Here is a 72,089-nt window from a genome sequence, read left to right on the forward strand (position 1 = left end):
TTAGTTCATCTTTCGCTACCTTATTAATTTGAATGATTACGTTATTTAAAGAAATAATTAAATAAAGTTTTTTTAATAATAAATATTAATATATATTTTATTGTATATCACTACTTTTCTATTAATTATTATTATTATTAATTCTATAACTACATATAATTGTAACCACTTTTAAAATTTTTTTAGAACAAAGTACATATGACTCGATCAAAGAATCAACTCCTAATAATTTTTTCAAACAATATAGACATGATGAGATCAAAGCATCAACTCCTAATAATTTTTTCCGAACAATATACATATGATGGGATCAAAGAATTATTATTTCGGAATTTATCATTTTATATTTTTTTAAAGCATCTATTTAAATTAAACTATTAATAAATTTGGATATAGCTAAATTTATGATAAGCATCAAAAGAGTTACTCCATAAATATATTTCATATTGTCTAAATTTAGAAAACATGTAACCATATTCTTAATTATGGATATTTACCTTCATTTTACCATGGAATTAGTTTTTTTACAATATCATGAGTCACTACCATAGTTTATTAACATTATATGTTTAATATGACATCATCCATTTTACCATGGAATTAGTTTTTTTACAATACCATGAGTCAATACCATAGTTTATCAACACTATATGTTTAATATGACATCTTATTTAAATAATTAATTTGCTTGAGATAAATTAAGTATAAATGCAAATTAAGTCTTAACCCTCTAACTATGACTACTATTATGAATTTTCTCACAAATTTCATTTATGTTGAATCTCTTTACCCATCATCCATACCTCCTAGATGTAAAATATTTTTAAATAAATAATATATTATTATTTTCAAATTTTATAATATTTTGCATTCTTTTTATTATACTCGTTCACTATTAATTGTACGCATGAAACTGAAAATAAAACCTATAAGAAAATCATGTGACATAACAAAAAAATAAAGGTTTATATTTTCCTTTTTTCTTATGGCTTACAAATTTTATATACATTAACATTGATTAATTAAATCTTATGGATGTTGTGGCAAATATGGACATTAATGATACTTTAGAGAATAAAACTTTATTGTAGAGAGCAAATATATTAATACATTTACATTAGTGAAAAAGTGTTATAAATATAAATACATAAAGGTAAATGTCTTTGACACACAATTTATTGGGTTGAGGGAATATCTCCACCACACATGAATTTAGGAAGCTATTTAGTTGGAGAATTAGACCAACTATGCATCAGGGCACTCACAAGAGGATGATTTCCTCAAAATTGGTAATGGGGCGATCATGAATGTGTTCACATTCCTAGAAATATCTATGCATTCGTGTGTGTCTAGTCTCAATAAGGCCCAAGCTTCCAACCAAGGCACTAGCAAGGATATGATCTTAGCATGGCTTAGGAATGCATTCATATTATTAGGAACAAGCAACATGAGGAGAAGGGATTCATGTCATTATGGATGTAAACTATGTCTAAGAAATCATGTATCTAGCCCTCAATATTCATGTTGTGCGTGACTAGGATTTCTAGCATTCGGATGAAGTTTATGCTTAAGTTGAACTACTGGGTCAAACATATTGGACAATGAACAATGCTTCTCAAGTGCGCAAACTAGTGTTTCATCTACAACATAAATAATTACATCTAAGCGAGGGTTCTTGCACTCTTTTTTGGAACTCCTAGGTTCCTTTTGAGAGAGGTACTGGAATTGTCACACACAATAATAAGGTATATTTTTTAGGGTGTTATATTATTTAAATTGAGGGTGGAGTTACTCATATTTTATTCCGTATCAATTATTCATATTGGAATTATCTTGAAGATGCATTCTCTAATTTCTATTGTTAGTGTTTTTCTAACCAACAAAGAGAACTACAATGAATGGTTTTGAAAAATTAGGAATACCCTCAATTTTAATGACTCATGGAAGGGCATATATAATGAAGAAGAGACAATTTGATAGTCAAGTATGTAGATGGATCCTATTGTTAGGCCAATAAATGATGAGAAGGTTAGATTAACAAATGATGGTTCGCTAGGTCGAGGCAAGGGGGCTAGGCCGATATAAGTGAATGGCGCACAACATATTACTCCCTCAACTATTAGATGGGTAAGGCTAAGATTAGATGATGGGAACTCAATCCTTCTATAGCCTACTATATTACTAATAATCATCTAATACTGGGTTGTATCAGGATGGAGCTTATCCTTTGTTCCTATACCTTCATTACTATAATTGAAACTCCTACATCAAACAAAGAGCTAACCGTTGATGAGCATAAGGACAATAAATCTTATGCCTTCATTATTGTTTCCTTAAGTGAAAAGGTGATTCATCATGTTATTCCAATGGAAAATTATTATGATGTGTTAGGTCAAAAAGGAAAATCTAAATCTCCTTTAGTTAAGCTTGATGTAAATTTTTGGTTTCCAAGATATTATGGTGAACTTAATTCTAAAAAGTTGGATAATTGGTTTTGACAAAATTAAGCTTATTTCCATGTCCAAAATAATGATGACGATGTAACTGAGATCCAACTTGCGTCTCTTGGATTGGGAGGTAGAGCTCTCACATGGTGGGAGGCCAGAACTGAAGAAGATCTTAAGAAACATTGTAAAATTATCTCTTCTTGGAGTGACTTTATAGTTGCATTAAGGAAATAGTTTTATCCTTTGACATACATGCAACAAGAAGTGATGAGATGAAGAAATATTAAACAAGATAAGGGTGAAATTTTCCAAAGTTATAATCAATAATTTTATAAGCAAGCTTTAATTCTGGATATTCCTTTACATATGTAAGAAGCACTTCTCAATTATATCGGTGGTTTACATAGCTAGCTTAGACACACATTTCTTATGTTTAATCCAAACAAATTGGATGAAGTATGTGTGCAAGATAAGCATATAGAAAATCAAGGTAATAATGTTTGTGAAGATTCTTAAAAGAAACCATCTAAGCCTACTATTTGATAAATAAAAAGGGAAAGTAAATGGAAAAGGGGAGAAGAAAGGAAAAGGTGAAGGAAAGGGAAAGGAAAAGGAAATATTGCTACCACAATTCAACAAGGTTTGGGATCTGATTTAGGTTATGAAACTAAGATCACAACCATGGGAATGAAAGCCATGCCTTCTCATGCAAGTACTAGTTCTTCTAAAACATTCTTTGGATCTCAAGATGAGAAGAAAAGGAAAGAGCTTTCTCATATTAGAGTCATAACAAAGCATACTAATCTTGGTGTACTTTTTGATAGTCAATCTTAGGTCAATATTCTTTCTGAATAAACTGTTAAGAAACTTAACATAGAAGCAACACCTCATGCAAAACCTTACCCTTTGGGTTGGGTATATGATGATGCTAAATTGCAAGTAACATACTAATGTAAAATTAAATTTTCCATCTCTCCTAATTTTGTAGATGTGGTTGTTCTTGATGTTTTACGAGTTTTCATTTGCGATATTGTTTTAGGGAGTCCATATCTCTATGAACAAAAAGTTCTATTCTTCCATGAAGAGAAAAAGTATCATATCTTTAAAGGAAGGATTGAGTACAATGTAAGAGCACACCATAACAATACAAAATTATCTATTGTTAGTGAAGGGAAAATGAAGAGACTTGTAAATGCTAGCAAGAATTTTGTATTGATGATTATAAAAGCTAAGGATATTGATAAATCTGAAGACTTATCATGATCTGATCCTAAACCTAACAATGACTTTATTGAATTTTTTTGTACTTATGACATGATGTTTTAGGAGCCTAAAGGACTACCTCCAAGAAGGGCAGTTCAACATGAGATTTAGTTGCAACAAGATGCTCCAGTTCCAAAAATTGTCATGTATAGAATGCCAATTTTAGAAAATGAAAAATTTAAGAAATAAGTGCAAGACTTGCTAGATAAAGGGGCCATGACTGTGGAGTTGACGTTGAGAGGGACCGAGTCAGGGTGTTGAGGTTGTTGAGGTTGTCAGAGGCTGGACATTCATGGGAGGAGATGAAGAGATATTCGAAATGTGGTATTCGACGGGGGGTGAGTATACTACATTTGACAAGATTCGGTGTAGGATGACTAGAAGAAATACGCAGGTGAGGCAAAGGCTCGAGGGAGAGGACATGTGTTAATGTAAAAAAGCTGAGTGGTATAACGTATACAAGATTTGTGGAAGGAGCATACAATGTTTGTGGCTGTGTAGTGGGGAGGGGTGTGAGGGGACCGTAGTGTGGATTCTAGTGTGGTAGTAACATAGTGGAGGCAACGCGTAGTTGGGGGAGAGACCTGTGCATGTGAGAAGAATTATGCTAAGAGTAATTGGGAAGCTCTAATACAAAACATACAGTATACCGTTGGTGAGGCAAGGTTAAAAAAATTGTGGATGTACCCCAGATTATAAAACACGCAGAGAAAAGAGAGCATATGAATGAATAATATGGTAGACTGCAAAAATGGGAGAAGGGATTTACAAGTGCTGAAAAGCTAAAAAATGGGTTTTTCTCTGATACTATGTTAGGCGAGGAGGTAAATCCATAATGAGAGTTTTGATTTTTCATTAAGATTTTTCATGGATATATACATGGAGGGAGACACTCTTGGGCTTCATCTTTGAGTGTCTCTTCTTATTCCTATTCTCCTTATTTTCAGTTTACACTATTTTACTTATATTCACCCAATTCCAATGATTAGGTGTCAACATTGACCTTCCAAGGGAAGAAGCTTGATGCATCAACCGAATTCTCTTCATTCTTAAAGTAGGAGAAAGACATCTTGATCTTCTCAAGCCCTCAATGGAAAATACAAAGTGACAACAAGATATATATCAACTGTAAATGAGATATTTCAACAGCAAAATGGAAGAGAAATTTCAGCGGAAAAAGAGCAGTAAATAAAAAGAACAACAAGAGATGTTTAAGAAAAAAGAGATGCAAATGGAGCGGACAACAAGTTATATTTAAGTAGAAAACAATCTGCAAATGGAGTGGAAAACAATTTATATTTCAGTAGAAAGAGAGTTGCAAATGGAGCAGACAACAAGCTATATTTCAACATAAAAAGAGTTGCAAAGGTAGTGGGCAAAAAACTATATTTTAGCAAAAAGAGAGCTTCGAATGGAGCAGAAAACAAACTATACTTCAACAAAAATGGAGTTGCAAATGGAGCAAATAGCAAGTGATATTCCAACGTAAAGAGAACTTGAAATGGAACTTGTCTTCTTGAGGTTGTCTTCACCAAAGTCCTCATACCATGTTGAAATTTTGATGCTCTTTGTTGTTACAATCACTTAAATCCATAACTTATTTATGTTGCAAAATATGTTAAGTAATTGTAGATAGAACATAAACCATATAGACCATATGCACAATTGAAGACAACGAAGAACTCAATGAGACACAAAGAATTTAGGTCAATGACCGTGGAAAACACCAGAAGGTGAAACCCAATGAGACTCTTCTAACAATGTAAACTTTGAAACGGGAACTATAAACTCAAAACGGGAACTCTGGCCAAAAAACCCCAAAAAAACATCAAAAACAGTGCTAAAAACGAAAAGTGTGTATACTGGAACGATGTTTTTTTTTTTAGGTGTCAATTTTGAACGTGTTTTAAAAATGGCAGTGACTACGAAATTTACTACGAAATTTTCGTGCAAAATATAGCTTCAAAACGAAAGTGTTGATACTAGAATAATGATTTTTTTTTTTAGTGTCAATTTTCAAACTTTTTAAAAAATGCTAAGAAAACCAATTTTTTATGTCTCAAACAAAGTTAAATTTTAAGGAAAAAACACATTAATGTTTATGGTAAAATATCATTTTTCTTTCCTAAGTATAAATTTAACATGTTTTCAACCACAACATGCTAGATACAAAAGAAATTGAAATTTTTTCAACTATAAAACTAAAAAAACATGACATTATGAACAAATTATATCACTGAATGAATTCAAAAGTCTTTATTTGTATACTGAATAAAACAGACATTATATCTCTAATTTGATATTGCATTGTAGATATTTAAACAATAAAATTTATCATACTTAAGACATAATCCAACAACATAAAAATGCTTCATAACTTCTCATTTAACAAAATATGGAAAACATTAATTTATTTGAAGATACGATGCATACATCAGTTATATAAACTGTCTTAAACAATTATTCAAACTCAATCACCCAATAACCGTGGGTAGGCCGTCGTCGTGCCCCCTTCCCCCAACCCATTACCGATCTTTCCCATTCACCCATGCCCTCTTCCCCCTTCTGCCCTACCCATGCGCCAACCCTTGCTACCCCCAACTCACCCAACCATGCACCATTTCCCCAACTCTTCCTTCCCTACCCCACAACTCTCCTCCCCATAAGCCCACCCCCTAACTCCCATTCCCCTCCAATCTCAACTCCTCCCCCCCTTCCTTAACGCCGGCCCCATGGGCCTCGCGCCCTACCCCCCTCCACCCTACCCTTACCCCTACCCCCTCCCTTCCCCCACCCCCCGCCACCCCCCTACCCCTTACCCTACCCCCCCCAACCCCCTGCCACCCCCTACCACCCCCCCCCCCCCCACCAACCCCCTGCCACCCCCTACCCTACCCCTTACCCCCCCCCCACCAACCCCCTGCCACCCCCTACCCCCCCCCCCCCCACCCTTACCCCCCCTGCCACCCCCTACCCTAACCCTTAACCCCCCCTCCTTACCCCCCCTGCCCTACCCCTACCCCTACACCCCCCACCCCCCTTACCCCCTTACCCCTACCCCTACCCCCCGCATTCCCCCACCGCCCCCTCCCCACCCCACCCATCCTCGGCCCCCTCCCCGGCCCCGGCCCACCCCACCCCGCCCACCCAGCCTCCCCCTCCCCCTCCCCGCCCCCCCTCCACCGCCACCCCGCCCACCCCTCCACCGCCACCACCCCCTCCCCGCCCACCCCCTCCCCTCCCCTACCCTTACCCCCCCCCCCCCCCCTCGCCACCCCCTACCCTACCCCTTACCCCCCCCCCCCCCCCCCCCCCCCCCCCTTACCCCCTCCCGCCCTACCCCTACACCCCCCTCCCACTCCCCACCCCCCCTTACCCCCTTACCCCCCCTACCCCCTACCCCTACCCCCCGCATTCCCCCCTACCCTCCGCATTCCCCCCCCGCATTTCACCTGAGTTTTTGTGATAGATCCAAAAACTTAGGTGAAATAAAATCATTGATTCTATTAGGGATGCTCATAGTTAATTTGTTGATATAAAAAAATAATGCCTCCAACAAATGGTGATTTCCTATCAATGTTCCCAATTAAATTATCTGAAGACAAAGTTAATCTCTCTAATAAATGGAGTTTTACAGTCAATGCTACATTACTCCTAGTTAAAGTGTTTGAAGATAAAGATAATACTCCCAAAGAATGAAGTTTTCCAATGCCTTTCCAAATAGTTCCTTTAAACCCATTGAGATAGTAGAAAATGTTGGAGAGAATGCATATAGACTCAGTGTACTCCCATACATGCACATTTACTTAGTACTGAATGTAGAGAATATGAAACACGAGGGTTTTTGGCCCCTTTGTCAAGAAGGGGGATGTGGCCTGGATTGAGGATATTTAGATAGCCCAAGTCTTTTGGAATAGTCACTCTTGATGGGTTTAAAGGGTTTGTTGGCATTTGGATGTCTTCCTCTGGTAAAGAAAGGAACCATGGAATCCTAAAGTTTCCTATTGTTATATGTACATGAATCCTAAGTTATGTTCTATGTTAAGTATGCCTAGACTACCAGTTAAATAATTAGTAAAATATGATACAAAGAAGAGACACATGTAAATGGTGCTAATAATAAAGGATGAATGATGTTCTCTTCATAAAATGTTGAATGTTCAAGATGCAAACTAAATACTATGGCTAAATTATAAATGCAATTATAATCTAGAATATGAATTATTCTTAATGAGATATATTAAAAACTACAATAATGAAAGCCTTCGATCTCTTAAACAAACACAGAATAATCTAGAGTTGTTTTTAGATTTCACATCAAGAATTACTATCTAGTTGTTATTTATTGGTGAGGTAAATTAAAAAGACCACAGTAATAATTTCTATAGTTGAATTATCTTTCAATTATTCATTTATGAAACAATTCAATAAACATATAACCAAATGAAACAATAAATTAAAAACTCCTACAACAATAACGAAATGAAATAATAAATTAAAAACTCCAACACAAGTATTAATTCAATTTGTGTAAAAATTACTTTCTCAATAATCTGAATCAGTGGAATCAATTTACAGGAACCTAAATCAAACCAAATCAGAACACTTACACAAAATTATTTTAGATCAAATAATTCCACAATCATTGTATAATATAATTCAGCATTTGTTTCCCCTCTATTCAGCCTTTCGGTATGTGTGCTACCCTATTCTACAGATATTGATACCCCTTATTACATTTATGGCCCTTTTTATAATAATACAAAATTAATCCAACCAAACCCTAGTTCAACGGTTTTTCTTCAAAAAGAAAACACAATCTTCTTCAAATATTTGTTGGTCCCCATTAAGCAATGTTCATTTGGTCCTCTTCCAATTTCTAAAGGTCAAAATAGTGCTCCAAATCTCCAGATCGATCTCATCCAACAGACTTACGATCTTCAACAACGAACACTGTCAGGAAGACAAATCAGAATCGCAAGTTATAACAAATATAACTGCAAAATAAATCACATAACTCATACACAATTTAAGATTTTGTAGCTGCTCTAAATTTACACTAAATCAAAAGCAAATATAGGTAAAGATTGAATTCTTATGGCAATAGCTTCAAAAATCCCTATCATATGAATTGGACTTTTCCAATCTAACTGAAATAGAACTTAGTGTGACTTCAGGTTTGATAAACGATTATTTTGCATGCCAGCTTTCCGCAGAGTGTGAATCTTTCAATTGCCAGGAAATAAAAACTGAATCCAAAGATTAATCTTGTGATTACGACGAAATTGTGGTGATATTCAGAGTTATTATTTCAGTGATCTTGGTGTAACAATCAAACCTCGAGTGTTTAATCAAACTTTTAATCAAACCTGCGGGTCGATTCCCGGAATCGACGCCCGGGCCGCCCCGCCCCGCCCGACCGGTGGCGGGTCAATTCCGGGAATCGACCCGCAGGTTTGATTAAACAAATTTGCACACATGGAACACAAATTTGTTTAATCAAACCTGCGGGTCGGCCCAGGAATCGAACAAATCTGATCTTACCACCTCTATTTCCATTGTAATTCCAATCGAGCAAATTAAACAAATCTGATATTACCACCTCTATTTCCTTTGGCCAAACTCCGTTGAATTTGAATTACAAAGTTTGATTAAACACCCGAGGTTTGATTGTTACACCAAGATCACCGAAATAATAACTCTGAATATCACCACAATTTCGTCGTAATCACAAGATTAATCTTCGGATTCAGTTGTTATTTCCTGGCAATTGAAAGATTCACACTCTGCGGAAAGCTGGCATGCAAAATAATCGTTTATCAAACCTGAAGTCACACTAAGTTCTATTTCAGTTAGATTGGAAAAGTCCAATTCATATGATAGGAATTTTTGAAGCTATTGCCATAAGAATTCAATCTTTACCTATATTTGCTTTTGATTTAGTGTAAATTTAGAGCAGCTACAAAATCTTAAATTGTGTATGAGTTATGTGATTTATTTTGCAGTTATATCTGTTATAACTTGCGATTCTGATTTGTCTTCCTGACAGTGTTCGTTGTTGAAGATCATAAGTTTGTTGGATGAGATCGATCTGGAGATTTGGAGCACTATTTTGACCTTTAGAAATTGGAAGAGGACCAAATGAACATTGCTTAATGGGGACCAACAAATATTTGAAGAAGATTGAGTTTTCTTTTTGAAGAAAAACCGTTGAACTGGGGTTTGGTTGGATTAATTTTGTATTATTATAAAAAGGGCCGTAAATGTAATAAGGGGTATCAATATCTGTAGAATAGGGTAGCACACATACCGAAAGGCTGAATAGAGGGGAAACAAATGCTGAATTATATTATACAATGATTGTGGAATTATTTGATCTAAAATAATTTTGTGTAAGTGTTTTGATTTGGTTTGATTTAGGTTCCTGTAAATTGTTTCCACTGATTCAGATTATTGAGAAAGTAATTTTTACACTAATTGAATTAATACTTGTGTTGGAGTTTTTAATTTATTATTTCATTTCGTTATTGTTGTAGGAGTTTTTAATTTATTATTTCATTTGGTTATATGTTTATTGAATTGTTTCATAAATGAATAATTGAAAGATAATTCAACTATATAAATTATTACTGCGGTCTTTTTAATTTACCTCACCAAGAAATAACAACTAGATAGTAATTCTTGATGTGAAATCTAAAAACAACTCTAGATTATTCTGTGTTTGTTTAAGAGATCGAAGGCTTTCATTATTGTAGTTTTTAATATATCTCATTAACAATAATTCATATTCTAGATTATAATTGCATTTATAATTTAGCCATAGTATTTAGTTTGCATCTTGAACATTCAACATTTTATGAAGAGAACATCATTCATCCTTTATTATTAGCACCATTTACATGTGTCTCTTCTTTGTATCATATTTTACTAATTATTTAACTGGTAGTCTAGGCATACTTAACATAGAACATAACTTAGGATTCATGTACATATAACAATAGGAAACTTTAGGATTCCATGGTTCCTTTCTTTACAAGAGGAAGACATCCAAATGCCAACAAACCCTTTAAACCCGTCAAGAGTGACTATTCCAAAAGACTTGGGCTATCTAAATATCCTCAGTCCAGGCCACATCCCCCTTCTTGACAAAGGGGCCAAAAACCCTCGTGTTTTATATTCTCTACATTTAGTACTAAGTAAATGTGCATGTATGGGAGTACACCGAGTCTATATGCATTCTCTCCAACATTTTCTACTATCTCAATGGGTTTAAAGGAACTATTTGGAAAGGCATTGGAAAACTTCATTCTTTGGGAGTATTATCTTTATCTTCAAACACTTTAACTAGGAGTAATGTAGCATTGACTGTAAAACTCCATTTATTAGAGAGATTAACTTTGTCTTTAGATAATTTAATTGGGAACATTGATAGGAAATCACCATTTGTTGGAGGCATTATTTTTTTATATCAACAAATTAACTATGAGCATCCCTAATAGAATTAATGATTTTATTTCACCTGAGTTTTTGGATCTATCACAAAATAACCTAAAGGGATTGATTCCTAAGGGTATTGGTAGATGCACTTATTTTTTTCACTTCAAGTTTTAGATCTATCACACAAAAACATAAAGAGACCCATTCCTAAATGTTTTGGTGGTTGCACTTCTTTGAATGATCACTTTTCCAATCTAATAACATCTCTTGGACTTGTACATCTTTGGTCCATTATAATTTTGGATTAAAAAAATATATTGATTTGTGAGATTCTTTGATATCTTGCATTTTCATGACTTAAGAGTTTTAGGTGTTGCTTATAATTTTCTTCATGGCGTTAATCCTCAATTTGTTACAAATCTCACTGAGTTGAATATGTTAGATTTGTCCAACAATAATTGCAATGGAAACATGACCTTTAATCTTGATAAAATTCTTGGATATACAATCAATGTGTTTAGGTATGGTTCAAATATTAAGCTATTTCATCAGGAATAAAGTATGATACAAAAGGAAGTGGGTATTCTTCATATATGATGCATGCATAACACCAATTTTGACTTGTCTAGAAAACATATTAATGGAGAGACACTATAAGTATATGATGTATAGGTAGCTTGAGATTGTTGAATTTGTCTAGTAATCAAATGGAAGGGTTAATTCCTACATCTCTCAGTGACATATCCACTTTGGAGCACTTAGACTTTCCCAAAAAAGGAAGTGCGAATACTTAATATAATGCATATAAACACCGTATTTGTTTTGTTTTGCAAAATTCTTAATGGAAACATACCCTCAATTATGGGAGTATGAGTAGTTTGTGAATGTTGAATTTCTTTAGTAATAAAGATGAACGGTTAATCCCTATATCTCCTGGTAACATATCCACTTTGGCATAATTGCAATAGTAATAATAATTATAATAATAAAATATAGTTTTAACTACATATCTTTTAAAAAGTATGTCCAATTCACTAACTATAAAATAGAATTATGTGATTTTATTTAATTTCCTTAAACTAACACCAAAACAATTTTTATTTAAACATTATGTGAGGGGGGGGGGGGGGGGGGGGGGGGGTAGGGGGTTGGTGGGGGGGTAGGGGGTAGGGGATGGGGGGGTGTAGGGAGTAGGGGGTAAGGGGGGGTGCGCGGGTAGGGGGTAAGGTGGGGAGGGGGGGTAGGGGGTGGGCGGGGGTGAGGGGGGGGTTAGGGGTAGGGGGTTGGGGGGGGGGCGTAAGGTGGGGGGTAAGGGTAGGGTGTAAGGGGGGGGGCGGGGGGTTGGGGGAGGGGGAGGGGGTAGAGGTGGGTGGGGGCTGGGGAAGGGTACAGTTGGGCGGGGGGTGGGGGTTTGGGGGGATGGGGGGGGGCGAGGGGGGATGGGGCGCGGGAGTGTGGGGGGACGGTAGGGGGTAGGGTGAGGGAAGGGGAGGGGGGCCGGGGAGGGGGGGAAGCTTAGGAAGCTTCGTTCAAACAGAAAATTCAGCTGAAAACAAACATCTAGCGTGGCATGCAAAGGATGGACCACGAAGAAATACAGAGTTGGCGAGCGAAACAAAGAGAAAACACAGATTTGATGGATGTAGGGAGTACAATAACTTGGTAATCATATCGAAGGATTTGTCATGATCATCATTTTCAGAGATTGGATCAGGGGTGTTACTTTAATTATTAATGTGTAGTGAATCCAGACAAGAGATCTCTCGTGAGAGGAATAAGTTAATGGGGTCGGGGCTTCAATGTAGTCGTCAGGGGGTTGTGGGGGGCGCATGGGTAGGGGCTCGCCCATACTTGCCTAATTGTGCACTTAGCCTCATTATCCCTCACCTGACCTCCCGCTCGCCCATCGACCCGCCTGCCCGTTAGAGGTGGCTGGGCAATTCTGATTATACAAATAAAAAATTTATGGTATATTTTTGTTGTTAATTTAAGTTAATATGTTTTTTTATTTACTAATTTATGTGTTTTTTTTTAGGAAAATGGAATCAAGGAAAATTTCTGTGAATCTTTCTGGACCAAAGAGTCTTAAAGGTGTATCTTCAAAAAACATTGGTGAACGAACTCCACCTGAGCTCATGCCTACAAATATTTCAAGTGCTTTAAGTGATAAGAAGCTAATCTCAGATTGGAAAAGTTCAAAAAAGGTGAAATTTCCATCAAGAGTCTGGTATGTGAAAGAAAGAGAGAGCACAACTGTGATTTTCGCATTGATTTTTAAGTTAATTATTATTTTTTGAAAAAAAAAGTTGTTATTATTATTTTTTTGACATGAAATTCATAAAAAAAACTATTATTTGACCATTTTTAGTTAATATTTTTGTATAAAAATTGTGATTTTGACATGTTAATTCTAGCAAAAAATTATCAAAACGTTTAGTTTTTTTGTTATATTTATGTTAAAAATGGTTATTTTTATGTCCATTATTAAAAAATGTTGTTTTTTAGAAACAATTATTTCATGTGGATTGAAAAATTAATTAAGGATGTATAAATATGTAGATTATCTAAAATTCAAACTATCGACTTTCTAATTTAAAAACGCAAAACAATAAAAACCCCCCTAAAAAAAAAAATTTAAGATAGAGAACAAGAAAATATGAATAAAATGATGACTTCAAAAACTATCAAATTTAGAAAATAATTTTTTACATTTCACACACTAGAAAATTAAAAGTCAAAAAATAGGTCTTTTAAAAAAAGGGTGTGATGCAGAATACTCACTTTTTAAAATCAACATGAAAATCACTACCATTCTAAAACTTGATTTCATCCTTGAACATGAAAAAAAATTAAAGTTCCAAAAACCATGTTCTAAAAAAAACATGGGTATTCTGCATCACCACTTTTGAAAATCGGGTCGTTTTTTTGCTATCTCTACGAAACGGGTAACAGTATCAGTTCCCGTTTCAAAGTTTACATTGTTTTCTTCTATTAGACATCAATTGCTCAGCCGAGATATAAAGTACAATGAAAGAATGAAGAACTACACCCAAATCTAAATAACATCTATGACAACAGTAGTTGATGAAAACACTAAATCACTTTGGCTCTCCAAGATCTGCTCTTTCTCTTCAAGACTATTTCTCTCTCTCAATTTTCCTTTAGACTCTCCCACTCTCTCTTTCCCAAGTTTGAATTCTCGTCTCAGAAGCACAAGTAAGTGTGTCAAGTGATGATGAGATTAATTCCTATGCCTTGAGGAGGAGTTACATATGCCAAAATAGGAGTGTAACTTATGTCATAAAGGGGAGGAGTGTAAGTTATGCATTAAAGAGGTGTAGGAATAATCTTTTTTTGACGAGTCATTAAATTGTGTAAGAAAGTTTAAGAGGTGTGTAAGAGCATTAAAGAGAGAGAGAAAGTAACATATGCATTAATTGGGGAGAGTTACATATGACATGATAATTTGAGTCTCATGATTGAGAGACTCACATTTCTTTTAAATAATAATACAATAATATCATAAGGAGGATAATAGTAATAATAATATTATTCATGATTAAGTTAAAAATTAAACAATTGATATTGATTAAGGACAGGTTAAGTGATTTTCCATAGTATATATATTATTAGGAATGGATGGAAAGTGATTTACTATTTTTAGAAGGTCATGGTTGCAAAGATATACATGTCTTTCTATTTTTAGAAGGTCATTTTAGAAAGCTCCGAAATGAAAATTTATTCAAGGCAATTCATCCCATAGCCATCAATTTTCAACAATTTGGAAATTGAAGAGATCATTGCTTTGGTGATTTCTTCAATATAGTTCGTCATTGATATTCATTATTTCACCCTTTAAATACAGTTATAATTCAAATTTTAAAGTGGATTTATCAATTGTATCAATCTCTCCCCAAGAGAAAATGTCTCCATGTTCTCATATTAAATAACTTCAATGCTAATCACTTGGCCAATTTGGTGTGAAGATTAAATCAAGATTAACTTTGGTGGTGGAGGCAAAATGGTTATGTTCCCCTTTCTTAATGGTTAATTACAATACTCAAAAATTCAAGAGGAATAATTTCTAATGATTCAATGTAATATTTTGATGGTTTCTAAATTTTAGTTTTTGTCACATTAATATTGTCAATGACCAAGTAGAATAATTTAGATATTGAAACATTTTGTTCAAAATTTTGCTGGTGGAATAATGTAGAGATTGTAACTTTTTATTAAAAATTTTAAAAATCTCATACATGCTCCTTATCTACTAATTTTTCTAAAAAAAATATAATAGCCATTTTCAATTTTTGTTTAAAAATAAAAGATAAAAAACTTGACTACAGATTAGCATATGTAATAGATATTTTAGTTAGCACTTCCTTCCATTGACAAGAATAACCATGAATATAAATTTCCTTACATTGAAAATGGGAGTATTGCATCGTGTAATGTAAAAGTAGACTTTTTAAATGATGTATAGTATCAATATTAACCGTGAGTATAAATTTCCTTACTGAAAATGGGATTATTGTTGCTTGTAATGTAAAAGCTGACTTTTTAAATGATGCACAGATCAATATTTTGAAAAGCATAAGAATCTTATGATAAATAAACAGAACAAAATATGGCTATCTGGGTGTATCATGCCATCACGATTATGTAATTACCCTAATTTTACCCCTATGAAACCAAAAGAAACCAAGTAGTGTAGGACTGACAATTATGAAGTGTTGTTGGACATTTTATCAGATAGGAGGATTATTATACTTCTTGGGATGACAGAAAGGAAAGATTTGCTAACATATCTTCTGCATGAGGGTGAATTATAAAGTTGGACTGCCTTTGCTACGTATGTTCGAGACGTCCTAGCTGGAGTGGAAGGCACCCAAATCTATTCCCGTGTCCCTTTCCTCCATGGAAGAAAGGTTACTAATGAGGATGCTCATGCCCCCTCTATGCATATAGCTTGGAAAGCAACTCAGATCGTCTGCCATGGCCACTGGTGATGACACGGGTTGCACCATGTACTAATTGACTGCAACATTCTGGGGCATGGCAGATTGATGGTCTTCGCAAATAGAATATTGTTGATTCTATTGAATGATCTTTTGATACCCAGTAGGCATTAAATATGGTGGCCTGGATTGGTTTTCATTTGTGTAGTCAGCTATTTGGATTTTGCACGAACCTTCGACTAGGCTCCAATACTCTGCGAGCTGAGAGTGAGTAATAGCTAGTTGCTTCTTCAAAATTTCATTTTGCCCCTTCAAACATTAGACTATGCTCCAACACTTCACGAGATGAGTGCGAGCAAAAGCTAGCTGCTCCTTCAAACTTACATTTTGTAATGGAAAAAAATAATTGAATTAGTCTGGTTATCAATATTAAAACTTGTACAACGACGTTTTTCAATCAGAAAATACATGATATATGATGAATATTAACATACATCCTATTGGAGGTCATAATAATAGAAATGCAACCGTGCATACGATCAGGGAGTCGAGGCTGTGCCTCATATAACATGCTCACCACCGTACCATGTCGTTGTTCCACTGGCAACGGCTGCAATAGCTTAGCAAAATTGTTGTGTACAAAGACTTTATGTATAGAATGAAATTGATCAACCATTATTTCATTTCTATTGAAATGGGGTGCAAATAAGCAGTTTGACAAACACTTTTTCCTAGGGAGCCTGTAGGCTTCGCAAGGTCATACAGTTGCCATAGTTGTACTTAGTTTGTTCTTGACTTCATTGCTACCTTACCATTTGGTCGTTCCTACTATTATGCTTGTATCACGCTCATTTCACAGGATTGTATATTTTGTTGGGGCTATATAAAGGTGCCCTTTCGACTACAAAATGTTTTTCTTAGGGTTTTAGAGGGAGAGGAGTGTCCAAACCCAATTTAAAAGTAATTTGACAACTATTAGGTGCTAATGCTTATGGTTCTTTTGTGGGGGCGGGGATTTCATTGGGGTTTTATGACGTGGGTTCTTGATACTTTCCCAACATCAAAGTGTAAAATCCCATTAGTTCATCCTTAGTTATATTATTAATTTGAATCATTACGTTATTTAAAAAACAATTAAATAGAGCTTCTTTTAAATAATAAATATTAATATATACTTTACTGTATAACACTAATTTTCTATTAATTATTATTATTATTATTAATTCTATAACTACCTATAATTGTAAAATCTCATAACAAATTTTTCGAACAATATACATACGACCGGATCAAATAGTCAACTCCTAATAAAATTTTCGAACAATATATGCATGACGAGATCAAAGAATCAACTCCTAGTAAATTTTTCGAATTATATATATATATATATATATATATATATATATATATATATATATATATATATATATATATATATATAGATAGATAGATATATATATGACGGGATCAAAGAATTATTATTTTGGGGTTTATCATTTCATAATTTTCTTAAAACATCTATTTAAATTAAACTATTAATAAATTTGGGTAGAGCTCAATTTATAATAAGCATAAAAAAAGTTATGCTATATATATTTCACATTGTGTAAATACTAATGTTAACCCAGAAATGAAGCTACTATGACTGTAGAGGTTCAATCCCGCTACACGTGAGTTTAAGGAATAATTACCATAGAATGACATACACATACATACCGCAGTCACATAAATTCAACTCATGTAAATTGTATATTATAGTGTGTTGAAAGGCCATAGATTTCTACGGCCCTAACATAGGGGATAACCACCTGATCCAGACCTTAAGGCAACTCCTTTTCCGTTTCAAGTGGTAGCTCCAATTTGGGATAATGGGACCCTCCTAATGTGGGTTTTAAGAAGAGAGTAGGCGATTCATGAGCATTTGCAAATAGAATAATGATAATCTAAATGACCTATTCTGTCATGAAAATCTTCTAACTAACTTATTCTAATATAAACCTGGGTATTCTAGTGTGATATGTGATCTAGAATAGATATCAGCTTAATATGTGATAATAAAGACTAATCAAGCATAAACAGAGATGATAACGTATAAGATAATTTCTTTGACTAAATAGTTAGTCAAAGAGATCTATATAATACATCACATATAAGATGAATTATATATATGAAAACTTACAATTTCAGTTAGGCATCATACAATAGTGCAATTAATGCTTAACATAAATAATAAATCTCACATACAATTCGTTAAAGTAAAATGTTGTCAATGATTAAAAGAGAACAAAAGCAATCATACAAGATAATAGTACCATATGTGTGAAGTTCTCCTTATTTAACTAATTACATGGATCAACTCCTTTATTCAAATCAGATTATCTCCCAAGAACACAATAGTGCATCAACAAAGCAAAGTACTCTAATATCTAAAAGAAATGATCATGTTCCATAATTTCACCAAAGAATTCACAAACTTAAAAAAGTGTATTCTTTGCAAATGGTTTTGATAAAATTCTGGACCCTTCTCTAAATGCATGAGAAGAGTATAAATATTATTCTGAGTAATGTGCAAAATTAAATTGTACAAAAATTTGAGGAGGTTTCAAACAACCTTCCTCCTAACTAGTTAACTAACTCTAAAAATAAATAGTGGCTTGATGAGTAGAACTAAGATGATGATTTGATGTTTTCCATCTTGTCCTTCAAATCACATATATTGGTCATTGGTTTGAGTTGAGGAGGTGCCGCAAACTGTGTCTTGAGTTGTCCTGTGAAGATCGTATTAGTAAGAGGTGGCAGCATCCGCTAAGTTGAATGAAGTGAGCAATTAAGGGTCATCATCTGACTTTGAGACTTTACGAGGTATTTCCAATACGACTCCCAGTCAGTCTTCATTAATTTTGTGATTTATCACCTTTGAGTCTCTGCCTTTTCCTACCAGCTTTTATGCGAAGCACCTAAAGCACACATTTCTCTTAGACTACCTTCCTTTAGCAGGTTGGTGACAAACAGAGTGTGGTTCACTGCGTTGATCATATTATTTGATACCCCAACTGCCCTTGACACTACTAGCTTAGCTTGCTTGATTCTCGCGTCCCAATCCGTGAAAAGAATATCTTTGTGTGTCTCCTCGATTTCAGGTAGATTGGCCTTCGTTTCATCTTTTGTTTCCTACCATTCGATGAACTATTAGATTCTGGTGTTGAGATCAGTAAACTTGGTTCTCTAGTCGATTGACTTATCTGTTAGCTAGTCACCAATGATCAGATAAGGAGTAATGTGTGACGTCTTTTGGCAGAAATGCTCCTACTATTTCATGAGGAGGAAATTTAGTTCCAAGGGTTCTTTAACGAACTCCTTGATAATAGGAACATCCTTATATCTTTCCGTGGCTTGGCGCAATGATTGGAGTTGCATGTTTTTAGCTAATATATCGGCTTCATGGCTTATTTTGAGGACCTCCATGCTCTATTGGAATTGGGAAAGCTCCTCAACTGCTTTCTTGTTTACACTTGCTTTCTATGTTCCGAGCTGCTGCTCGAGCTGTGTAATCCTCTCCTCCTTTTCTCTCAACAAAGTAGAGACGTCAGTGGCTTTTTCCATGGTGGCCGTTGCATATGCTCTGTGAACTATGGCAATCTAGTCAAGTTCTCAATTGGGTTGAAAGAAATGCCCCTCCAAACTATGTCCATTGGCTCATTTCCATGTGGCAGCTTAGGTGTTTCTACCCCTTTTATATATGTATTCTTACTACTGCCTTGTGGGGTAGACTATAGAACACATCAAGTGGAGGGATTTCGGTCACTTTCAAAATGATCTCTAATGTGGGAAGAGTAGGGATAATCTCAGTCTGCTGGGATGTTGTCGCATGATCATCCATAGGCTTGGACTATTCATCCATGGGTTTGGACTACTCGTCCATAGAATTGGACTCTGTATTTTCCTAAATATCTAGAGGAGTTTGACACTCCATTGTCTCTTAGGCATCTGTCATTTTCAGAGTGCCTTGCCATTTCTAATTAAACTGATCCCACACCTACTTCAAACTACTACCTTTGACCTATGAACTAATTTCTTTAGGTGGGGTGCTCAGAACCTATTTCTCAGCTGACTTCCTGCTGGACTCTATTATATCATCTATCTATTGGGCCTTCCCCATATCTAATGTTTTCTTAGTATTCACCTGAGACACTGTGCGAGAACTAGGTCCTTCATTGTTAACAGTCACACTTGGTGTAGGCTTATCCTTGATCTTCAACAAGTGCATTGGGATTACTTCAAGCCTTTCATTTCTTAATTCCCGAAATCTTTCAAATTTTTTAGGACTCAAGTTCACTTTAGCCCATTCGAACGCTTGTTCGAAGGACTTGGCTGACTGTAGGAGGTCTCCAAAATCATTATCCTCATGGTTGTTTAGATTGAACTTTACTGCAGTAGTGATGTTATGTGCTACCTTGTCTAGATTGAATTTAATTTTAGGTAATGTATGAAGCCTGAGGGCTTCCATGTTTACTGTCTCCTTAATGGCATGGCTAAAATTTTCTAAAGAAAAAGAACTGCACTTGACAGGAGAAAAGGCCCATAATAACTTATTTTCTTTGAGGACTTTAGTTAAGCCCTTTCCCATGGTCTGGTCGACGATTTCCCTTGCTAACAATTTGTCAGAAACATACAAAGGAAGGACATGTGGGTTAGTTGTGCTATGAAAAACCCTAATGTATGTGAAATATTCTTTAATAAAATATTTGGTGACAACTAGAAGGTGTGTGGAAGCTTCTTGGGAAAACCTGAGGCCTTTCTTATTGAAAATTATTTGATGCATGGGGAAAATAACACAATGACATATCTTATAGAAATGAGGTATATAATGGGTTTCCCATATTTTCTTATGACTAAGGTGGATAGGGTAGGGGTCCTATAAGGTCCACTTCGAACCCATGGTTAGAAATACAGTGCAGAAACAAATGGCATTCATAATGTAGGAACTAAAATAGAAATGGGAAGGTTCATTGGAGAGGAGGCTCTATTCTGTCGATACTCGGTAATGATGGTGGCTAGGTTATCAAATAGGATGGTGGCCCAATTCATGATGTGGGAATTAACGCCGACATCAATCAGAGGAATCCATTCTATGGAAAACTTATAATTATTGGGCAACCCATATAGTCGACATAACATAGCAAATGCATAGTTATAGGGGTTTTCCAAAGAGGCTATAGCATACATACCTGATTTTTCAAATTTGAATTTGTTGTCCAATACTCTCTGCCCTGAATCAACTTGAAGGTGTCTAGGTTCTTCTTTGCGAGGCTGGCCATGTATGCCTTATCATATATATCCTGACGATCGGGTATATGATACATTTTCTTCATGTCCTATGTTCTGAATGATTCCATGAGTTTGTTTCTTGCATTCCTGAATTGCCTATCTTCAATGGTGAGGTTTTCGACCACCCACCTAATCATATCCATGCATGGGAGGATTTCAGCCCTCGCTCCTATCCTCCATAGGAATGAATAGGCCACATCCTTGAATTGAAGCCCTGAAGGTCTTGTTGAGTCAGTTGTTGCTCTTGTAATAGTAATCTTTGGATGCTCATCCTTAAGCCTATTGTAAATGACCTCCCAAGTTGTTCCTCCTCCATTAGAGTTGTAGACTGTATAAGAGAATATGGGAGCCATCTCTGTAAACAGATTCAACAATGCTCTATTTTTTTTGTTTCTCCATCACCTTCCTCAGTCACATGTCTTTTGTAGATTTCCTGATATGGACAAGATATATGAACGTAGAAAATATCGGGTAGTCAAGATTGAAAGCATTTCTGAAATTACCTTAGATCTTGAGAAAGGTTTAATGAGATACTCAACATTAACTACCCATAAATTGGAAAATGATTAGGTCTCCTTAGGCCACTAAATATTTATTAACATGTAAATTCATTTGTTTTTGTATTTAAAACGCAATTATTTCTCACGCTTACCACTCTTATTTGCACATTGCAATTTTCAAGTGTATACAATATAGCATTATGCTTTCTATAAGGTGAAATGTGATGGCTATTGTCGCAATATCACATTTTGAAAATTGTTAATAGGCATTGTGATGGCATATATTAATTACTTGCGAAGTTTACGAAGTGCAATCTGTAAAATGTCAAGGTGTTTATAATCAGGATATTGCAGCAAGAGGTTTGATCACACATCACAAATTTTTAAAGGTGTTTTATGTTCGTCACATGGAAAAGTGCGATTTTCAATTTGCGATAAGGATCTCATTTTTGGGTTGTTTTGCAAGATTTTCCAAGGCAATTTCTTAGAGTTAGGTTTTATTATCCTAAGAATAAAAATTTAAAAGTGTCCACATTTATATCTCTAACCTAGATATTGTTATTGCTAAATGTGGGGGTTGGGGGGGGGGGGGGGGGGGGGGGGGGGTGTTGTTACATAGTACAACATAGTGTAACCAAAGGTAGATAGAATTACTGAATTTAGCATGGACTAGTTGTTATCAATACTAGCGTAAAGGAGAGAAAAAGCTTAGTAACAGGTAGAGAAGTAACCCTATTGCATGTAGAAAGCAACGCTGATGGTCATGAAGATTTTCTATCATATATAAAAATGGAGAATAGTTGTTCAAGATAACTAGACAAAGTATATGACACATATTCATAAAAGCAGTTCAACACATATAAGGAAACATAGCTAACAAAATGAGAGCATGATTCACGCTAATATTAGCTACTCAACTCTATAAATTAGAAAAATGAATATCCATTCAAGATTACAAAACAGAGAATTATCAGAGAGACCAGGGAAGGGAAATTGGCAGAGCCGAAGGGGAAAGGGATGAGCGCAGGCGGACTAGGCCAGACTTAGAATTCAGATGAGCTTCCAAGCAGCCTAAACGAAGCAGGGGTGTGGGAAGAATAGCAGGCGGAGGTAGAAAGAGCCAAGGGAAATTGCATAAACCAGACACCAGGCCATGGATAAATCACCGCGCATAGTCTCTCGAGCTGAGCGCACATTGAATGCTAACTGTGTGACCATTATTCTGTACCCTGGTGAATTCATATCGCATGCTATGGGATTGTGGGATCTGAGTCCGCGAGCCAGGTGCAGGGACAACTGCCTGCGAGGAGTAAATCCTCATAAATGCTCAGTAGTGACACCCGCATCCAGGTGTGTATCATCCTCCTGATTCATATAATTCTTCACTATGTTATGGAAATCTGAGAGTTAATCCTCTGAGGCTATGTTGGAGATTGAACCTACAAAGAAATATACCCCAATTTCCACTCCTATATTAGCAAGAAAATCATCCAGCTTATTTCCTTCCTGCTTAGTGTGTTTGAAAGAAATTGCTTGGTGTTGAGAAAGCCATTTTTCTATTAGCTCAAGTCTTTGAGCCATTCTCCAACTGCTACTAACCTTATGCAGGGTTCCCCCATACATAAGGTCAGTAGCAATTGGAGAATGGCTCAAAGACTTGAGCTAATAGACAAATGGCTTTATCAACACCAAGCAATTTCTTTCAAACACACTAAGCGGGAAGGAAATAAGCTGGCTGATTTTCTTGCTAATATAGGAGTGGAAATTGGGGTATATTTCTTTGTAGGTTCAATCTCCAGCATAGCCTCAGAGGATCAACTCTCAGATTTCCATAACATAGTGAAGAATGATATGAATCAGGAGGATGATACACACCCAGATGCGGGTGTCACTGTTGAGCATTTATGAGGATTTACTCCTCGCAGGGAGTTGTCCCTGCACCTGGCTCGCGGACGCGGATCCCACATTCCCATAGCATGCAATATGAATTTGCCAGGGTACAGAATAATGGTCACACAGTTAGCATTCAATGCGCACTCGGCTCGAGAGACTATGTGCGGTGATTTATCCATGGCCTGGTGTCTAGTTTATGCAATTGCCCTCGACTCTTTCTACCTCCACTCACTATTCTTCCCGCACCCCTACTTTGTTCAGGCTGCTTGGAAGCTCATCTGGATTCTAAGTCTGACCTAGTCCGCCTGCGCTCAGCCCTTTCCCCTTCGGCTCTGCCAATTTCCCTTCCCTAGTCTCTCTGATAATTCGAAAATGGTTCGTTGTCGTGGAGTCTCTCGCCGTGGAGGCACCACTGGTAATCGAGGCTGGGCCTCTCATTCTGCTCCCCAGACCATTGTCCCTATCTCTTCTGCCTCCCCATCCTCTCCGCCTTCTGGCCATGCTAGGCCTCTCCCGCACAACTCCTTTCAAACAACCCACTTCAAATTCCATAGCAGGCTCAATAAGCCCGTGCTGTCAGCCAACATCACTGTAATCCTTGCTGAGGAGGAGGATAAGCCCAGCAGCTCGGCCCACACCACCACGTCTCAGTCTCAGGATGATAGTGTCCTTCAGGGGGAGATGGTTGGGGTCGTATTCAACGACGACAACATGCAGGAAGATGGCAATGTACCTGAAGCTCCTCAGCCTCCGGCAGACTCCAATCAGTGCAAGGTGCTTGCATGTGAGCCGGTTCATCCTCCAGGCAACATCTTGAATTTGGTAATTCCTCCAGATGGTGGTATCGCGGGAGAAGTAGCTAATGCGGTCGTCACGTGGATTGCCTCTTCCAGCCAGGTGGACAAGGATGCTCTCGAATCTCTTAAACATGTTTAATGATTCTGGTTCAATGCCTACTGTTGGCATTCTCGCCTCTGCTCTGTTTCATTTTGTGTTCTGCGTCTATGTTATGCGTCTCTGGATACTGTTCTTGTTTCAGTTCTTGTTTTTGTAACGGTGTGAGCCAATATAGTCTGATGAGCAGTAACAAATCATGGCTCAGCAAGCCTTGTTTTTGCTTTAATTTTGTATATGGTGGTTATGACAGAATGCTTATCAGCAAAGCCATAGTCGGTGATAGTACTGCAGTGTTAGACATAGAACTGGTTAACTTTCTTGTTTGTCAGGGACTTACAGATCATGTTTGAAGGTCTCTCAATCCTGGAAGGGCGGATAGAAGCATCTGTATGTATCAAAATCTCTGGTTGAGGGTTGGCTTCTGCCCCCTATAAGGTCTTGACCTCTTTGTACATATTCTTTCTCTTTTTTAATAGAAATAGTCTTTATGTAGAAAAAAAAAAGATTACAAAACAGAGAGAAATATGCACTCTTATGACTAATTTTCAAATATAATTGAAACAAAATATTATTCAATATCACAAACAAGAGAGAAAGATGCAGTCTTATCGATAGTCTTAGACATTACATAAGATAGGTAATCATATAAATATGAACATAGAGCAAGATGCTACCATAACATTTGATAAGAGTAATTCTCCCTTAGTATATATTGTCACAGTGCTAGCCATACCAAATGGGGCACGCCAAAATATTATCCATGGTAAGAAAAGGAAAAACCCTTAAGGAGGGGTTCAAACACTATCATAAAATTTAAGACAAGTATGTAAATATGAGAATCTATAGAGTGCCTTGCTCCTTGGCCCTTTAAAATTTAGAAAACCTTTGTAATAGTTACCTTTGTTCTCACTCTATAGATTCTAATAAGCTAGCCTAGGAAACCGTTCAATTTTCCCCAGTCCCTCCATTGTGGCAGGACGATCTTGTAAGGGATGAATCACGTAAGGGAATGTGACCTCGAAGTAACAAGGCACTTTTCAGTGCTTGCCAATCCATGGAAATCATAGTACAAGGTTGAATAAATGTTTCCAGTGTACCTACAACATTCAATACCATGTAGAACAACAAAATTAATTAATAGGAAAATCTCCATTCAAAATTAACACAAAATTGATACCCAAAGCACTAGAGGATGCAAAAAGGAATAATTACCTATGTATTGGGTGTGAGAAGAGGCGTAATCCTTGTGGCTCAATGTTATAGACATTTTTGTGCCTTACAGCATAGAGCATGAAATGTCAATAATCTAAGGGATCCAAAGTCCCTAAACATGTTGTTCTTACCCTTAGAGGAACAAGGTCAGCAAACCACAGCACTGCAAATCATTTCTCCACTGAAAAACACTCAAAAACAGGTCAGTTTTGGATCATTGCAGCTGCTCCACTAGGCATCTGCGCTGCATAGCAGGTACAACAAAGGCTACCTGCGTTGCATAGCAAGTAGAACAAAGGCTACCTGCGTTGGGCGTACTTGGACATGTGGAGGAATCTTTTTCTCAAAGTGCCAGTGCCCAGGAAGCTTCTCAAAAGACACTTGATGATAAGATTCGCCTAATGATGAGTTAAGAGCTTCTAAAACTCCAAGTGGAAGACAGAAACTCCGAGTGAAGAACTGAAGAACAACTGGAGTTGAAGAGGACAACAAGTCACACATCAAGCTGACTTATCTTCACTCCAAAACTCTATATAAGGATCTCATCCCATGGGATCTAGAGGCCGGAATTTTGTGCAAAGAATTGCTGTTGGTTTACAGTTGTGAGCATTGGGTGATTGCTTGAGGGAGGTGAAGAAGAGATTTCTCTCCGTCGGGAAGGTGATGCTGGATTGGACCTCTCATGGTTGTATCACCGCCTGAACCTTACTTCCATATATTAATAAAGCATTTGAGGTTCTTCTATTTGCATGTGTTTCAATGGTGTATTGTCTTACTTGCGTCTTTGATTTATGCTAATCCTTGAATCGATTATGAATGCATGCCTCTTGTAGTTTCCTTTTCTTGTCTTATTTGCAGGATCTCGTGTAGCTGGGCCCGTGAAAAAATTTGGATCTGGGAGCAAGCGGCAAACGAAGGAGATTGGATCGACCATTTGCGCAAGACATCGGTAAGTGGATCTCTTCCTTCTATCTCTTGCATGTCATAAAGAAGAAACTTTAGATAGCTTTGCTTTCAGCTGTTGCTAAGGAACTGTCACCCTTAGAGTGGGTTAGGGTCATTCCGAGTTGGATACTTTCCCCCACAACACTCAACCTTCACATTAGACCCCAAAAACAAGTGGTGTTAGTGCAAAGGAACACACAAATTGGGTAAACAACCTAGTCGTGATTATAGGGTTGAAAATGTTTACCTGCAATAGTTTCTTGCCAACCTGAATGCCTTCTCCAATGTGTCAAGTTCCCAAAGGCAAACCTCATGTTCGATGTTATCCTTTAAATTCCCTATGAACACATCAATCATATGCTCCTCTCAAATATCGTTTACCCTTATAGCCAATTTTTGGAAGTCCTTAATGTGCTCCATCATTGAACCCTTGTGTTTGAGATTTATCAAATTGGCTAAAAAAAGTGTTGCTTTTTGTATCCTCATAATGCGCTATCATTTCTTTCGTAAAAGCTACCCAAGTGAAAAGTTGTTTACGAGATAAAATCCATCAATACCATACAAATTGATCTGGTTCCAAATATAAATTTGCAATGCATACTTTTTATTGTTTTGCAAATTATGGAGATCAAAATATTGCTCCATTTGTAGTATCCATGTTACAGGATCCTTGTCATCAAACTTCCTCATATCAATATTTGGAACATGGTGGGTCTTCAATCCAATGTTAGAGTCTATGAAATCATGATTAACATTTCTTTTGTTCTCATCATGAGTTTCCTTTACTACCCTTTCACCATTAGTAAGCATTTCTTGTAGCATCTTAGTCAAATATATCTTCAAATCTTCCATGTTTCCTTTCAGTTTTTCTTCTATACCATCCATCTTAACATCCATGCCATTCATCTTAGCTTCCATACCATCCATCTTAGCTTCCACACCATCCATCGTATCTTCGATGCCATTCAGTCCCACAACCAAATCTAAAACCTTTAACATGCAATTCTATGGAAACACATCCTATATTATTGGCTTCAAAGTGGACTCGTGAGGATGGTGGCACTGATATAGAGGACAAGGCACAACATAAGGGACTTGGTTTTAATTACTCTTCTTCTAGTAGTGATGACATATTTGGGGGTTCTAGGAAAGAATACAAACAATAAGTCACAATAGACAACATTGCTTCTACTCTTAATGACAGTGGAATGGATGAAGGTCACAAGTAATTCTCCTTGCCTCTTGGATTCTAATTTATTTTGTTCCTTTATATATATACCATCAAGACAATCTTAAAAATAGTGAATTTTTAGCCTTATGAACCAATTCATTTCATGTTCCCATGCATTGATTTGCATAAGGGTGTGGTTAAAATGTCAAATGGGTTAAAAAAATGTAACAAATTAAATGTATCAAGAAATGTTTTTTACCATGATGAAAATTTGTAAACACTTTTCACAATTATTAAAGAGTTAAATATCAAGGTGTTTCATGCATTCATGTACTCATGTGAAGCTTAAGAGTGTTTATTATACCATAGATATGTTACCTAGATATGTCAAATCCAACATGAACGAGTAAAAATTTAATATTCTATCATTACTAGTAAAGCGCTAATCATTTTTAATTTACATTAATCATTTTTAATTTTGTCACTTATTATTTAGTCATATATTTTATTCATAGAGTAAATTAATCATTTAAGTTAGTCGATTTTAGTTGAAGCACATAATATCTAGTCATATATTTTATCTCTAGACTAAATTAGTTGTTTACCTTATTCGTTTTTAGTTCGGTCACTTAAAATTGCTCAAATTTAGTAGTAATTCACTTAGTTGTGTAGTCACTAATATCTAATTTTTTACTAGTGCTTATGTCACTCCTTGGTACATAATCGTCCTCCTGTTACATATTGTTATCACCATTGATGTGTTCAACATCTTGTAGAACTTTATTCTATTTTCATTCATAGAGAAAAATGTACTCTCTCTCCCACTTGTGTCACATCTTTCTTGGAGGAGAGAAAAGGCCACATGATGTTTGTCCTTCCTCTATGTATCATTCCTCTCTCTCCATGATGCATAGTATCATTCCTCCAAGTCGTGAATAGTTATTATTCAAACCTCACAAATCCATTTCATTCCTAAAGGGAGTTAATTATTGAAGGTTGATTATTCAAGGGGCTACAACGATGAAGATTAAAACTAAAAGGTATGACGATGACTACTAAAGGCTTTGTCAATTCCTTTCATTTGAGGAAAGAAAATATTCACATATATTGTTGTAGATTCCATGACATAGTTATTGTTTTTGACTTTTAGCATTACCTTGATTTTATTTTGGATGATATTGTGTGTTCTTGCATGAGATTCAAGGGATAAATAGAACTAGTAGAGTTGTTCTTGTGCCTCCGCCTATGTAACTATTTAACATGCATATTTGTCTCATTCCATGATAAACAACTTTCCATATTTTTCCAAACATCATTTCCAAGCTAAGAAAATAAAAACATGTTCTTGTTCGTGTCTCCACACAAAATAGTGTTGTTGTGTAGTAAAAGTGCCAAGCACTAAGGAGGGTACATTCCCTGAAGTTAAAGTGACATGTGTGAATTTTCTTTCAATAAAGAAGTGTATGAGAGCCATTTAGTTAAACAATTAAAATTAGTTTCTCTACGAAGTGTACCAAAATTCTTAGGACTCAAATTTGAGATTATTGAGAGAGAGTATTGCAATTATAGCATCCTTCGACTGCAAACTCACAATATTTGTATTGTTGGCTCGATGGTGAATTTCTTTCAATTTTTAAGTAGTTTCAATTTGACCTTATGTGTTATATAAAAGTAGTGTATTATGGAGGAAAGTGAAGGGAGCATTGTACGACCTTGGAATTGTTGCCTCACGTGTTTGAGCTTGGCCTTGGAGTACATAATATCTTAGTTGAATCCAATGGTGAATTTTTGGTCCTCAGAGTTGGAGTCGTTAGTCGTGCTACCTAGGTATGTTGAGAGCAGGATGTATATATAGTAGATGTTACATGTGCACTAATATTTTTCTAGCCTAATGTGAAATGTATGTGTTGAATTTAAGATTATATATATATATATATATATATATATATATATATATATATATATATATATATATATATATATATATATATAGATAGATAGATAGATAATTCGTTATTAAAGGGTTGATATATGCATTATTGAATCTTGAATTAAGTGAATTCATTAACCTTCTTACAGGGGAAATGTCTAGCTATTGAATAACTTGGAGTTGTGTAGGGTATTAGTACATTGGAATGAGCATTTTGATGTTGAGAATTGACCATTTCATAAGGCAATCTCCTTGGTGTTGTATTGTTCGAAATTGAGTGGGGGTGGTTGAAATTCCACGACTTGGAATTTTTGTATGTTGCATTGAATGCGTTGAAGGCTTTCTTATTCCATATATTACATCATAATCTAATGTGGTTTTGAGTTGAATATAGATATCTGCGACTTGGTTTATTTATATAAAACTTGAGATCAAGAACCTGGTAGGCCCTGAAGTCAATTCCATTGGTAAAACTAGTAGTATTTATTCCAACATTTCATCTTTGGTTGTCCATTTCTCGTGAATGCATTGATAATGTAATTTATTCATTCTTAGGAGAAATATGTGTGAGATTCAACTTATTTCTTCAATAAAAATGGCCATAATTAATGAAGTATTAGAGCATCTAAAATATATAATATTTTCTACTGCTCATGATACATTAAAAGTAAACAAAGATCCTCTCACAGACATTCAAATCTGTTTACAAAATGCACAAGAAAAAACAGAAGTTTTGGAGCTTGAATCTTCACTTGAGCAAGTAGAATTACAATAGTGGAATCATCATTCTGAACCTTTTTTTTTTAGAACATAAAGACAGACTCCCATCAGAAACAAGTCAATAATGTTGAATTTCATTTAGATTCAGTTCCCAATGAAGGAGCAGAGTTTCATGTAAAAGCAGAAAGTTAGCACACATTTCCCAAACGCGTCATCAAACCTTGCGAAGAGATTCTCCATAAAAAACACAAAACTGGTCTTGGATATGACAAGGATTTTTCCTTTCACATTCCAAATTACTTGAAGCCCATCGAGTTTTAGAGTGATAGATTTATTTATGACAGTTCATCTTCAATTGTTCAAGATTCTTGTCCTCTTCCACAACAAGCAGAACAAATTATTAAATGGAAACATTGTGACTGAGTACTCCAAGTGAAAGATCATTGTTTTGATATTCACCCCTATGAGGACTATCGTAAGACAACTCATTCTTCAAACACATGCTTTAAAAACAAGCCTCCTGAAAAAAAAACATTGACCTTGGATGGATTGCTTCTTCACAATGGGCTTGAAAAACCAAGAAGATATTTCAGTCATATGTCAGAATTTATTCTAAAGTATTGGAAAGTTTTGAAGTCAATTTTTCTCCATCACATCACCTTGTATTTGACAGGGTGGGAAGTGATGTCCATCTACAAGCTTCATACCCACATCAAGTGAGCTTGAGCCACAACCTGAACTTGTTTCCTAATTCAGAGTTGTAGCCAGAGGCACAAAAATTTAAGTGAGCCTAAGCTACAACCTTCCATACTAGATTCAAAGGTGTAGCTAAAGGTAGAGATGCCCTTGATCATGCCTTTGGTTGGTTGTTAGCCTTAAACCATATACACAAGGTTGAGACCTCCCTCTCTCTTTTCATGTTGAGCTTCTCCCTTTTCAAAGAATTGGGGACACTTTCTCTAGCAAAAGAATTCAACTTCTTGACAGTTTTAGAAGAGTTATAGGAATTGCAGTAAGCATTCCAGAGTTAGTGGTCATCCTTAAACCACTGAAGGTTGTGTAACCCTTTTTTCTAGGTCGAAGGCCTTCGTCTCCAAATCATTAGGAACACTTCCTCTAGGAGAATATTTCATGTTTGTGCTAGATTTCGAAGAGTTTTGGGAATTGCACTAAGCATTCCAGTGTTGGTGATGTTCGTTGAACCATCACCTTATGCCAATATTTCACAGAGAACATTTAGCCTAGTGATGCCATGCATTTTTTCACTTTTTGTATTACAAACCTCTTCATGGACTCATACATACCCCTTTGGATTGGGGGGGAAGGTTGGATACCTAATTTGCTAAGGGTTATGGTGAGGAATTTGAACAATCAGAGGGAGTCCAAGAGACATTGGAAGATGAATCCAAGAGTCACTCCAATTTATTATAAATGTATATCATCTGAATAGTATATGCATTCAATTCTTATATTTCATATCTTCTGTCTTCACCATGTTTGTTCTTAATGTGGTATCATAGCATACATATACATGCCCTCTCTAATAACTAGTTTTGTTGGCTACCTGGATATGCCACACTATTCAAAATGTCTACATTCTCTAACTCCCATCTCAAGTTAAGATTTTATTCTTAGGTGTGTGGAGCATTTTGATTTTATTCAACTTGTTTCTAGGCCTTATTTGTCAAATCCTCATCAGATTTGTGTTCATCTACACATCTATCTGTTGTGCTTAATAACTCTTCTCCCCAACATCTATTGCCATCTCCTCCCTTGGCAGAGCTCGTTCTCCCATTTGTGCGTCAATTCATGCTTGTCCAATGTATGTTAGCCATATTTAATTCCCTCATTTTAATTGGCCATAATTCTTCTCTACCTTAGCCATGTTACTCAAATAACATTTACCTACAAATCTAATCCAAGTTTGTTCACTATTTATTCCTTCATTCCTATTTGCTCATGTGTGGCCAACATTCCTTGTTAGGCGCTAGTCTGATTCACGCACAATTCCCTTAAAACAAATTGTCATTCCCCTTGTAGGCTAACCTCACTAAGCCTCCTCATCACTAATAACTTCTTCATTCACTCCTACTTTCCTTTGAAAACTAATTTGGCATTTGTCAAACAAAAAAAAAGAAAAAAATATACTTTCTCTCTATGCACATGTCCTAAGACTATTTTGGTATCTATTTTCAAACCCGAACAATGGATCCAATATTCTCTCAATCAAAATGACTTGTGGCTTATTTTCCTTCACCCTTCACTAATACAAAATGGCTAATTAGTTACTAAAACAATGACTAACATTTTCATACAGATGAACATTTTTCATTCGGTGACCAGTAGTAGCTAATTTAGAGTATCTTATAACGCGACCAACTTTTAGTCGTTTTTAGCTTAATGATTAATTGGTTGTCTCAATTTTGTTGTCTGGTAGTATATTTAGTCATAAATTTGATCATTAATTTAGCCATTCATTTAGTCTTTGATTTAGTCATTAATTTCCACAATTAATGGCCAAATATACAAAAAAATATATTACTATATGATCATCCAAGAAAACCAATCAATGATCAAACAAATATGAAAAAAATGTTGGTCATGTTATAAGATACTGTAAATTAGCTACTAATAGTCATATATATGCAAAATTTAGTTGTCGTTTGAAACCAGTTAATGACCAAATAAATATGGCTAAATTTTTGTTGTGTTATAAAATACTATAAATTAGCTACTAATAGTCATATATATGAAAAATTTAGTTTTCATTTGTAATAACAAATTAATTATTTGCAGTAGTCATTTATATTTTCTTTGGTAGTTTCACTTTCATTATATAAATGACTAATTTAGTAGTTTATATTCATTTCATTTATTTTCATTAATAATCATTATAAATGACTAATTTAGTTGTCTATTCATTTTATTTGCGTTCATCACTAATCAATATAAACTATTAATTTAGTAGTTATAGACTAATTTTTTGTGTTCATAATTATTCATCAGTATAAGTTAATGAGTATGATTTTGCGACTAAATTAAAAAAATGTCATATGATGTGCACTAGTCCATCTAATATGAAAATGAAAAGTTATATATGTTAATTAAAATACTAAACAATATCAAGTGCTACTATGAATAATTTCAACCACATAAATTATCTTATATGAAATGTTAAGTATTAAAATATGAGTTTCCAAATTAACATTGATTAGAGTACAATTTACACATGAAATGTTGTTACATCACTAGAAAAAATTATCATTGTGTTACAAAGCCATTACAAGTGACTTTTCCAACTCTGAAGGCTTGAAGATCAACCCCTATGTGTGTGACTTAAGTGGGATATTGTATTTAAGGGTATCACTAGACCGATTCTCTTCTCTCTCTTTTTGCATTTGTCGCTCCAGTGTTAGTGTTATCTTATTTCTTCAAATCCTGCTACTTACCATCAATACTAAGTTCCTTTTCTGAAGACAAAATAAGATACAGTGTAGTGTAAGACATGAAAGATGATACACACTATAATATAAACTGAAGTAGACTATAAAGGATTTATATGACATATATCTCAACATCAACAATGTTAAAGCCATTCTTCCTCAAAAAAGTAAGAAACTCGAACAAGTTTTCTTCAGTTGAGCAATATTGGCCACTATTTGGCTAGATGGCCTATATAAACAAATAAAAATCACCATAGAAAAGAACACCTTAGTTAATTAGTACTTAACCTTTAGGTACATCTTAGGCACAATCATGACAATTAAGTTACATGCTAAAAACATCAAGTTGTAAATAACTTGTGAAAAGAATAATTTGAGGTGTGATGTCTAATCCTTGTTGTTTTATTCGTAGCAATGTTTTGTTCTCTAACACATGAACTTGGTCAACTATATAAACAACATGTGCTCAAATAACAACATTAAAGTAAACTTCTCTAGTAGTCATAAAAATCTTTCAACACAAAACAGTTAAAAGGATCTCTATCAATATCGTGTAATACTACTTTCATCTTCAATCTTTTGTTGTTGTTAAAACCGACATGATACTAAGTTTTTTCAATTTCATAGTTAAAATACAAAGCAAAATAAAATCAAACAATAAAGAGAGGATATCATGGAATGGACATTGAAATTATAAAAAAATTATTTACCTATCCATCAATGTCTTATTAGGCATTCATAAAACATTTGCTTGCCCAAAATAACCATGAGGTGAAATAATCACAACATTAAAAACCATAGGAATACCTACTAGAAACATTTCCAAAGTCGATGGCTCAAGTTCTTGAAGGATCTCCAATAGCAAATGAATCATATCCAAGATATGATCTACATTGTCTCCCCATCCTTTTTCCAATCACATTTCATGTAACCTACCCACACCAAAATCAAGTAACAATCAAACGAAGGCATTGTCATTTTTTTTTTTTTATCTATAAACTTTAAATCTAATTTGTTTCGGGAACATATTAATTCGTATTTAAAGCCTTCCAATCGTGAGAAGGTATCAACCAAGTAGGACATCAAAAAAATTGACCTCAATGAGGTCCTCTAGCAATTTCTAGAATATCAGTATTGTATTGCTCTGACATCTTGGATAGAAAAAAGAAAATATCTGCAAAATCAATATCCATAGACTACTTATGTTCAAACTTTGTATATGTTTTATTCTTAGGTAGAATTTTTAGATGTCCCTTTGACTTTACCAAAGCGGATTGTAGCTTGGTTAAACTCTATATCCTTTCATTCAGTAGAAATTTCTACAAGATAAATGTCACATTTCATTCTTTCCCATTTCTCACCTACACATAGAATAACCTAAAGTAGATACCCCAGTTTCTTTATCTCCATCGAATTCTAAATCAGAGTATCCAATGAAGCTGAAGTTTCCCACTATGTATACTTGAGTGAAAAGTATTGAGTTCCCTTCAAGTATTTGAGAAATATTGTCGCAGCAGACCAATGTCTCTGACAAGGCTTTTGCATAAACCTGGAGAGAAATCCAACAATAGATGAGATGTTTGTTCTGGTAGTAGTCAAGTAGTTGAGACTTCCTACAAACTGTCTATACTTTGTTGCATCCTCAAATTGTTTTCCTTGATTAGATTTGAGCTTCAAGTTTTGTTACATTGGAGTAGTCAAAGGAATGCACTCATCCATGCCAAACGTGTTCAATAGATCTTCAGTGTACTTCTTCTAAGAGAGGAATATAAGCTTTGGATGTTGAGTTACTTCAATACCAAGATAGTAGTGAACATAGCCCAAGTCATTCATTTCAAAACCTTTCCTCAATTCCTCATTTGTGTATGCAATGTAGCTCTCATTGTTCCTTTTCATCAAAATATCATCTATATACACCACAAGATATACAATTGTTTTTCTAGTTTCCTTGACAAAAAAAGTTGCATCATCAAGATCATAATGTTTGAAGTTGAGTTTCAGAAGATGCTCAGTTAAATTTCCATACTAGGCTAGCAGTGCCTACTTGAGGCCATACAAGGATTTCACAAGCTTTCATACTTTGTGTTCATAGCCCTTCACAAAAAATCCTTTTGGTTGGGACATAAAAAACTTCTCATTTATATATCCATTCAAGAAATAATTTTTTACATCCATTTGATGGAATTTACAACCGTTCTAAGCTGCCATGGAAAAGAGTATCTGGATGGTAGCCCATTTTTTTTGTGGGGGAAAATTTCTCCTCATAATCGACCCCTTCCTTTTATGAAAAAACTTTTGCCACAAGCCTATCTTTATTCTTTTCAAGTGAGCCATCCATTAGCTTTATACTTGTTCTTGTAGACCCACTTGCAAGAAATTTGTTCGGTTCCCAATGGAGGATCAACTAACTTCCAAGTGCCATACTTTATCAATGCATCATACTAGTTTTGCATCGATTCTTTCCATTTATCATGAGAATCGACTTCTTTGAAGGAAGTAGGTTCAAAATCTCTAGAAAAATTTAGTTTACAATCATAAGAATCATCCATATCAATAGGTGAATTAGAATCATCTACATCACCTCCATTTTTCTTGGTTGAATTTCTTGTTCCTGTCTTCCAAACATCATCAAGATGAACAGTTTCTAGTGTCATTGTCAACCATTTTGGAGGAAATTTTTGAGATGGTTGAGGCTTCTCTGTGAATCACATCACTCAAAGTATTCTCAGTGGATGGAGCTTCATGTGGCGAAGAGAGTTCTTCAGAAGAATGTTCCACGGATTGATCTAGTATAGGAATCCCCCATTCAAGATGTGGAGTCTAATTATCAAATTCTTGAAATGAATTTGCATGTCTCAATATATCTAAGTGATCAAGCTACTTATCAACAACACTGTCATGTTTAGAAGATTCAAGAAAGATAACACATCTACATACAAAAAACGTCTTATTATATTGATCATAGAGACGATATGCTTTGGAGGTATTTGAATACCCCAAGAAGATACACTTACGACTCCTTACACCAAGTTTGTTTCTTTGTTCCTTTGGTATCAAGGCATAATAGGTGGAACCAAAGACCCTGAGATGCTTTATCGAAGGAATGTGGCCATCCACATTTCATTCGGATTCTTGTTTCTAATAGCATTAGATGGAACCCTATTCTTTATATACACAACACATAGAACTTCATAAACCCAAAACATCAAATTTACATTCTTGAAAGACATCATGGAAAACAAAATATTTAAGATTGTCATGTTCTTTATTTCATAGACTCTATTATGTTAAGGATTATAAGGCACAATTGTTTGATATTTGATGTCATGTTGGCAAAGATAGTTTTCAAATTCATTTGAAGTGTAATATTTTCCATTATCAATGTGAATAGAGCCAATATTATAGTGTACATAATTTTCAATCCATGCGTGAAAGATTTTTAATGTTTGAAAAGCATTAGATTTGTCATTCAATAAATAAACCCAACATATTCTGGTGTATTTATCAATAAATGTCATCATATATTTATTTTGATTTGCAGAAGTAATACACATTGGGAAACATAAGTTTGAATGAATGAGTTCAAGTTTTCTATTTGTTCAGGAATGTGAATCATGAAAATACTCTTTGCTATGCTTTCCTTGAATACCAACATCAATTTTCTCAAGTTTCCTTGGAATTGTAGGCAAACCAGTGACACCATTTTTCTTCAAAAAGCGAAGGCTATCATAGTTCAAGTGTCAAAATCTAGCATTCCATAAAAGGCTTGATGGAAATGTACCTTCATCATAATGAGAACTGTATGATTAGTATTTTTCACAACCAAAGGTACGTTGTAGCTTGAGATGTCTTTCTTCTTCTATCCCTGTCATGACAAGTGAGCGATATGATGATTTTCTAACCTCAACCTTGCCATAAAAAATATGAATGGAGTGTCCTTGTTGGAAGTTTCTCCTCATCTCTGGGAGATATAAAACATCATGCAAAAGAAAGTCAGGAACACCAGGGTATTTGAGCCCAATGGTGCCAAGCCCGAATGGCTTGATTTTTTATTTGTCTAGAAAGTATACTACTCCATCAACAATTTCAGTAAATTCTTCAAAAAAATGTCTTCTAAAAGTCATGTGGCAAGTTACCCTTGAATTAAGAAACCAATCATTTTTCCAAGAAGAAAGAGAAGCAACAAAAAAGCCTTCAGTTACTCCAATATTATGATATGCCACAACATAGTGAGGGGAATCAGGTGCTTTACCTTTTTCTTCGCCATGGGTTTTACCTTTGGCTCTATTTCTTTCCTATTCAATCATGTCCCAAGGAACTATACATGTGGATGTATCGTATCCATGTCTATTTCAATGTATGCAATGAAGATCATACTTTCCCCTTGGAACTGTCTGCCCCCTCTGCCTCTAAAATTTCTTCTTCCTCTTCCTCTTCGGCCACCTCTTCCTCTAGAATAATGTTGAGCAGGATTCTTCTCTCTATGTACAATACCAACAACTTCTTCATAAGCCTGAGGATGTGTCTTGTTCCCAAAATCATTTTCGTTCTCAGCAAGCTTCTTCACAAGGGAGTCAAATTTAATCCCCTTTAGGTTTCCATTTTCTTGCAATGACTCGAAATAATTTGAATAAATGGGATATGGTGCCTTGACATAAGCTATAAGAGGAATTCTTATTTGAACACCAATGGTTTTGATATCATGCATAATATATCTTACTTTTGATGGTAAAGAAATAACATCAAAAGTTTTCAATTCAATACTGAACAATTTAATCATTAATTAGACAACTTCAAGTTCAGAGTGTGAGTCATAGAGTTCCCTCAACTTCTGTAAGGTTTCAAAAGAATTTGAAAATGGTGAAATATGGAGAATCGCCTCTTATTTTACAGATGTTACAATCAAGGCATAAGCCTTGCTGCTCTTGTTTTCCCAAATGGTTATCTCCTTATCTGAGGTGGGCTTTGCAGGTTCATTATCTTTTTCTCATACACAAACTCCTTTCCACAACTCATTAAAAATGAGAGTGTGTTTAATCTTTCTTAACCATTCTAGAAAGTCCTCTTTTCCAGAGAGGACAACTCCAATAATAGATATTAATGAATGCATCTTAAATATTGTGTATTGTGTAAAAATTATACTTGGCTACCAATATATAAAAAGTTGCACTCGTAGTGGTAAAAATAATGCAATCTCTCGTATAAAATTATGAAAACAAATTTCACTTTGATATATAGGATAGAGGTAATACTTTGGGGAGTTGTTACTTGGGGGAGATGGTATGTGGGGAGGGTGTATATAGGGAGGGTTTATATGGGGAAGGTATTATGGGAGGGGAGGCAACGCTATATATGGACAAAGGCAATGTTATATACAAACAATGGCAACATGATGTTATATATTAAAAAATTGTGGTTAGAGGATGTTGGTTGACCAACATATGGACAAAGGCCATCATGTCGAGGGATAAAGGGGTCGTGTACGGTTGTGGCAACATAACTAGAGTATGGCGACCAAGGTATCGAATAGCAATTCGGAGGTATTATGCAACATTTGGAGTTGTGTATAGGGTGTTGACTGTAGAGTCGATATTGAGAGGGACCGAGTCGAGGTGCTGAGGTTGTGGGAAGTTGGACTATACATGGGAGGATATGAAGAGAAATTTGAAATGTGGTATTCGGCAGAGGGTGAGTATACTACATTTGACCATATTCGGTGTAGGATGACTAGAAGAAATATGCAAGTGAGGCCAAGGCTCGAGGGAGAGGACCTATGTTAATGCAAAAACACTGAGTGGTATAACGTATACAAAATTTGTGGAAGGAGCATACAAAATTTGTGGTTGCATAGTGGGGAGGGGTGTGGGGGGACTACAGTGTGGTTTAAATTGTGGTAATAACATAGTGGAGGTAGCATGCAGTTGGGAGAGAGACCTGTGCAAGTGAGAAGCATTATGCTAAGAGCGATTGGGAGCCTTTGAAACAAAAAAAACAGTATACCAGTGATTAGGCAATGTTAAAAAAACTGTCGATGTACACCCAATTATAAAAAAATGCAAAGGACAGAGAGCATATGAATGAATAATATGGTAGACTGCAGAAATGGCAGAAGGGATTTACAAGGGCAGAAAATCTAAAAAATAGAGTTTTCTTTGATACCATGTCATGCAAGGAGGTAAATCCACAATGCAATTTGTGATTTTTCATTAATAATTCTCATGTATAGACACATGGAGGGAAAGACTCTTGGGCTTCACCTCTGAGTGTCTCTTCTTATTCCTACTCTCCTTATTTTCAATTTACACTATTTTACTTATATTCACCTAATTCCAATGATTAGGTGTCAACATTCGACTTCCAAGGGAAGAATTTTGAAGCATTAACCAACTTTTGTTAATTCTTAAAGTAGGAGAAAGACATCTTGATCTACTCAAACATTCAACAACAAAAAGAAAGGGATAAAAAAAGATATTTCAGCTATAAATGAGATATTTCAACAACAAAATGGAAGAGAAATTTCAGCAGAAAATGAGCTGTAAATAGAAGGAACAACAAGAGATATTTAAGAAAAAAACGAGATTCAAATGGGGCAGAAAACAGGTTATGTTTCGGCAGAAAATGATATGCAAATGGAGTGGAAAACAATGTATATTTCAACAGAAAGAGAGTGAAAATGGAGCAGACAACAAGCCATATTTCAGCATAAGAGGAGTTGTAACTGTAGTGGGCATCAAACTATATTTTAGCAAAAAGAGAGCTTAAAATGGAGCGGAAAACCAGCTATACTTCAATATAAAAGGAGTTGCAAATGGAGCGAATAGCAAGTGATATTCTAAGAGAAAGAGAACTTGGAATGGAACTTGTCTTCTTGAGTTTGTCTTCACCAAAGCTCTGATACCATGTTGAAATTTTGATGCTCTATGTTGTTACAATCACTTAAATCCATAACTTATTTATGTTGCAAAATATGTTATGTAATTATAGATAGAACATAAACCATATAAACCTTATGCACAATTGAAGACAACCAAGAACTCAATGAGACAGAGAAGTTAGGTCAATGACTAGGGAGAACCCCACAAGACTCTTCTTTTATTAGAAATCAATTGCTCAGTTGAGATACAAAGTATAATGAAAGAATGAAGAATTACACCCAAATCTAAAGAACATATCTGACAATAGTAGTTGATGCAAACACTAAATCCCTTTGGCTCACCAAGATCTGCTCTTTCTCTTCAACACTATTTCTCTCTCTCAATTTTCCTCTAGACTCTCTAACTCTTTCTTTCCCAGGTTCGAATTCTCCTCTCACAAGCACAAGTAAGTGTGTCAAGTGATGATGTGAGGCACAAATATATAGGAAGAACAAGGAGGTAAATTCATGAGGGATTAAATCCTATGCCTTGAGGAGGAGCTGCATATGCCAAAATGTGAGTGTAACTTATGTCATAAAGGGGAGGAGTGTAAGAATAATCTTTTTATGATGATTCATTAAATTGTGTAAGCGAGTTTAAGATTTTTGTAAGAGCATTAAAGAGAGAGACAAATGAATCGATTAAGAGAGAGACAAAGTAACATATGCATTAATTGAGGGGAGTTACATATGACATGATTGAGTCTCATGATTGAGAGACTCAAATTTCCTTTAAATAATAATATAATAATATCATAAGGAGAATAATAGTAATAATAATACTATTGAAGATTAAGTTAAAATTTAAACAATTGAGACTGATTAAGGACAAGTTGAGTGATTTTTCATAGTATATATAGGATTAGGAATTGTTGGACAGTGATTTACTATTATTAGAAAGTCATTGTTGCAAGGATATAGATGTATTTATAATTTTAGAAAGTCACTTTAGAAAGCTCCTAGGTGAAAATTTATTCAAGGCAATTCATCCCATAGCCATCAATTTTCAACAATTTGGAAATTGAAGAGATCATTGTTTTTGTGATTTCTTGAATATAATTGGTCATTGATATTGACTATTTCCCTTCAAATACAATGACAATTCAGATTTTAAAGTGGATTTATGAATTGTATCAATCTCTCCCCAAGAAAAAATGTCTCCATGTTCTCATATTAAATAACTTCAATGCTGATCACTTGGCTAATTTGGTGTGAATATTAAATCAAGATTACCTTTGGTGGTGGGGGGAAAATGGTTATGTTACCCTTTCTTAATGGTTAATTACAATACTCAAAACTTCAAGAGGGATAATTCCTAATGATTTAATGTAAAATTTTGATGCTTTCTAAATTTTAGTTTTGGTTACATTAATATTGGTCAATGAACGATTAGAATAATGTAGATATTGTAGCTTTTTGTTAAAAAAATAAAAAAATCTAATACATACTCCATGTTTGCTAATTTTTTAAAATAATATAATAGTTGTTTTCAATTTTTATTTAAAAATAAAAGATAAAAAACTTAACTACAGATTAACGTATGCAATAGATATTTTAATAAACACTTCCTTCCATTGACAAGAATAACCATGAATATAAATTTCCTTACATTGAAAATGGGAGTAATGCATCTTGTAATGCAAAAGAAGACTTTTTAAATGATGTATAGTATCAATATTAACCGTGAGTATCAATTTCCAAATTGAAAATGTGGTTACTACTGCTTGTAATGTAAAAGATGACATTTTAAATGATGCACAGATCAATATTTTGAAAAAAATAATAATCTTATGTTAAATAACCAAAACAAAATATGGCTATCTGGTATGTCATTACATATTGGTGTATGATACCATCACGATTAAGTAATTACCCTAATTTTACCCCTGTGAAACCAAAAGAAACCAAGTCACACATGACTGAAAATTATGAAGTGTTGTTGAACATTTTATCATACACGGGGATTATTTCACTTCTTGGGATGGCAGAAAGGAAAGCTTTGCTGACATATCTCCTCCATGAGGGTGAATTATGATGTTCGACTGCCTCTGCTGACTCTATTCCAGACATCCTGGCTACAATGAAAGGCACCCAAACATTATTAATGAGGTTGTTCACACCCCCTCTTTTCATATAGCTTGGAAAGAAACTCGGACCTTCTACCGCGGTTGCGGGCGGCGACATAGGTTGCACTGTGTACTGATTGACCGCAATGTTCTGCGGCATGGCAGATTGATGGTCTTCCTGAATAGAGTATTATTGATTCTGTTGAACGATCTTTTGATACCCACTAGGCATTGAATCTGGTGGTCTGGATTGGTTATCATTTGTGTAATCAGCTATTTGGATATTGCGTGAACCTTTGACTCGACTCCAACACTCCGCGAGTTGAGCACAAGTAAAAGCTAGTTGCCTCTTCAAACTTTCATTCTATCCCTTGAAAACTTCAACTAGGCTTTAGCACTTCGTGAGCTGAGCACAAGTAAGAGCTAGTTGATCCTTCAAACTTTCGTTCTAGCCCTTCAAACTTTGGTTCTGGAAAAAAAATAATTGAATATTTTACATACCTCCTCACGTTTTTTGATCAAAAAATACATGTTATATGATGAATATTTACATACCTTCTATTGAAGGGCATTAATAATAGAAATGAAACCCATAGGATCGCGGAGTCAAGCTTGTGCCTCATATAACATGCTCGCCACCGCACCATGTTGTTGATCAATAGGTAGCTACTGTAACAACTTAGAGAAATTGCCATGTCTGAAGACATTATGTATAGAATGAAATTGATCAACCACTGTTTCGTCACTGCTGAACTGGGTGTGAATAAGCAGTTCTCCAAACATATTTTCTTGAGGAACCTATAGGCTCAACAAGGTCGTCCACTTGCCATAGTTGTAATTAGTTTGTTCTTGACTTCTTTGTTGCCTTACGATTTCCCTGTATCCCACTTGTATCCCACTCATTTCACAGGATTGTATATTTTATTGGGGCTATATAAAGGTGCCCTTTCGACCACAATTTTTTTTTTCTTAGGGTTTAAATGGGAGGGGAGTGCCCAAACCCAATTTAAAAGTAACTTGAAAAATATTAGGTGGTAATTTGAAAAATATTAGGGCGGGGATTTCGTTGGGGTTTTATGACGTGGGTTCTCGATACTTTGCCCAACATCAAAGTGTAAAACCCCATTAGTTCATCCTTCGTTATCTTCTTTATTTGAATGGTTAGGTTATTTAAAAATAATTAAATAGAGTTCTTTTTCTAATAATAAATATTAATATATACTTTATCTTATACCACTACTTTTCTATTAAATATTATTATTAATTTTATAACTACATATAATTGTAACAACTCCTAACAAATTTTTAAAGCAATGTACATATGATTGGATCAAAGAATCAACTCATAAATTTTTTGAGCAATATACATATGACGGATCAAAGAATTATTATTTTGGAATTTATCATTTCATAATTTTTTTAAAACATCTATTTAAATTCAACTATTAATAAATTTGGATAGAGATCGATTTATCATAAGCATCAAAAGAGTTACTCCATATATATTTCATATTGTCTAAATTTAGAAAACATGTAACCATGCTCTTAATTATGGATATTTACCCCATTTTACCATGGAATTAGTTTTTTTACAGTACCATGAGTCACTAATATGACATCTTCCATTTTACCATGGAATTAGTTTTTTAACAATACCATGGATCACTACCATAGTTTATCAACACTATATGTTTAATCTGACATCTTCCTTAAATAATTAATTTGTTTGAAATAAATTAAATATAAATGCATTAACCAACTTGAAATTAAATTTTAACCCTTTAACCATGATTAATATTTTGAATATTCTCAAATATTTCATTGACGTTGAATCTATAACATACGCCTAATAATTCCTTATAATTAAGTTAATATTCTAAAAAGCCTACTCTAAAATAGAAACACCTTGTAACATAATTATTACTATTATTCAATTTAACATAATTTTGGTTTATTCGTAACTTTATCTTCTTACCCCATCATCCACACCTACTTTATCTGCTTACCCATCATCCATACCTCCTAGATGTAAAATATTTTTAAATAAATAATATATTACTATTTTCAAATTTTATAATATTTCACATTCCTTTTATTATACTCATTCAATATTAATTGTATACATGAAATTGAAAATAAAACATATAAGAAAATATTATGTCATAACATAAAAATATATATTTTCTTTTTTTCTTATGCATTAGAAAATTTATATACATTAACATTTAGTAAGGAAATATTATTGATGTTCTAGGCAATATGGACATTAATTATAAGTTAGAGAATAAAACCTTATCAAATGTATTAAGACATCTACATTAATCAAATAGTTTTATAAATATAAATACATGAAAGTATGTTTAAATAGTGGAAAATATTTGACACAAAATTTATTTGGTTCAGGGAATATCTAAACCACACATGAATTTAGGAAGCTACTTAGTTGGAGAGAGTCTTTTAGACCAACTATGCATCAAGCTGCTCACAAGAGGATGATTCCCTCAAAACTGGTAATGAGGTGATCATGAATGTGTTCACATTCCTATAAATATTTATGCATTATTGTGTGTCTAGCCTCAATAAGACCCAAGGATCCAACCAATATTCTAGTGAGGATATGATCTTAGCATGGCTAAGGAATGTGTGTGTATTATTAGGAACATGCAACATGAGGAGAAGGGATTCATGCCATTATGGATGTAAACTATGTCTAAGAAAACATGTATGTAGACCTCAACCAACATGTTGTGCATGAGTAGCATGTCTAGCATTGGGGTGAATTTTATACTTAAGTTGAACTACTAGGTCAAACATCTTGGACAATGAACACTACTTCTCAAGTGGGCAAGCTAGTGTTTCATCTACAACATAAATAATTACATCTGAGAGAGGGTTCCACTTTGCACCCTTTTTTGGAACTCCTAGGTTCCTTTTGGAAGAGATACTAAAATGATCACACACAAGAATAAGGTGTCTTTTGTAGGGTCTTATATTATTTAAATTGAGGGTGGAGTTACTCATATTTTATTCCCTAGTCAAGTGTGTAGATAGATACTATTTATAGGTCAATAAAGGATGGGAAGGTTAGATTAACAAATGATGGTCTGATAGGCAGAGACAAGGGGATGAGGCTGTGAGAAGTCAATGGGGCACAACATACTACTCCCACAACTATTAGATGGGTAAGGCTAAGATTAGATGATGGGAATTCAATCCTTCTATAACATACTATCTTACTTATAATCATTCAAGGCTGGGTTGTATCAGGATGGAGCTTATCCTTTGTGCGTATACCTTCATTACTACAATTGCAAATCCCACATCAAACAAACAATCAACCATTTAGGAGAGTAAGAACAATAAATCTTATGCCCTGATTATTGCCTCCTTAAGTGAAAAGGTGATTCATCATGTTATTCCAATGGGAAATTATTATAATGTGTTACACTAAAATTTGTCACCATGACTATTTGCAGTTAGTATGGCTCCATCAATTGTCATACTGTCCTCCTTGGCAAGTCTTATACCTCTGCTCCTCATGTCAAACTCCAAAAAAGAGAGAAAGTCCTTAAAAATCAATATAACTCTGGTTACGCAGTTTCTCTTACCCTTACCTGCGTGTACGCACCTCAAGTTTATAATACCTGCGTACTTGTACGCTCTGTCTGTAAAGGGGTGGGTGCGTACTCCTGTAAAGGTCAAAAGGCGCAAGTTTTACTTCAAAAAAGTTACTTGTGGTCGAATCTAGAGCATTCTAGAAGATGGTTTGACGTGTATTGAGCGCCTCCAGATGGTTCATGCGTCCCAATGAAAGAGGAACTTATCCCATGTAGAGGGGAGCTACCCCTTTGAAAGAGGAGCTTATCCCATTGATGGTGGACCTGATTAACTTCCTCCAAAGCATTATAAATACAGGCATTGGGCTAGAGGGAGGAGAGGTTGAAAGCTGAACATTCCTAAGGGTAGATGCTGCTGAAATTAAGACTCCCTTATAGAGCTTGAGAGGAGAGATCCCATTCCTTTCTTAGCTTCATTTGGAAGTGGGTGAGCTGATCAAAGTAGAGGAGAACTCTTGCTGGACCCTGGGAGGGACCTGCACAACACCAAAGCACTGGTTGTAAGGTTTCTTTTGTTTCCAATTAATACAATTAAGTTCGTTTTTCTCAACAAGTTGTTATATATAATGTGTTTCATAAACTCCTTGGTCTTTATGATGAATATGTTTTATTATATGAGTTACACAGGTGCTATGTAATCGTTTTCTTGTTAGTGTATGCAGGTTTCAAGGAGAAGGAGCTCATCTGGATCGGAGAGGGTTGGCTGCTACAAACAGCGTTGGACTAAAGGTAAGCCTTAAACACCTGGTTGCTTTTATTTTAAATGCATATTTAGGGAAAGATAGTGCTTGACTGTTTTGTTTGTCATGATTTGTTGTACGAGGAAAGTTCCTTTTACTGTGTCGACCTCGTTAAAAAATGAATCAGTGAGTATGAGGATAGTTCTTTTCCTGTGTCAACCTCGTTAAAAAATGAATCAGTTGTATGAGGACAGTTCTTTTCCTGTGTCAACCTCATTAAAAAATGAATCAGTTGGTATGAGGACAGTTCCTTTTACTGAGTCAACCTCATTAAAAAATGAATCAGGTAGGTTTTAGGTTATATAGGTAGATTGTAGAGAGTAGTTATGAGCATAGTTCCTTATCTTGTGTCAAGCTCATTTAAAAATGAAACAAGGGTTTTGAGGATAGTTCTTTTCCTATGTCAACCTCATGAAAAAATGAAACAACTCCCACGAGTCTTTCCAAAATTTCGAAAGTAAAGCTTCATTTCATCCACCTAGTTGAATGCAATGAAGCTTGGGGGTCATGTACCTTGATTGGCGTCATTGTGCCGGGGCATGCGAACTTATAACAAGCATAGTTTTTGTTTCAAGCTTGCATAAACATGAAACCGGATGAGCATAGTTCCTTGTCTTGTAGGAGGCCGAGAGCTATTTTTGGAGTTTTGAAGGTGGAAAAATGATTGGAAAGGGGAACTGAAGGCTAGATGAAGGTGTTGAAGTGTCTGGAACTCATCAAGTAAGATCAAGAATGAACATGACAGTTGGATTTGTTCAAATGGCAAGAAAGCAACTTTATTGACAAAAACACACAAATTAGGGCAGATTGGCGAAATGTTGCGAATGACTTGGGAAATCTATGAGAAGTGAGCTAGTGCTAGCTATTCTATGGATGTATGGTGAGTTGAGATGTCCTACAAGAGATCTTCACACTTACTTATCAAAACTGATCAAAGAATGAACTAACTATACCATGAAAACATAACGTTTTCTAGCTTGACCTAATTTCTGACCTACAAACAGAAAATGTTGAACAGTAACCTATGAACAGAAAATCATGTGGAGAGAAATATGGTAAAAGAACAAGAAATTATCTAAGCAACTGAATCTGAACCAATATATCAATCTTTCCAAATCAAGTTATCACACTAGCAGTTGCATGGAAGAGCAAAAACTGTGTTTTTGGTGGCAGAAAAAGTGCCTTGACCTCAAATCATAGTCCCAGGAAGGGATAAAGGAGATCAAAGCATGTTTTTGGCCTTTTTGAATCTTATGCTGTCACTGCAGTAACCTACTTGAGCAACTGAAACAAAAACAATTATATTGACCATCAAAAGAAACCTAATCGAACAAAGTAAAATGAATCTATGCAACAGAAATTAACTCATGAATTGAAGCAAAGACATATAAGTACATAGTAGGAGGTAATGGGAAGCTTGGGTTGGGTGGTAACCCAAGAGATTCAACCCTTTGGAATTGATCAGTGCTGGCTCAAAAATTGTTTCATCTTCATTATCAAAAAATAGCAGTTACATTACATAAATTGTTCTAAAAAAGAAACTCGAAAATGAGCTGAACACAATGCTGCACCAAAGTGAAAGAATCTACTAATAACTAGCTAACCTATTGAGGCTCTAAGCCCCCTTATTTAAACAATTGGAGTCCTCCAATAGTCCTCCTAAAATCAAGGAACTCGGCTTCCTAGAACTGAAGATAAACAACAGTCCTACTTTACTTGCTTCGCTACTGCTTGGAATCATCAATGCGGACCTTTGTGCTTCGAGTTGTTGGTTGAGGATTTGTGTAAAGGGGTCATAAATGAAGGAGACACCCCCATAAAGGTCGTCTTCCCCATTTTCCTCGATTTTTGGCTGCCATTTGCTCATAAATCCCTTGACTTTGTCCAAAATTGACCAAAAAATCTGCATAGGGCAAACATTAGATTACATGGTAAAATGACTAACCCAATTCACTCTATTAGCATAAATATATTCAAAAGCATGCAATAAAATAATGGAAATGTTGGATTAAGTCGAAATAAGAGGCAGAATGAGCCCATATAATTACCCATTTCTGGGGCTCATCATCACCCCCCACTGAATGGGTTGCTCATCCTCTTAGCAACTAATCTAACTCTTCATCCATGATGCCTCTAACAGATTCCTTGACATCCTAAGCCTCTGATGTGATGTCTTCCTCTTTATCATGGAAACTTGCTTTCCTATCCACTTCTTCCCATTGTCTCTATTCTTCCTCCTCTTTTACTCCTTCTAGTAGTCCTAGCAGCAGTGAAGGACTGGATTTAAGGCCAATCCAATTTGCCTTCAAGCTTTGAATTGAGTGCTTATACAGGGCACTCTCCTCATGGCTTCCCTAATCCTGTTTGGGGAGTGATACTCCCTGATCCTTAAGCTGTGTGGCAATGTATTCCACCTTCTCATGTAGGAATGGGTGAAGTCATCTCCAAAAAATCTCTCCAAATCCTTGAAATGAGAAATATCCTAGGCTTGCTTGTCAACATAGTCAGGAACAACTTGAGTATTAGTTGCAAGGTGTTGTTGGGCATAGAAGAGAGCTAAGGGTTCTGTTGGTTCTACTCTAATCATCAGGGGTTCAGTTAGCTCTTTTGCCATCATTTTTTGGATTTCTACTGCCCTTTTCTCTTCATGGCTCATCCAAGATTCCATAACCATTAGATGCAAGTCTCCCAACGTAGCATTTGGATCCCACAAGTTCATGTCAGTAAGTGCCATGTTGAGCAAGTAAAACTCTGCTATTTTTGCTTTGTCCTCAGCTGAACTATGATCACATAAATGCATAAATTGGCCATAATCCTCAAAAAGTATTGTGCCGCTCTGGGCCAGTGTCTTAATCTGAAATCAGAGCCACTGATATTTGAGGTACAGTGCATATGATTTGGTTGGTTTCCTGCACCGTAATGCCTCCATTGCCCAGCTAGCCATGCAAGCTAATTGGGCTTCATTTTCCTATAGTTTCCTTTTCAAATTAGCACTTCATTTTCTACCTAGGATTCTTTTTCCTATTGCTGTTTCATCATTGTCTCACTGTCTATCTGGGGTTCCCCTTCCTGTTGCTATCTTTTTAATACCTCACTATCTGTCTGGGGTTCCTCTTCCTATTTCTATCTTTTTAATGTCGACAGCTCCTTTCCTCATTCAGGTTCTCTTTCTTGTAGCTGCTTCTTCAACATTTCATCTTATTCCTCCAATTGAGCTCTTTTGATGCTTCCTGTATGCCTAACCATGCTCAATTCTTTTCCCATCTCTCTCAACTTTTTTTCCATGCACCCAATGTCTTCTACCCATTTTGATTTTGCAATCTACATCCATGTATGGGTCCTGACTCTTTCCCTTTTCAGCTCGAAGAAAAGAGGCACAGCAAACTTTTGTGGGATGATCTTCCCACCTTCCAAAAGGTTGTAGTAGGAGCCTAAGTTAGGCTAAGGTCCAGGCTCTGGTATCTCTTTTGCCTTATCTTCCTCCTGGGTCTGTTCTTCTACCTTCTTTTCAAGTTTTTCAGTTTCTTTGAGCTTTGCCAATGTCTCCTATAGAGAGGTCTATTCCTCCTGTAGAATTGCTTTAGAGTCCTTCAGTTTGATCCTTTCCTTCCAGGTAGAGGTCTTAGGGCTTCCTCTCTCATAAGTGATGGATATTTTCGAGGGAGATTCCTCCTTTGTTACAGTAGGTGCATCCTCAATGTTGATGGGTTCCTTTGAAGGTGGCTGAGTCTTCCCCATCTTGATTTTGGTTCTCTTTCAAGCTTTGAAGTACATAGATGGTTGTCTCTTCCTTTTTCCTTTGGGCTTGGCTGGAGTATTAAGTGTAGCAAGAATAGTTGTTGCTTCTCTTGCTAATGTCTCAGGAGACACTTCTTCTTGCTATGCTTCTTTCTTCCCATCCGTTGTTTTCGTGTATTTGCTGTCTTTGATTTTGTTTCTGTTGTCTCTGGTGTTCTTTTCTCCTCTGCTTATTGAGTTTCTGCCTTTCGTGTGGTAGCATTTTTCTGAGTTGTCTTGGGTTTCTTCTTTTCAGTTCTTGTCCTCTTCTTTTTCTTTGTTGTGGTTTTCTCTTTTTCTGCTTTTGATGCTATTTTCTTCTCTGCTTTAGGTTCATCTCTTGTGTTGTCATGCTTCTCCTCTCCTCTTTGTTTTTCTTCTTTTTCTTCCTCAAATTGAATGTGTTATGCTTCTTCATGGATTTCATTCTCAGGTTCCTCTTTCTATTCCTCCTCTTCACTGCTAGGTGAACTAAGGTCATCAGTGAGAGTTTTTATGTCATCTTCTTTAGTCGTGTTCCTAAAAATATCCCAGGCTATAGAGATTGTGTAAGTGTGGAGGGCATCATCCACTAGCAATTTAATGAGCCCATGGTGAGCGAGCTGGTCTGAAACCCCTGCATTCAATTTGGTGCTACACTCTATCAAGGATTGGAGGAGAAAATATGGGAGAATGAGTTTTCTAGATGCAGGCAGGTCCATGCCATATCATAGTTGATGTAACAGTCTGAAATGATAACCATAGACTATGTCGTATCTTCCTTGACAGGAGATGTATTTCATGATCTGATAGCTAACCTCACCCTATGGATAAGGTATACTTGTCATCCTGATCCCATTCTTATCCTCCACGGGATGTTCATCAGGCTGGCAAAAGGTATTCTTAGCAACTTGTCCTAGTGGTTTTTCTTCTTTACTCCAGGGGAGCCCAAGTGGAATACTTGTAATTCTGCTAATGAACTCAGGTGTAAGTTCTATGGTTAGACCACTGAAACTAACTGTAGAATGGGTTTTTGAATGGGGTCTCAAAGATAATAAAAATTCCTCTGTGACTTCCTCATCATGCCCATGAAACTTCTCAAAGAAAGGCATCTAATTTTCCCTGGTAAAGAGGGACACCACTTCTGGATGTTCATGAAATTTAGTTGAATTCAGAGGCTCCTTCCTCATAAAACCTCCTGTCATGATGTTTAGTGACTGCTAGAAATTCTCAGGTGAGGAGGGAGACAACAAATTTCAAACCCAAAAACAAAGGAACAGCTAAGGTTTTTTCTAGAACCAGAGAGTTTTTCGAGTTTCTTATTTAAAAAAAAAACAAATTGCAACTTTCCTACCCTTCAAACTCCGTTCTCAACCTTAATTTACTTCTCGGGCTGTTTGAGGAAATCGATATCTATTTTTTTTTTTTAAACGGAGAGTAAGACAATGTTTTTTTCTTTTCACAAAGTAAGTAGACCACCTAATGCAAATTCACTATTTTACAAGATTAATTTCCTATGGTTGCATCATTTCTTTACACAACAAAATATCATGGAGGAGAAAGAGACAAAATTTCCGTGCAGAAGGTAAATGGAGAAACTGTGTATATTTCTAAAAAGACTCAGGTAGACTCTTGTTCTCACTTTCCCTTTCTTTTCAACTCAATAATTCACTTCAAATCCCACCACCTTTTGGAGATATATAAAATGAAGAGTGGGTTTTACTAAGCCTACCTTTTTCGAGCTCAAATTTGGCATAAAATCCAAAATTTTCCCTCTGCAGAGCTGCTCACTGGCCTTCCTGTATAAAGGCTCCTGTAGACTGTGTTTCCACTCCTGTATAGTGCGATAATGCTCCTGTAGAGCCTGATAAGTAGTAGGGTTTTGAATTGATAGAGAGCGATTGTTTCGAGGTCTTGAAGGTGGTAGGTAGGTTGTTGCAGCCGAGAACTTGTCAATGCAAATGAAAAAAAGGTGGTGGAGGCTTCGAATGCAGCGCACTTAAGCTTACGGGAGTGTTTTGTGGTGACGAGGTGAGGTGGCAAGAAGGGTAAGTTATCCCCATCCAGACCGTTGGTACCTACTCTAGTGCCATTATGATACTTCATGCTACCTTCCAGCAATCACTTCTATCATTCCCATTATACACTGCCACCACTACCTATTTTGAGTTTTTCTTCCCGAGTCGATTGATCACACGTGTCGATTTCACTCACTGAACATTATTTGAATTGGACGAGGCGTTGTTTGAACTAGACGAGGGGTTCTGTTTGAACTGGATGAGGGTGGCCAGTTAGCTGGCCAATGATTTCATTTAATCGTGACCATCTCAATGTTTCATGCAGTTTCTAAATCATACTCATGAAATAGAGGAATGGGTTTCATCACTTACCTATTAGTTGCTGTCATGTTGTTGCATGCTAAGACTTTGGCACTTTGTTCATGGATTGTTGTTGCTGTTGGCACTCGTGGCTTCTAAACTGGTGGCTTGGATACCTCATGCTTGTGTTTTATCATCTGTAGCATCACTGACCCTGCCTCTAGAGCTCAATTTTTAAGGGAATCAGTTGTTACAAGAATCCTGCAGGATTTCTTGTAACTGCTTCTCCCTCTAAAATTTCTGGCTGAGGTTTGAGTAGGGAATGAAGAGATAGTTCAGAAAGGTTCTTAAGGAAAAGGAAAAAGCAGCTAGTATGCACCAGGTAAGGAATAAGTGAAGGATGTTGCAGTTTATTCTTCATTTTTTTCTCTTTTTTTTTTTAAACAAAAGAAATAGGATTTCTGTGTTTTCTCTGCAGCGAAGAAAGAAGCGAGTGGAAATGCAGTGGTGCAGGTATGGAATGGAGAGTTGGGACAATGAATGGTGGTAGGGAGGTCCACAGGTCTTCTGGAAAAATTTCTAGCCCTCTGATTCTTTTCTAAACTTGATTTCCAGCTCTCTATGGTTTCTATAGGAGCCTCCTGTGGAATGCACAGAGCTTCCTGTAGGATGCATAATTTATAGAACAAGTGAGACCAGGGCTTAGGAAAAGACAATGGTGATGGAGAAATGATCTATCAGGGGTGTATTCAGCCTGGCCATGTCCCTTTTTTCTTCTATGAATCTCCTGCAATCTGCAATGCATTCAAAAGAAGTTAGTTTTTCTGTTTTTTCTTTTTCTCTGTTTTTTGTTCTCTTTTTTTTTTTTATGAGACAGTTGGGGCGCTTCCATGAGGTTTTCACCCTCACTGCCTACCCTAGGTGCCTCCAAGAGGTTTTCACCCAGGGATATTTTATTCTCTTTTTTCCCTTTTTCTCCTTTTCTGTATTTTATTTTATTTTTTTTGTCTAGGGTGTGGGTGGAGTGGAGGCAGAGACCTGTTCCAATACCAACACTGTTTTACTTAGATTCTCAATGAATTCTTGCTTGGAGAGGGGCTTCCTATAAATCTTCAACCTATGCCCATTGATGAGCATGGGGATGGCTTCTTGATGGTCTGAACCAGAACTGAACCATTGGCATTGCACTTTTCTACTATGTATGGTCCCATCCATCTTGTCCTTAGTTTTCCCTTGAAATATTTATATCTTGAATCATACAGCAGTGCCCAATGTCCTTCCTAGAATTGTTTTTCTTTGAGGTGTTTGTCATGCCATATTTTCCTTTGAAGTTGGACTACCTCTCAGTGGAGAAGGGCCTGCAATCTCCGTTCATCCAATCCATTTAGCTAAAGTAACCTTTCCTTTTGTGCATGGCTGAGATCTAGGCCCAGCTGAGCTGCCATCCTTAGTGTGTTATATTCAAATTCTATTGACAACAAAGTCTTCTTCCCATAGACCAGCTCTTAGGGTGTGAACCCTGTGGTGGTTTTCCAGGTGGTGTTATAGGCCTAGGTGGCCTCAACCAATCGATTTTCCCAATCTTTCCTACTGCTGCTCACTACCTTGGTTAAAATTCCTTCCAAGGCTCTGTTAGTGACTTCGACCTGTCCATTTGCTTGAGGATGATAAGGGGTGGAAGTTCTGTGCTTAACTTTGTGATGTGCGACCAGGTCTTCAATCAAATTGGAGGTAAACTAACTCCCTTGATCTGTGACTAATTCTCTTGCATAGCCAAACTTGTAGAAGATATTCTCTCTCAAAAACTCAGCTACTTTTTCTTCTATTGCTACCTTGATCGCCTTTGTTTCTGCCCATTTTGTTAGATAATTAATGCACATAATGATGTAAGATTTCTGTTTTGAAGGAGGGTTGACAAGACCCATCCATTGGATTTGGTTTCCCCATCCTTTGAAATCGGTCACATTGGCTGATATATCTCCTGACATCTTGATGAAGAGTGGGCCAATAGTGACCTGCTTGCAGAATTTTGAAGGCAGTCCTATTTGCTTCAAAATGTCCCCCACAAGGTCCATCATGACAGGTTAAGAGAATGTCAAAACTTCCTCCTCCCTAACACATCTCCTCAAAATCTGATCTGGGCCAAGTTTGAAGAGATTGCCCCCAATCCAGGTGAATGGGGCACTTTTCCTCACGATCTTTCTCTTCTCTTTTGAGGACAGGTGTGGCAGAAACTATGCTGAAACCAAGTAATTTTCTACATCAGCAAACCATCAAGAGAGTACTGAGATAGCAAATACATGTTCATCTGGCATTCGATTATCCACCATTCCTTCTTCACCTATAGGCAAATATAGTCTAGATAGAAAATCAGCAACAACATATTTCTTACCTGACTTATCAACAATGGTTAAATCAAATTGTTGCAATAAAAGTAACCATCCAATAATATGAGCATTTACATCTAGTTTGTTCATTAAATACCTAATTGCAGCATGATTAGTGTGTATGAATGTTTGATAGTCGGTGATGTAGTGTCTGAACTTAATTAGGGAATGGAATACAGCTAGGAGCTCCTTTTCGGTTACAGTGTAGTTTAATTCTGCCTTGGATAAGTTTTTACTTACAAAATATATGGCATAAGGTAGCTTCTCATCAATTTGCCCTAAGGCTGCTTCTATCACTTTTTTTGAGGCATCTGTATGAATATGGAAAGGTAGGGCCCAGTTTGGACCTCTCAAAATTGGGGCAGTCACCAATTTACTTTTCAAGGTATCCAGAACCTCTTGATAGTTGTCAGTCCATATGAACTCAGCATCTTTCCCCAAAAGACCAAACAATAGAGAGGCTAGATTACTTAAATCCTTAATGAATCTTCTATAATACCCTGCTAAACCTAGGAAACTTTGAACATCTCTTACCTTTTGAGGAGGTGGGACCCTTTGGATGATGGTAATTTTGTTGGGATCCACTCGTAATCCTTGCTAAGAAATTGTATGACCTAGCACGACCCCTTCAGTCATCAGGAATTTGCATTGTTCAGGACTGAGGGACAGGTTCATTTTAGTGCAATTGTCTAAAAGTTTTCCTAGGTTAGTCAAAGCTTCTTGGAAGTTAGAACCGTAAGGTGTAAAGTCATCGATATAAATTTCTACTGAATCATGAACTAGTTCAGCAAATATACTTAGTACTACTCTCTGGAAAGTGGTGGGAGCATTGCACAACCTAAAAGGAAGGACTCGGTATGCAAAGGTACCCCGAGGACAAGTGAAAGTGGTCTTATCTTGGTCTTTTGGGATGATTTGGATCTGGTTGTACCTGCTAAACCCATCTAGGAAGGAGAAGAACTTCTTCCCTGCTAGACCATCTAACTCTTGATCTATGAAAGGAAAAGTGAAATGGTCCTTCTCGGTGAACTTGTTTAGTTCCCGATAATCGACACAAATTCTCAACTTCCCTTTTTTCTTTGGAACTAGCACCAAAGGAGAGACCCATTCGCTGTCAAAGATAGGGTAGATGAATCCTGCATCCACCAACTTTTGCAGTTCTTCTTTGCTAATGTCCTTAAGGGCTAGATTCATTCTCCTTTAAGGCTGCCCGACTGGTTTGTAATCTTCCTTAATGTAAATGTGATGAGTACAGACTGAATGGTGCACTCGCTTCATCTCCTTATAGCTCCAAGCAAAAGCATCCAAGTGGTTTTTCAATAAGCTATATAGTTCTTTCTCTTGAGAGGTGGATAGGGGTGAGTTGATCTTCAACGTTCTTTCTAGGCCGAACTCCACATTCATAACTCGAAGAGAGGTCTAATCAGCCACACAGAGATCAACTAAAGGATTGGCCTAGGTTTCTTCCACTAGCTCTTTTAATGGAAACACACTGGGGGGTGGATTTTAAATTAAGTTTTCAATGAGATCATCCTCAGTTTGTGGGTCCCCCATGGTAGCTTCCACTACACACATTAGTGTGGAATAGACTTCATCCTCTTCTTCCTCCTCCAACCAGAGAGGTAAATCATGGCCTAACAAAGGCTGGGTAGGAGGAGATAGAACTAGCTGCTTGGACATATGCCAATTCTTGATTGTCATGTTCCCAGCTTGACAACTGATGTAGGCATTTGCAGTATCCAACCAAGGTATTCCTAGGATGAGAGGATACCTAGTGAGCTTTGCCTCTGGTTGGAGAAATGGGAAATCAACAGGGTGCTCCCAAGAATCGATGGAGACCATTACATCTTCCACAATCCCTTCAGGGGTGATGGTTGAGTAGTCTGCTAATTGTTACTGTTGTGGTTTTTCTCAGGGAGCCCTGAAGGTTGAGCTTGAGCATAGTGTCCTTGGTCATCACATTAATGGCAGCCCCTAGATCAATCAGGGTATGTGGGATTATGGTGTCATTGATGTGGACATCAACTACAGGACTTCCAGGGTCATGATATTTCGGATAGATCACCTGCCCCAACATTATGTTGGACAGTTGTCCTATGACATTGATAGTTGGAGCATCTCTCCTGCACCTACTTGGGTGCCTGAAGCACTTCTCCTTGATCATCTTATTGTATGTAGGCACATCCTTTATGGCTTAGAGAAGTGGTATCTTTACACATAACTATTTTAATTCTCCCAAAAGTTCAGTTTCTTCTAGGGTCGGTTGTGTGGTTCCAGTTAATATCTCAGGAAAGGGTGGAATGGCTTTTCGTTCACTTTCCTATTTTTCTTCCTCATCCTCCTTAAGGGGAGGTTGGTTATTAGTGAGAACCTTCCCAGATCGTAAGTTAATCTCCTAAATTTCAAAAGCATAGGTCGGGCATGGTGTTTCTCCACTATATACCTGTTGGGTCTATCTGTTGTTGGGGTTTGGGTTCGGTTGAGCAGGTATTTGAGGTTGCCTTGGTGGAGCAGGAGGCAATGGTTATGGTTGAGTAGGTGGTGGAGGCAAAAGAGTGGGAGGAGAGTTGTACTAGGGCCTCCACCCCTGATGAGGTGCATTCCACTAAGGCTGTGGCTGAGAATAAGAGTGAAATGAATAAGCAACAGGTTGAGCATGGTATTCAGATGGATATGGCCAAGGAGGGGGTGTGGACTAGGAAGGATGAGTAGGGGGACCCAAAGAAGACATGGAAGTGGCTTGATTGCGGTTGTAATAGGTCTGGTATGTCCCTTGCATTCCCTGCTGGTAAGGTATGGGCCCATATGGCCTCCTTTGGTTCATGAAATAGAGTGGTTTAGTGGCTATTTCGGCCCCATGGTATGTAGCTTTAAGTCCTGGCAAGGAAGGGCACTAATTCGTAGAATGGTTTTCTTCACAAACTGAACACACTTCTATAGAGTTCAATGGACATTCGTTCCTAGGATGCCTTCTAGTGCACCTAGGACAAAAGATGGCCAAAGCCCTGTCGGCTTCCTCTTGTTTCCTTTTGACTTGCAAGGTATCCATTTGCATGGCAATAATCTGCCTCATCTTGCTCTTGAAATCTTCCAGCAGATTCTCAAATTCAATTCTAAGAGATGAACTAGATGAGGATGTACTGGCTAAAGGTTAACTTCCCCTACCTCTCTTTCTGGCTGCTCTAGAATGGTTTCTAAACACCGACATTATTTCATCATAAGGTAGTTGGTAGATGTCTCCCCGAACCAGAAAATGGAGGGTGTCTAGAGGGTCTTCAGGGACTCCTCTGAGCAAGACCAACATCAGAGATTCAGGGTCAAGTGTGCACTTGGCCCTTTTATAACTAAGCTGAAACCTCTCCTCATAGTCTTCTAAGGATTCATCACTTCCCATCGTCATTCAGAAGAATTCTTCCTCGGTATCCTTTGACCTACAATAGTCCCAGTATTTGTTGTTAAAGTCTTGTTGCATTTGAGCCCAAGTTGTGATGTTGTTTCTAGGTAACCCCATGAACCAGCGCAATGTTGCATCCTTGAGGGTAGAAGGAAACAGTTTCAACTTTTTCTCATCTTCTGCATAGTCATAGGTTCGACAAAGAACAAAAAATTCAAACAAGAAGGTATTAGGATCTTCGGTAGTCAATCCATGGAAGTGGGGTAAGGCTAAAGGACTTATGTTTTTCATTTTACTATCCGCATTAGTCTCTCGGATAGAAAAGGTACCCTCTACTCTTTCCCCATTTCCTCTAATGTTTCTATTTTCAGCCATGATCTCAGGAGGAATGGTTTCTTGCTCTTCTACTGCTATATGATATTCGTATACCTCTGGTGGTTCACCTATAGGTTCTTTTGGATCATTGCCACCGAAGAAGAGAGAAGGGTGACTGTGTGATGTGGTGGCGGTGTTGGGTAGGAATTTTCCTAAATTGTCTCTGTGCCTATGACGCATGAAAGGAAATCTCTTTTTGGGTGATTTTTGTTTTTTGTTTTTTTGTTTTGTTTTGTTTTGTTTTTGTTTTTGTTTTTGTTTTTGTTTTTTTTTTTTTTTTTTTTTTTTTTTCTGCTTGTACCTGCAAAACTGAAATGGATTGAACAAGAAATTGCAACTACTGAAATGAACTTGCTGAAATGAAATTGCAGAATTGAAATAAAAGCAAGGAAATGACTAATCTACTTTGCTGGAATGGAAATTGCAGAATTGAAATGAAAGCAAGAAATGACTAATCTAATCTTGCTGAAATGGAAATTGCATAATTAAAATGAAACCAAGAAATGACTAATATACTCTTGCTGAAATGGAAATTGCAGAATTGAAATGGAAGTAGGAAATGACTAATATACTCTTGCTGAAATGGAAATTGTGGAATTGAAATGAAAGGTGGAAATGCCTAATCTACGTTTGCTGAAATGAAATTGCAGAATTGAAATGAAAGTAGTAAATGCCTAATCTACTCTTACAGAATTGAAATTGCTGAATTGAAATTAAACAACTGTGCTACTTTTGCTGAAATAAACTAATTAGCAGAATGTTGCAATCGAAAATAGAAGAAAAGAAATAATCACAAAATACTCTGATGCTTCCCCAGAAACGACGCCAAAAAGAATGGTGAGCACCAGTATTGTAGCAATAATGCTGCAACTCCTAGGGCTTCCTTCTTTACTTTTATCAGCCGAGTAGTTTGTAACAAACTTGGAAGCGACGATGTTATATGCACAAGTACTAGCTCTTACTGCAGGTTGTCACTTGGTCAACTGACTCAAGGTCGCTAGGATCTTAAGCCAACCTATATGAATTCTCAAAAGAAGATTTTAACTATGATGAAAGAAAGATAACTCTACAGAGGCTATTCTATTTACACAAAGAGAAAGAAAATTGAAAGGAAACACAAACCTTAGAAAACCCTAGGTTTACCCAGTAACCCTACTTTTGCAAGAAAAGAGATGGAAACTAATGAAATGAGTTCCATTGACTATTAAAAAGGTAAATTCCATTCATTAAAGCTACTTCTGAAAAGAAATGAGAAGAAATCATCTTTTTGTGCTTTTGAGTATTTTATGTGAAATTATTATGCGTGCGATTTATCTATTTGTGATTGTGGAGAGGTTTGGTGACAAGGAAAGATGAAGTTGGCTTTTGGAGAGGGTCAGAAAGGTGTTTAGAGGTCCTAAGAATCCTCTAGTATGCTTCTGAAGACTTTGATAGCGATCGGACTTTGAAAAATCACTTACAGGAAATTCTATAGGAGGCTGCAGGGGATCTATAGGAGGAGGCCAAGAGCTATTTTTGGAGTTTTGAAGGTGGAAAAATGATGGGAAAGGGGAACTTAAGGCTAGATAAAGGTGTTGAGGTGTCTAAAAATCATCAAGGAATATCAAGAACGAACGTGATGGTTGGATTTGTTCAAATGGAAAGAAAGCAGCTTTATGGAGAAAAACGTAGAAATTAGGGCAGACTAGCGAAATGTTGCGAATGACTTGGGAAATCTATAAGAAGTGAGCTCGTGCTGGCTATTTTATGGATGTATGGTGAGCTAAGATGTCTTGTAAGAGATCTGCACATTTACTTACCAAAACTGATCAAAGAACGAACTAACTATACCATGAAAATATAATTTTTTCTAGCTTGACCTAACTTCTGACATACAAACAAAAAATGTTGAGCAATAAACTGTGAATAGAAAAGCATGCAGAGAGAACTATGTTAAAAGAACATGAAATGATCTAAGTAACTAAATCTGAACCAATATATCAATCTTTCCAAATCAAGTTATCACACTAGCAGTTGCATGGAAGAGCAAAAACTATGTTTTTGGTGGCAGGAGAAGTGCCTTGACCTCAAATCATAGTCCCAGGAAGGGAGACAGGAGATCAGGTCCTACTATTGGCCTTTTTGAATCTTATTCTGTCACTGCAGTAACTTACTTAAGCAACTCAAACGAAAACAACTATACTAACCATCAAAAGCAACCTAATCTAACAAAGTAAAATGAATCTATGCAACAGAAATTAACTCATGAATTGAAGCAAAGACATATAAGTACACAGTAGGAGGTTTGGGAAGTTTGGGTTGGGCCCTATTCCAAGAGCCTCAACCCTCTGAAAGAGATCAGTGCTAGCTCAAAAACTATTTCATCTTCATTATAACAAATAACAGTTACGTTACATAAACTATTCTAAAAAAGGAACTCGAAAATGAGCTGAACACAATGCTGCACCAAAGTATGAGAATCTAATAATAATTGGCTAACCTAATTAGGATCTAAGTCCCATTATTTATACAAATGGATTCCTCCAACAGTCCTCCTAAAATCAAGGAACCCGACTTCCTAAAACTGGAGATAAACAACAGTCCTACTTTACTTGCTCGGCTACCCCTTGGAATCATCAATGTGGACCGTTGTGCTCTGAGTCGCTGATGGAGGATTTGAGGAAAGGGATCATAAATGAAGGAGAAAGCCCCACTATAATTCCTTTTCCCTGTTTTCCTCGAGTTTTGGCTGCCATTTGCTCATAAATCCCTTGACTTTGTCCAAAATTGACCAAAAAATATGCATAAGGAACACATTAGACTACATGGAAAAATGACTAACCCAATTCACTCTATTAGCATAAATATATTCAAAAACATCCAATAAACTAATGAGAATGGTGGATTAAGTCGAAATAAGAGGCAGAATGAGCCTATGTAATTACCCATTTCTGGGGCTCATCAACAGTCATTCAGAATTGCGTACACCATATCAGTGGCTGCATAGATTTCAGAGGTTTCAAAGTAGGCGATATAGTCGAAATTTTCGTAGCTATCAATAAATGTAACTCATAAAAAAAAATACTATCATCCGATAATTTAGATTGGGTAACAATGATCCAAGCCATTTCCATCTACGTGATAGTTGAGGAAATGTTAGTGTTATACTCAAAGTAACCTATTCTCACCTTGAACTACATGTTGAGCATAGTCGAACATTGATGAAAAACTCGATTACAAGTTAATAATAGTCAGCGACGCATTAAGCCAAATGCAAAGTGACACCCACAAGGAAGTGTTTCATCGACTGATCAGATGAAGTACCTAAACTGTCCATCCACATGGCATTTGACCATTTGCAATTTCCATCTCTCTAAGTCATCATGAAAACCCACATTCATAATAACACACATAGATGTTGAGTGCTAACCAATGCAAGATCGGGGTTTATTCAGAATCCTCCCATCAACACTATCTAATATCCTTCTCCTACCCAATAATTTGTTATTGTACGAGGCTATAGTCAACAATTTTGTTGCTCGCACATATATAGTAATTAGGAACATAAATAAATAATATCCCCTGATAAAAAATTTGAGTGTCAATGTAAATACCTATTCTTCATTCTTCATGGTGCATGCAACAAGAATTGTACATATGTGCTCCATATATCTTTAGCTAAAGTATTTTTAATATCTAGATTCAATCTTGAAGAATCATTGCAGATTTGGCACTTATACCTCGATTCTCTAGTATACTTTTAGTGGTGATGCCAAATCAAGGCTTGAACATTTTCATATCCTATGGAGGTGTATTGGCCCATAGGTCGCAAGTTTTGAACTTGAAGCTCTAATACTATTTGTAACGAACCTCCTTAGCCTACCTGAGAATTTAGCCTCCAACACCCATAAATTAAAAACTTTGGGTTCATTCACAGTTAAAGCTTTACCCGTCCTTGCAGATCTTGTCTTCCAAACTTACTTCAGGCATATTATTATTAGGCCATAGCACAATTTTCTCATTAATTGTTTTATTGGTTCTCTTAATAGGGAACCTTAGATTCGTTAACATCTTGAATGCACACAATCGACAATTGAACTTATGATGGTAGGAATCCTATCAACATGTCTGGGTAAATCTTCACTAACACTAGTGGACATTAATTTCATGATCATTGTAGTGCTATTGGCGAGTCTTTCATTCCCATGCATACTAGTTATACATGCAACATAGATACTTAACCCATTAGTCATAAAATAGGATACATATTCCTGAATTGGTGAGTTTGCCATATCTCTGTAGTGGATGTAATACAATATGTTAGAAAATCCACAGAATCCACAACCATCTCACATTTTCGTACATTATCTCAGCATAACCCATATTGCTTCCACTATTAACTCTATTCTTAGATGTAAAATAGGTCATATGTATAATACTGTCATTCATAGTAACCCATCAGCAGAGGTAATCTAATTATGTTCAATATGCTACCCTGCATGGGTACTAAAATTGTCAATTCATTTAATGTACTTCTATTGATAACTTCACACTAGAAGCCAAATGCAAGTCGACTAAGAGAGACCTAAAGTGGTGACATCTGTATCAACATCTAATTACCATGATACCAGCATTTCTCATACTTATTAAAGTTCACATACTTAAGAAACTTATAATACCTTATCTATAGATCTGAGCTTCATGGGTTAACCATTGCAACAATAAGAAATCAACTAGTGACATATTTGGACTAACGTTTTTATTTTCATAACAAGTAAGGATTAATATAGAATCCATACCATGCAAGAGAATCTCATCAGAGTAGAGGAAAACAACATTAAGTGTACTATTACATAAACCTATGTAATTCTCACAACCTTCTCATGTCAAGGAAACTTAGGAAATCATCTCGTAGAAAAACTGGAACAATAACAGAAACTGGTGGAAATATTCTCATAAACAAAGTGGAAATGATAACCAAGAAAGAGGGAGTAAGAGTCAACATACAACGTTTTCATGAAAATAACACCAACTAAATCTCACTTGGACGGAGGAGCACCACCACCCATCCATGAATCACCTCTGATTCCCCCCGAGCCGAAGATCTTGGCCAAGGATCAATTGTCCCAAATTTATCGATGGATTGGGTATTTAATACCCTCTTTCATGATTTAGTTACCATTAGTAGCATCCTGCTTTATGGATTTTTTTCATTTGCCTAGGTCTTATCTGGAAAATCTCATCTTTATCTCCCATAATGCTTTTCCACATAAAATACTTCCTTTATCTCCTGCAAAGCTTTTATGTTTGATGGAACTTTATCTCCCATCGATCTGATGGATATCCAATCCATCCAATCTTACCTAGGATCACATCTAGAATCTTATCATGAAAGATTCATCTCTGTCACATTCCTCGTGGGATTTGGCAAGCATCTACTCTCTCTTGGTGCTCCACCCTCCAAGTGATTTATTTTATTAATTTATTTAAAAACACATTTTCTTTTCATATTATATATCAGCTAGATTTCATCGGCTTGGGTTTTGAATAGTTTAACCCAGAAAGGAGGGTGTCAAATCTAGGTTTCCTCGGCTTAGGTTTACAACATTTAACACACAAGGGAGGATATCACACCTAGATTTAACTTAGCTTAGGTTTACATTAATGTAGCGCACAAGGGAGGGGTGTTACACAATGCAAGATGTGTTTTTTCATTTAGATTTCTCATGGGTATATACATGGAGGGAGAGACTCTTGGGATTCACCTTTGAGTGTCTCTTCTTATTCCTACTCTCCTTATTTTCAATTTACACTATTTTACTTATATTCACTCAATTCCAATAATTAGGTGTGAACATTGGCCTTCCAAAGGAAGAAATTTGAAGCATAAACCAACTTATCTTCATTTTTAAAGTAGGAGAGAGACATCTTGATATGCTCAAACATTCAGTAGAAAATAGAAAGGTACAAAAAGGGATATTTCAATTGTAAATGAGATATTTCAGTAGCAAAGTAGAAGAGAAATTTCAGCAGAAAATGAGTAGTAAGTAGAAGGAACAATAAGAGATATTTCAGAAAAAAATGCGATGAAAATGGAGCGGACAACAAGTTATATTTCAGCAGAAAATGATCTGCAAATGGAGTGGAAAACAATGTATATTTCAGCATAAACATAGTTGCAAATGAACAAGACAACAAGCTATATTTTAGCGTAAATTGAGTTGCAAATGTAGTGGGCGGCAAGCTATTTTTTAGCAAAAAGAGAGCTTCATATTGAGCGTAAAACAATGTATACTTGAACAGTAAAGAAGTTGCAAATGGAGTTAATAGCAATTCATATTCCAACATAAAGAGAACTTGGAATGGAACTTGTCTTCTTGAGGTTGTCTTCACCAAAGCTCTGGTACCATGTTGAAGTTTTGATACTCTATGTTGTTACAATCACTTAAATCCAGAACTTCTTTATGTTGCAAAATATGTTAAGTAATTGTAGATAGAACATAAAACATATAAACCATATGCACAATTGAAGACAACCAAGAACTAAATGAGACATGTAGAAGTTAGGTCAATGACCAGTGAAAACCCAATGAGACTCTTCTTCTATTAGAAATCAATTATTCAACAGAGATACAAAGTGCAATGAAAGAATGAAAAATTAGACCCAAATCTAAGGAAGATCTCTCACAACAGTGGCTGATGTAAATACTAAATCACTTTAGCTCTCCAAGGTCTGCTCTTTCTCTTCAAGACTATTTCTCTCTCTCAATTTTCCACTAGACTCTGCAACTCTCTCTTTCCCAATTCTGAATTGTCCTGTCACAAACACAAGTAAGTATGCCAAGTGACAATGAGAGGCACACATATATAGGAAGAGCGGGGAGGTCAAATTCATGTGGGATTAACTCCTAAGCCTTGAGGAGGAGTTACATATGCCAAAATAGGAGTGCAACTTATGTCATAAAGGGGAGGAGTGTTACTTATGCACTAAAGAGCTGTAAGAATAATCTTTTTATGACGAGTCATTAAATTGTGTAAGTGAGATTAACAGGTGCGTAAGAGCATTAAAGAGAGAGAGAGAAATGAATCGATTAAGAGAGAGAGAAAGTAGCATATGCATTAATTGAGGGGAGTTACATATGACATGATTGAGTCTCATGATTGAGAGACTCAAATTTCTTTTAAATAATAATATAATAATATCATAAGGAGGATATTAGTAATAATAATATTATTGAAGATTAAGTTAAAAATTAAACAATTGAGATTGATTAAGGACAAGTTAAGTGATTTCCCATAGTATATATATGATTAGGAATTGATGGAATGTGATTTACTATTATTAGAAAGTCATGGTTGCAAAGATATACACGTCTTTCTACTTTTAGAAAGTCACTTTAGAAAGCTCCGAGATCAAAATTTATTCAAGGAAATTCATCCCATAGCCATCAATTTCAACAATTTAGAAATTGAAGAGATCATTATTTTTGTGATTTCTTCAATATAATTCTTTATTGATATTCGATATTTCTCCCTTCAAATACAATGACAATTCAGTTTTTAAAGTGGATTGATCAATTGTATCAATCTCTCTCCAAGGAAAAATGTCTCCATGTTCTCATATTGAATAACTTCAATGCTGATCATTTGGCTAATTTGGTGTGAAGATTAAATCAAGATTAACTTTGGTGGTGGAGGAAAAATAGTTATGTTCCCCTTTCTTAATGGTTAATTAGAATACTCAAAAATTCAAGAGGAATAATTGCTAATGATTTAATGTAATATTTTGATGCTTTCTAAATTTTAGTTTTTGTCACATTAATATTTGTCAATGACCGAGTAGAATAATTTAGATATTGAAACATTTTGTTCAAAATTTTGCTAGTGGAACAATGTAGATATTATAACATTTTGTTAAAAAATTTTAAAATCTCATACATGCTCCATGACTACTAATTTTTCAAAGAAAATATAATAGGTATTTTCAATTTTTATTTAAGAACAAAAGATAAAAAACTTCCCTACAGATTAACATATGCAATAGATATTTTAGTAAACACTTCCTTCCATTGACAAGAATAACCATGAATATAAATTTCCTTACATTGAAATGGGAGTACTGCATCTTGTAATGTAAAAGCAGACTTTTTAAAGGATGTATAGTATCAATATTAACCGTGAGTATAAATTTCCTTATTGAAAATAGGATTACTACTGCTTGTAATGTAATTACCCTAATTTTACCCCTATGAAACCAAAAGAAACCAAGTCGTGCAAGACTGGAAACTATGAAGTGTTGCCTATGTCCTTACATACTGGTGTATCATGCCATCACGATTATGTAATTACCCTAATTTTACCCCTATGAAATCAAAAGAATCCAAGTTAGGCAGGACTGGCAATTATGAAGTGTTGCTGGACATTTTATCATATACAGGGATTATTATAGTTCTTGGGACGGCGGAGAAGTAATATTTGCTGACATGTCCTCTCCATGATGGTGAATTATAAAGTTTGACTGACTCTGCTAAGTTTGTTCGAGACGTCCTGGCTGGAGTGGAAGGCACCGAAATCTATTCCAGCGTCTCTTTGCTCCATGGAAGAAAGGTTACTAATGAGGTTGCTCACGCCCCCTCTATGCATATAGCTTGGAAAGCAACTCGGACATTCTGTCGCGACTGCGGGTGGTGGCATGGACTGCACCACGTACTGATTGACCGCAACATTCTGGGGCATGGCAGATTGATGATATTCCCAAACAGAATATTGTTGATTCTCTTGAGCGATCTTTTGATACCCACTCGGCATTGAATATGGTGGCCTGGATTGGTTGTCATTTGTGTAGTCAGCTATCTGGATATTGCGCGAAATTTCGACTAGGCACTCCGCGAGCTAAGGCCGAGTACGAGCTAGCTTGCTCCTTCAAACTTTCGTTCTGCCACTTCAAACCTTCAACTATGCTCCAGCACTCCGCGAGCTAAGCGCGAGTAAGAGATAGCTTGTAAGGCCTTCGGGAGATGAACGCGACGGGCGCCGGCGAGTCGTGCACGAGGGCACGCGGGCGGGCGCGCGGGTGGGCGTACAGGCGTGCTGAACGAAACGACAATGCGACGAAAGCAGAAATGAAATGCGATGATACCTGGACAACACTTGAACGAAGTGCGTGGGAATGATAATGGTTTATACCATGACTTGGAGGGGACTTGCACTACGGCAGGGCCGACTCATAAAAGGTGTTTAAGGGTGCGTTGAAGGCGTTTTGGGGGGTCGGCCAAGGGGCTACCACCCACGTATGAAACCAAGTTAGAAAGCATATAAATATGACATGCCTTGATGTCATTTGAACATCAAACTTCACACTTGGAGCTCACGCAAGGAAGAAGGGTAAAACAGTGTGTAGGAATAAGAGGTACTATGCATACCTCATGCGTAGGTCTTAAAGGTGCGCTTGTAGTATCTCTTGAAGCCGGTTGTGGGTTGGGCAAGGTGTGCCCGGGTTAGTGCGGTTGTGCAGTTTTGTGTAGGACTTGGCTAAGTGATCTTGGGTGGCTCGGGTGAGCACCTCCCTTCGTGCAAGGGTGCACAAGATTTTGTAAAAAGGTAGGTGGCCTGTCTATTGTAAAATTTGGTTAAGTGTGAAACTTGGTTCGGCCAAGACACACTGTTGTATTGTAATCTGATATTCTTAATAAAATTGTCGTGCAGACTCACATTACGGAGAGTTGCCCCTCCCCTTTATACTTGTTGCAATTGTTGATGTTCTTGGTTAATTGCATGATGATAATGAATGAGTATGGGCTTCATTAAGTATAAAGGATAATTCCTTTTACTTAGTTGTGAAACACAAGCTAAGTATGTTAATGTGAAAGTAGGCGTAGTCCACGAATGTTAGTATTGGTGAAAAGAATGCGTTCGGTGGTGCCGCACCTTGCTACAAGCGGTTGGAAGACTACCGCAGAGTTAGGGGCGTGACAGGTGGTACCAGAGCTTGGTTGGAGCTGGTGTTAGAGCAGGGTTGCTCGTGATGAAGTGCAAGTGTGGGTACACTTGGAAACTTGACAGTTGATGACAGTGGAAGCAGGTTTAGCAGAGGTGAAGCTTAGTGCTTGGACCAAGCTGAACAACAAGGCATGGCAAGTTTGGGAGAAGGTGGAAGGAAGCTCTTGCTTACCTTGGACAGGTTGAAAAGGTTGAAGGAAGAGAAGCCCCGGATCCGAAAAGAACTTGAAGTCTTGGAGAAGAATGTTGAAGAAGAGCTTCTTCAACTTGGTTGGACAATGGAGCAAGATGAAGTTGCAGATTGTGCTAACAAGGAAGAGGAAGCCGTGATAGTTGAAGATGTTGCAAACATGACCATGATGGAGGACGAACTTGAGGATGATCAAGTTGGACCAGGATTGTGCAATTTGTGGACATGGATGAATGAGGAAGAGCCTCATGATGATGAAGTAAGTATTGATACTTGTGTTTCGTTTGGGCATTTGGTAGATGGATCGTATGCTAGGAGAGGCAAAGCCAGTTTGCCTATGCTATGGGGGATCTTGCCATGGATGACTATGATGGAACCTTGTATGGAGAAACAAGGATTGTCGATTGTTGCAGGACTTGTTGGGGCTGCTTGTGACCTTATGGTAGAAGGTGCAAAGGCCCTTGACAAGGGAGGAACTTGATGATCGTTGTGGAGGATTGGGTCATGCTTTAGCCACTTTGGCTAAGTTCCCGGCATGACTCATGGACAGATTGGAGGGCACACTCTTGGGTGGACTTCTCATGGCCGAGACCAAGAGATAGTCTTGGTGGACACTTTGGTGAAGGAGCTATGAGGGAAGGGACTCATGATGATGATGATATGGTTGGGTGACCGAGTTCACTAAACCCAAGACTGAAGACTTGGATGATGATGACTGATTGTTGTGATGAGCCTACTTGGGTGGACTACATGGGCAACTTAGTCATGGACATCAGGTTCGAGGCATGGAGCATGGCAGTCTTATGCAGGGACATTATGTGGGAGCACTTGTAGAGGTGTTATGGACATCCAATGAGGAGTGCCAAGGCAAGGATGTTGTGCAGATGAAGTTGCTAGTGTGACATGGAGACTTACTACTTATGAGCCGATGGGAAGGTTGTGCACTTATGTACAACGAGGCCATGGACTTGGATGGATTTGTGAGCAGATTATGGAGCATTCCTACTACATGGAGATGTTAGTTGGAGGTGACTCATGGAGCTCATGATGACATGAGATTGTTGTGACTTTTAGGGACTTCATACATGGTGGACTTAGAGGATTTGATGCATTAAGGAGCTGAGGTTAGGAGACTTTGATGCAGTATGGGATGCATACTTTCAAAGTACATGTATGGGCATGGCTTGGAAGAGTGACTTGATGTAGAGGATCGATATGAGACACTTTGAGGTGATGGAGTTACAACGATGATGATGATGCCTTGGTGGCTACATTTGGGCATGGTTTGAGCCGAGACTCAACTACTTTTCACACATGATGATGTTGGTATAGATGTGGCTGATTTCTTGTAGCACATTGACACCAAACATCATGGACAGCATGTTGCAGATGAGGTGGATGGAGTTCCATGGACCTGAGCATGGATTATGGAGATAGATTCTTGATGAGTCGAGGCTGTGGCAGGATGTTTTGAGAAACAACTGATGGTGGCATAAGGATGTTCACTCTCATGGTTTGAGCGTGATAGTTGGACTGATCACCCGACTAGTTCGAGACATGAGGGCATGCAGTGGGAAGAAATGTGTTGGCATTATGTTGGAGTATCATGGCAGCAGTTCACATGACACATGATGAAGACAGGAGGTCAGTAATCATGGATCGAGATGACATCTGATGGAGAGCATACCTTGGTATGGTGAGCTTGGTGGCAGCTGGTCACTAAGTCGAAGCATGATGGAGATGAGGCTCTACATATGTTGCAAGGATGTTTGCTTTGTAGAGGAGTCAACATCGTCGATGATAATGATCTTGGTGGATGGCTACCGGGATGATATGTTGTCGAGGACGACAACGATTTCAGGTGGAGGAGGATGTAAGGCCTTCAGGAGATGAACGCGACGGGCACCAGCGAGTCGTGCACGAGGGCGCGCGGGCAGGCGCACGGGCGTGCTGAACGAAACGACAATGCGATGAAAGCAGAAATGAAATACGATGATACCCGGACAACACTTGAATGAAGTGCGTGGGAATGATAATGGTTTATACCACGACTTGGAGGGGACTTGCACTACGGCAGGGCCGACTCATAAAAGGTGTTTAAGGGTGCATTGAAGGCGTTTTGGGGGGTCGGCCAAGGGGCTACCACACACGTATGAAACCAAGTTAGAAAGCATATAAATATGACATGCGTTGATGTCATTTGAACAAACT

This window comes from Pinus tabuliformis, chromosome 9 (genome assembly GCF_031772625.1).
Source record: "Pinus tabuliformis cultivar Carrire ecotype Pingquan chromosome 9, CPIR1, whole genome shotgun sequence".
Taxonomy (NCBI): Eukaryota; Viridiplantae; Streptophyta; class Pinopsida; order Pinales; family Pinaceae; genus Pinus; species Pinus tabuliformis.